The following is a 72,089-nucleotide window of genomic DNA, read 5'->3' on the forward strand; positions in this document are numbered from 1 at the left end:
CTACTTTTGCTTCACCCTGTGTAACCTCCTGCCAGAACAAATCACAATGTAATGGCTCAACCATGTTTAATATGCAATTTAATATGTACTGGAAATACAAAGAAGTAGAATGCAATGTGAAAATGGTGGAGCAGGCAGCTCCACGCCGCTCATTATTCCTCCACAGAAACTTTAAAGAAATACTAGGAAAGCAAAAACTGACAGAATCAACATTGTTAGAACTGAAAAGCAGTCAAAGGTTTACAGAAACCCAGCAGATGTTGATTCAAGGAAGAGCAACCTAAAGAGGGGAAGAACTTTTTAGGATGTTTTCATTTGCTCTTGCCCCACTCCCTCCCCAATGCTGCAGCCATTTTAAAGGAGCAGGAAAGAACGTATTTGCAAAGAATTGTGTTTGTCATTTCTGGGAGTTACTGAAGGACTGGTGCAAAGTGCTTGCTTTTGTTTTACCTAAATGGGAACATACTCAGGGTGAGTAAACTGCATTCCCCAAAAACACTGCAAGGTGAATGAACAGTCCACCGCAGCCCACAGCCCGAGTCAAAGATTACATCCTTCAGGCCGACCAAAGAGAAATAAAAGGCTGCGAGGAAAACCTGGGAGAGACTTTCTTGGAAAATTAGAGCATTGATAAGTGCCCATGTATACTGGGGAGTTTAGAAAGACACAGGCATGCCCCTGGCGTTTATTCAGAAAAAAAACAACCTAAGACCCTAAGCATTCAACCTGCTGGGTGATCTCTAGGCACAGTGAGTGCAAGCAAGAAGTGAAGGCCAGGGCTGAAGGAGAGCCTCAGCAAGGAGCCAGTGTGCAAGGAAGGGGAGAGGGCGGGGTTTTTTTGTTTGTTTTTTTTGTTTTTTGTTTTTTATCTTCTCTTAAATATTTGACAATTCAGTAAGAACAGATATAACATCTCTTGTTCAAAAGTGACTGCTTTAGTTTTGAATGCAGTTGAATATCTTTTTTACATTTTATTTTTCAATTTAAGTTGACATTATTTTGTATTAGTTTCAAATGTACAGTGTAGTGGTTAGATAATCGTATACTTTACAAAGCGCTCACCCAGATATTTCCAGTGCCCAGCTGGCACCTGACTGTATTCTCTCAGCTGTAAGTGAAGTCCCTGTGACTATTTTGTAACTGTCAATTTGTACTTCTTAATTGCTTCACCTTTTTCACCCAGCCCCCAAATCCCCATCCCCTCCGGCAACCATCAGTCTGTTCTCTGTATCTATGAGTCTGTATCTGTTTTGCTTGTTCCTTTATTTTGTTCTTTTGATTCCACATATAAGTGCATTGGAATATCTTCTGTGAATTTTCACTCATATATTTTTCTCTGGGAACTACTCTTTGTACCATCAAGAGAAATTATTTAGTATCTTTGGAGGATATAGGTAAACTACTAATGGATTTAATTTAATGAAAATGTAGCTGTCTTGAATAAATGTAGTTTTGAAAAGTACAGAGATAAAAACAACTGCATAAGTTAAATCCAATTTGGAAATAACCACATATAAGACAGAAAATTTAAAATGTTATAGAAAAACAGAAACCAATAAATTCTGCATGTTTAAAAAATGGCCTTTATTATACCAACTAGAGGTCTTGTGCACAAAATTTGTGCACTTGGCGGGGGGGGGGGGATCCCTCAGCCCTCAGGGGATGTCCGACTGATGGCTTAGGGGAGTGGGCCTAAGCCGGCAGTTGGACATCCTTAGCGCTGCTGCAGAGGCGGGAGAGGCTCCCACCATTGCCACTGCACTCGCCAGCCAGGAGCCCAGCAAAGAGCTTTTGGCTGAGCACCACTCCCCCTGTGGGAGCACACTGACCACCAGGGGGCAGCTCCAGCATTGAGAGTGCACCTTGAAAGAATTGTGGGCTGTGAGGCTGCAGTAGACACAGGGGTGAGTCTCGGCCCATCCTCTACACCCCCACCTGGCCCCTTCTGCCACGGCCCCCAGTCCCATCTGCCAGCAGCCCCGCTCCCCCCGCCACCGCTCCCACGCGCTGACTCCGCTGGCCCCGCTCGCACCCCCTGACAGAGAGGAGTGATTGGGGCCGGTGCCACAGTGGGTGTGAGTGGGGCCAGCACTGTCAGCAGGTGTGAGCGGCCGCTGCTGCCCCATATGCCCCTCAGGAGCAGGGGGAGGTGGAGAAGCCCTAATGGGTGATCAGGGCCGGCAGCCGCTGCTCACACACGCTGCCCATGCCCGGCGCCAGTCCCAATCACTCGGCGCCATCAGCGAGTGTGAGCAGGGCCGGCGCTGGCAGTGGGTACGAAAGGCAGCTCCAGCAACATCAGCAGGGCCGGCGCCGGCAGCAGCTGCGAGCGCCAGGTGGGACCACGGCACGCGGGAGCAAAGAAGGTTCACTAACCACCAGAGGCTCGCCCTGATGACAGCAACCAGTGCCCCGCCTTTGTCTGGCACCCCCACTTATCTGCTCCAACATCCCACTGCAGCCAATGCCCGCCATGTTCCACACATGCCCCCTGGTGGTCAGCGCACATCATAGCAATTGGTTGTTCAGTTGTTCGGTTGTTCTGGTTGTTCCATCATTAGGTCTATTTGCATATTAGCCTTTTATTATATAAGATATGTTTTGCATTTACGGAAATGTTTTGTTTATAGGAGAACTTCAATGGCATCTCTTCTAGGCAGAAGTTAAATGCCTCAACTTAGTCTGGAAAGGAGTGGGAAAAAGAAATGCATGTGAGGGGAAAGTGTTGAGCCTTATGAGGTCAAAGGACTGTTACAAACAGTGCAGCCTAAGGAACAAATGAGAATGGTTGCAAAGGTCTTATAACTGCATCCCAATTGCTAGCATATTAACATATTTCTAAAGAAGGTTCCATCCTTTTAAGTAGAATATGCTAACATTTTATAGATTATTCAGTAAAAATGAAATACAAGATAAAGCACTGGCTTAAGAAATTAGGTCAAACTAAGAAAAGGGATGATTAAAATTTTCTTTTAATCGTCTCTAGATGTGATTAAACTATGCTGAATCTAAATTGTTGCATATAATTTGACAGCCTTCTGAGGTAAATGCAAATGTATGAGATCCAATTGGAAGCAACAGGAAAAGGAGGCATGTTGTTTAGTGCATTAAATTTCCATAGCAGGTGTATGCATTGAGGACAGTGCAGAATCAGACATGATTGGCTTAATAGGAGAAAGCCGCTGCTGCTGCTGCTGGAATTCACTTCCTGGTAATGACAGAAGACTCACATTGCAGCTAAGAAGCTATAGATCCCTCTGTCCTGGATCTGAAATAATTAGGAGGTGAACTAGTCTCATTTCCTGGCTTATTCAAATTTACTATATTTAATTTCATTTTTAATTGCTGATAATGTGCTAATTCCAAATTGCTTTGAACATTGCATTTTCTGTCACCATAACAGAGAATTTCTAATTTAATACTCATATGAATTGCCATAAAAGGCCATTAATAAATAAACTACAGATAAATCTGAACAATTGTTAACTCTTTGTCTATAACAGTGATGGCGAACCTATGACACGCGTGTCAGCACTGACACGTGTAACCATTTCTGATGACACGTGGCCGCTGAGGCGGCCGCATGCCGAGGAGGAAACATTTGCTGCTCCTGAGGATGAAACATTTGCGAAATAATGCTTTTTCCTCAAAGTGACACACTACCCGAGTTATGCTCAGTTTTTTGGCGAAGTTTGACACACCAAGCTCAAAAGGTTGCCCATCACTGTTCTATAAAAACCCTTCTGTTGGGTCATTTAGAAATACAAAGGCACACAAACAGTCTTTACTTTTTCTATACTACTCTTTGTCCACTGCTCAGTTTCTTCCATTCAGCTAAAAGTGATCTTGCAGCTACTGGGACAGAGTTTTGAGAAAAATCTGTGTACTCAAAAACAAAAGGAGAGAGCAAACGCTAAATTTTGTAGAGTTACGGAAGCCATTCCTAAACTAGGAATTTTATGCTGTGCTGGCTTAGCTACAGGGGGCGCCTCTATCACAAATGTTATTTCCTTTCATTGTGGAGAAAATTGTCTTTTATTTTATTTCCCTCCTTATATTTTGCAAAGAAAGCAAATTTTGAATTAGAAAGTCACTTTTGAATAAGCTAATCGATCCCCTAATAACCCTCAGGGTCAAGGGGCCATAATTGCATGTTTGCACACATTAGCACGATGAAATTGCTATACTCCTAATGCCTAAATAGCTCAGTTGAAATTACAGTTGACTGGAAATAAAGCAATTAAATAAATAAGAAAAAACTAGAACAGAGATGAATTTAATGAAATTTCTGAATATGTGTGTACTTTTAAAACTTAATATAATTTTAGAAACATACAGATTGCCAATAGACATATGAAAAAATGCTCAATGTCACTAATCATCAGAAAGATGCAAATGTGCAAGGTAAAACTGCATTGAGAGCCCTAGCTGGTTTGGCTCAGTGGATAGAGCGTAGGCCTGTGGACTAAAGGGTCCCGGGTTCTATTCTGGTCAAGAGCACATGCTTGGGTTGGGGGCTCAATTCTTATGGGGGGGGGGCACATGCAGGAGGCAGCCAATCAATGATTCTCTCTCATCATTGATGTTTCTATCTCTCTCTCCCTCTCCCTTCCTCTCTGAAATCAATAAAAATATATTTAAAAGAAAGAAAAAAAACTACAATGAGATATCACCTCACACCTTCCAGAATGGCTACCATCAATACATCAACAAACAACAAGTGCTGGAGAGGATGTGGAGAACAGGGAACCTTCATACACTGCTGGTGGGAATGCAGACTCGTGCAGCCATTATGGAAAACAGTTTGGAGTTTCCTCCAAAAATTAAACATGGAACTGCTTTTTGACCCAGTTATACAACTTCTGGGAATATATCCTAAGAATCCCAAAACAGCAATCAGAAAGAATATATGCACCACTATGTTCATAGCAACGGAAGTAGCATAAAACATAAGGAGTAAGCAAAGAAAAATACAAAGGAAAGTTAGCTATTAAAGAACATATTGTGTATGGTTACCCAGTTTTTCAGTAGAGCTGAATGGTCCATATAGGACAAAAATTAGAATTAGACCTAGTAACCAAAGAAATTTTGTGAAAATGTAAGAAACTACTGGCTGAAATTAATGAAAAAAAAAATGAAGCCATATTTGTAATTTAGAGAGACATCTCTGGAGGGACTATAGAAGATGGACTGGAATAAAAGAAGGCTAGAGGTAGAGATAAGGCAGAAATGAGGCAGCGGTGACTACTTTAATTGTCCCATAGGACACTACAAACACCTGAACTAAAGTCCTGGCAGTTGATGTAAAGAAGAAGGTAAGGCATCCTCCCCATGGAGAAACAAAAGGACTTGATAATCAATTGCACATGATGATTAAGGAGGAGAGATATTAAGAATGTCTACTTGTCTCAGGCAAAAGAGTGCGTAGTGACACCATTCACTGATATACACAAAAAAGTTATAAATAGTTTTGCTTTTTAAGTCTTTTATAAGAATACTGGAATTTTTAGGAGTGGTACCACCATAAGCCCTTATCATTTTTGTACCTTGCATTTAACTGGTTCCACAGATATTAAGATAAAACCCTGCCCTGGACCCAAAACAAGAACCAATTTCAGAATTTTGCCTGGGGACAGCCCTGGGTACTAATAACTTGTGTAATATCCATAATTGGATTTTTATGGGTAAAACTCTTGGATTTTTTTTTTCCTTTCAGAGGAGTGCCAATATCTCATGTAATACCAACATACCAGCGTTAACTGGATGTATTAGGAGAACAGCCTAAGGCTGTTTTTACACATGCAGTATCAGGGTTGATTACAATATCATTGCCCACATAACTTAGCTGGATATAGCTCTTCTCCGTAGGGCTATATAGATGTCATGTAGCAAGTTACAGCTGACCTATTTGAGCAAATTAGTGAGTAAACATCCTATGACTATTTCTAACATAGTGAATATTAGTGTCAGTTCAAATTGTGTGTGTGTGTGTGTGTGTGTGTGTGTGTGTGTGTGTGTGTGTGTACCAATAAAGATTTTAAAAATATCCCATGCTAGTCCTGTTTCTGTTCGCTTATAGGTATGACTGCATAATTACTAATGATGATTGCCTTATACATGCATGAAAAAAAAACATTTGCTTTTAAGAAATAATGTTGATAAGTGCAATGTTTAGTCACAGTGAGACAGAAATACTCTTGAAAACATACAGCGTGATACAAGTGTAGGTCAATTCAGAGGGCAAAAAAAATCATGCTTAGCTATAATACAGAATGCAAACAAGCAGCACTGCAAAGTTATTTCATTTAAAATTTTACTTTGAAACTTTTCAATCAGCAACAATACATGAATATTTATATATTACTAGAGGTCTAGTGCACGGAATTTGTGCACTTGTGGGGAGGGGAGTCCCCAGCCTGGCCTGTGCCCTCTCACAATGCGGGAGCCCCACGATCAATCACCCCAAAGAGGTAGGCCCTGTCCATCCAACTGGGCCCCTCAATGGATTTCCCCAAAGAGGTAGGCTGAACCGGGGGCCCTGCCTCTGCATTGCGCAGAGCTGCAGGACCTCAGGCCTCGCGGTGCAGAATCGCAGGACCCCCAAACCTCGCCGTGTGGAGCCACGGTATCCACTTCTGCGCGGCGCACACAGCATCAAGCCTCGCCCACCCGCGCGCGCCCCCTGCACACGCAGCCTCCTGGTGATCGCTCATTGTTGCAGCGTGAGGACGTCATGGTGTGAGGATGTGATGACCACATTAGCTTTTCTTAATAGCACTAGAGGCCTGGTGCATGAAATTTGTGCACAGATAGGCACAAATTTCTACTCTATTCCCTTGGTCCCTCCACCTGGCCGGCGATCAGGGCTGATCAGGGCCATCTTGCCCAGTCCCAATCGGGGCTGATCAGGGCCGGTGGCTGGGCAGGGACCAAGGGAGGAATGTGGGAGGGCTCCAGGGAGTGTCCAGACCATCTCGTCTAGTCCTGATCGGCCGGACCCCAGCAGCAAGCTAAACTACTGGTTGAAGCATCTACCTCCTGGTGGTCAGTGCATGTCACAGCAACTGGTCGGTCCACCGGTTGGTCAGACACTTAGCATATTAGGCTTTTATATATATATAGATTGCTGTAAATACCAATTAACACAAGAATCTGTATATAATAACGATATCTTCAGATCTTACAGTAAGCAAACAAATAAACAAGCAAACAGAAAACAACAAAGGAAAATAAATTGAACGTCAAATTCAGTAGAAAAGGAAATATAATTAAAGACTGAACTTGTAGAATTAATAAATAAATGTTATACAGGTCCAGGGTTCCATTTACATTTTATAAAAAGTATTCTATTAGCTGATATTCCTAATTGAAGCCTCAATTTTTAGGTAAACTTTTGCTCATGAACCTAAATGTTACCAAACACTAAGAAATAGATATTAAATTCTAACTAGAAATAGCACCTACTAGAGTATATTTTTTAAGTTTCTAACACCAGTTGTGTTTAAAAGGTTTTATCTATTTCCTTTGATATTCAACCTTGATCAATTTTCATTTGAAGAGGTAAATATAAAATCCCCAGAGTCCCTAAAACAACATAATTAAACACTCAACCACAAATTCAAACAAAATGAATTCCCATTTACCAAAGAATGTGATGTGAACATCTTAACTTTTGTCTACATACATTGATCATTTTAATTACAAATTAAGGGAAAAGTGAAGAAAATGATAGTGTTCTGTATATAGCATATATTGTATGTGCATATGTATTTTTATGCCTTAAAATTATGTTGGCAACAAGCAGCAATCCTATCTAATAAAAAGTAATATGCAAATTGACCATCACTCCAACACACAAGATGGCTGCTCCCATGTGGACACAAAATGGCCACCACAGATGGCCAGCAGGGGAGGGAAGTAGGGAGGGGCCAGGCCTGCAAGGGAGAGCAGTTGGGGGTGATCAAGCCTGCGGGGGAGGGCAGTTAGGGGTAACCAGGCTGGCAGAGGAGGGAAGTTGGGGGTGACCGGTCCTGCAGGGAAGGGCAGTTGGGGGAGGGCAGGCCTGCAGTGGAGAGCAGTTTTTTTGGGGGGGCCAGGCCTGCAGGGGAGGGCAGTTAGGGGTGACCAGGCTGCCAGGGGAGAGCAGTTAGGGGCAAAGAGGCTGGCAGGGGAGCAGTTAGGCATCAATCAGGCTGGCATGGGAGTCATTAGGGGGTGATCAGGCTGGCAGACAGAAGTGGTTAGAGGCAATCAGGAAGGCAGGCAGGCAAGCAGTTGGGAGCCAGCAGTCCTGGATTGTGAGAGGGATGTCCAACTGCCCGTTTAGGTCCAATCTCATCAGACATCCCTTGAGGGGTCCTAGATTGGAGAGGGTGCAGGCTGGGCTGAGGGACACTGCTCCCCCCCACCCCCCCACCCCCCGTGCATGAATTTCATGCACTGGGCCTTTAGTATCGTAATAAAATATATATTAAAAATGCTGAGTATTAATATACATTAGCACTGCATTATTTTTATATATACTTAACAACTGTTTTCTGTATATAGAGGGGCTGTTTATTGTAGGAAAAGAACTATGACACTCTTATTATGAGAGTGGGATCTAAATTAGTTGACTGTGGGATTGCCTTGTGGAAATCATAAAAAGTCTTTATAAACTTGGATAAAATTTGTTCTTGGAAATGTGTCCTTTGTCCCAGTTCTGAGATGACAGGTGGTTATGTGTGGGTGGGGGAGGTGGTGTCACATAGATGTAATGCAAGGACAACTCTCAGAGGCTCTATCAGTCTTCTCTGCCTGCAACAGTGGACCTTGAATAAACATAAAATGGGCCTTAGAATAAGCCCCTGCCTATTTTAAGAACTAGAGATCTTGAGTAGCAAGATCTTTGAAAGTCCTGGTAAGTCAAGGAGTCAGAATAAAGGCCAATATGGCCATACTGGAAAACTCATAGGGTTGTATTACATTTTTTTATTTTTTTCCTCCATTTCTTCACTACACTATAAAGTTTTCATTTCATTAAGATTCACAAAAATGTATTAGTTCTACTTAGTTCTGTTTAGAGAAAATGAAACCAGTGAGACCTGCAGTAGCAGAGAAAAGTAGATGTGAAAGTATAACAGGTCACCCAAAGAGATGCCTGGGGCAGCAATCCACAAGAGGTGATAACAACCCATCTGAGTTTATAAAGATAGTTTGGGAATTTTCAGCAATAGAAAATGAGGAGTAAAGGAAGAAAGCATGGATCCTGCTCTGAGGTAGGAAGAAGGCTTTGTGTGAGGACCTGCATTGCCCAGGTATTGAAAGGAGAGGTTATAACCTGGAATCTGGGGAACTTGAGGTTTTGTAATATAACTTAAAGTTATATGTGTATTGCAACATCTATTTTTTTTTTAACATAGTCAAGGAAAGTCCCTTCTTTAAAACAAACAAACAAATAAAAAATTGTGCTTCCAAATTATATTCAAAATATAAATGTGAATTCAATTAGTTTTATTCAGATTGGGACCAATATTGTGCAGAGCCATTAACCATAATGAGGAATAGTGATCTGTAGAATTAAGAGGTGTGCATGAATGGGAGGAGGAGGGAAGGGGTAGGTGGACAAAAGCAGACTGATAAAAATGTCTCTGCATATTTCTCACATATTACCTAATTCTTAACCAGGCTTCTGCATTTATCTAAGGGTATGTAGACAGCAATCATCTATTTCTGATGTTTCTCTTCACACTGACAAATCAATGTCCCAACTTTTGGGTAATTGAGGAAATAAGCCACCTCAAATTATCCAATTATTTGTTTATTTACTTATTTATTTACTTATTTTTGGTAATCCTCACCCAAGGATATTTTTTCCATTGATTTTTAGGAAGAGTGGAAGATAGAGGGAGAGACAGAGAGAAACGCTGGTTGCTTCCTGTATGGCCTCTGACCAGGGCCAGGGCCGGGGAAGAACCTGCAACCCAGGTAATCAAACCTGGGACCCTTTGGTCCGCAGGCAGATGCTCAATGCACTGAGCCAAACCAGCTATGGCAAGATTTATTTTTAATTTATTATATTTTTATATAATCTTTACATTTCAATATGAAGAACTTCAACAATCTGTGATGGTTTAAAGTAAAACATTTCAGAGTCAATGATGTATTTCATATGGAAATTGATAATCATTTCTTTTCCTATAGATGAAAGGAAACTGTGTAGACTTCACTTCTCTCAAACCCTTAAGTATCCACTTCTCATTGACACAAACCTGATCTGAATATCCCTGAAAGGCTGATTTGGTATATTTTTTCTATAGAATGGATTGAAATGTTAAATTCAAGACAGCCACAGATCTGAAAACATATTTAGAAACTAAGCGGCTGACTCCCCAAAACTAAGATGTATTGGCCTGTCTCAGTAGGCCACAGCCCTCTAGCAGGTACTTGTCAGATACAATAGGGTATTGTTCAAAAATCTAAAATGAACATAACAGAGGGGCCTTTAACCATTCTGCCCATGCACATAAAGATGGTGTGGAAGTTGAGACATTTATTCTGTCTTGCTCTTTCTTTGCCTTAAAGCCCAATATATTTATATATTCTGAACTATATAGGTAAAGAATTAAACCTAATTTTGTTATAGTTTAAATTAGAGGCATGGTGCACGAAATTTGTGCATGGGGGAGGAAGGTGTCCCTCAGCCCAGTCTGCACCCTCTCCAATCTGGAACCCCAATCTGGGATCAGGCCTAAACGGGCTGTCGGACATCCCTCTCACAATCCAGGACTGCTGGCTCCCAACCGCTTGCCTGCCTGCCTGCTTCATTGCCCCTAACTGCTTCTGCCTGCCAGCCTGATCACACCCTAACCACTCCCCTGCCAGCCTGATTGACACCTAACTGCTCCCCTGCCAGCCCAATTGCCCCCAACTTGCCTCCCCTGCCAGCCTGGTCACCCCTAACTGCCCTCCCCTGCTAGCCTGGTCGCCCCTAACTATCCTCCCCTGCAGGCCTGGTCACTCCCAACTTCCCTCCCCTGCAGGCCTGGTTGCCCCTAACTGCCCTCCCCTGCCAGCCTGGTCACCCCTAACTGCCCTCCCCTGCTGGCCATCTTGTGGCAGCCATCTTGTGTCCACATGGGGGCGACCATCTTTGACCACATGGGGGTGGCCATCTTTTGTGTTGGAGTGATGGTCAAATAGTATATTACCTCTTTTTTATATAGGATGGGTGCTGTTGTAATAAAATTATTATTTATTTTTATTTTTATTTTAGAAGAACAGATTGACAAAATATCAACCACATTTTAGGGATTTCCAATTTTTCTATGTTATCACAGAATTTTAAAATGTGACATCATTTTCTTTTTAAAATTTCTTTCTTAGTGTCAACCTGTGACTCCTTTGCATATTGTTGGATATATAGACATAAAATATCAAATTAAATAGTGGCTACTTCTACTCTATTCCTCTATCCTGACACTTATGTTAATGATCAACTCATTCTTACTCTTTGATTACTATGGAAAATGCAGGGACTGCAGATATGCAGAAAGAGATTGATATTTAGGTAATATGATTTAGGAGAAATTGTGTCTACTACTGGCTGAAAAAACATTTTTTTTTCCAGTATTCTGCAGTGATACATGTAACTTTGTCTTTAATTTTATCATTAGAGTCACTCCAAGTAATTGGCAAAAACCAATATCTGTATTACCTGGGAAAGATAAGATATTAATCACATTGTTTTATTTATATAAAACATTAATCATACATTTCAAAAAAGGAGAATTTCTACTATGATGTTTTAACCATATTTTCTGAGGGAATACACATGTTAATAATCTATGAGTATTACTCTCAAAGTATTCTTGGGCTTCTTGGCGGTTGGGGTTTGTAGATATGACAATGCAAGCTGCTGAGGGCACAGAGTTCCAAGAGGTAATATAGAGGGCTTCACTAATAAATGGATAACTGAAACTGTCCAGAAGTGGAGTAGAAAATGATCAGGTCACAGAGAAGATTAAGGATAAGAAGGATTGTACAAACTTCCACTTTTCTTTTTTACCTTCCCATTCTCTGTTAGAAGAATCATTTCTAGGGGAAACATATATATATAAATATTGAATTAAGTTTTAAAATACACGTGGCATTAAGTCTCCTATTTTGACTCACAGAATTCTCTTATCTTTACTCAATGGAGTAAAATTACTCTAATTTAACCAAGGTTAAATTTTTCATTGACCTCCCAAGAATAGGAGTTTTAAATGTACTTGATGAGAAACTTTGAGTAAATGAATTGTTGACACAAGTACTTTGAAAATGCAAAGTACTTAATTTATTTATAAAGATAAGGGAAAAGTCTAGAGATAATGGAATAGCTATATTTAACTCCTATCTTACATCCTATCAACTTCATGAAGTTGCATTTCTCTATCACTTTACTCAATAGAACAAAGAGCTTTCTAATAGCACACTAAAGTTTTCTTTTGGATTATTGTAGCACTAGAGACCCAGTGCATGAATTCGTGTATGGGTGGGTCTGGCTAGCCTGCCCCGATGGGAGCCTATTGGCTGGACTGGCTGGGGGGAGGGGCCGCAGGCCATTGGCCAGCCGGACCCACCCCCAATCGAGGTGTTGGGGGCTGATCAGGGGCCAGGCTGGCCAGGGGAGAGGGGGGCCAAGCAGGGCCTGAATCAGGCTGGTTGGCTGCTGCAGTGAGCATCATAGCCACCAGTCGTACTGGTAGTTCTGGTCATTCTGCTCTTCTGGTCACTGGGCTTTTATATATATATAGATATGTGGCTGTGTAAATTAGAGGATGCACACTTTTGAGAAAACTGCACTTATTAATATTTAGTTGTAGATAACTGCATTAATTAATTAAAGATGTAGCTATATTAGGAATGGGAGGTAAGTTTTTATACAAAGTTGTATTCATTTACTATAGACTCTAACCTTATTGTTCTACTTCTAGCACATTAATTCATATATAAAAATGGTCATCCTGTTATTAATTTAGGAACAAATCTAGAAGCCTTTCTCTTTGCAAAAATTATCTTCAAAAGCAAACCATGGATGATTCTAATATATTTTACTTAAATTATTAAATTAAAAATATAGCACATTTTTAATCAATGTTTAGTGGTCATTTTTAAAAATGTATTTGTTTTATGTACACTAATTCAAAATTCAATTCCATTTTCTTTCATTCCTCCCTCAAATAAAAAAAAAATTATCAATCACTAATTTAATAAAATTTTAGAACTGAATTTAGAATTTCATTTTAGAGTGAAATTAAGCTTTTCCCTTTTCAGATTAAATAATACAATCAGCAGTGTGAGTTCAAACCCTGAGCCATAAGTAAAAGTATTAGAAAGAACTCCTCCTTCATTAACTAGAAAATAATTAGGGGTTGGGGAAAATGGTAACCAGGGGCTTTGAGGGCAAATGGTAAAAGGAGATTTTTCTTTTTATTTCATTTTTATAAGAATAATCTTTGAACCAAAGAAACTATTAAGGATCAATATGTCATTGCATTATGAAATATTAATACACTCTCACAAAACATTTATTTTTAGCTAAGAAATTTTGCTCTGCTCTTCTAGCTGCAGACCTTGTTGGGCTTCTTTTCTGAAACAAATCTGCATGAAGGGCGCGGATGACATCAGTATTCTATAAATTGTGTTGCAATACCATCTTCAACTCTTTAGTCTTTCTCTTGATTTAAAAAAAAAATCTGAAAAATGGACAACTGAAGTTCAATCAGAATCATTTTATGCCTTATTCTACCAAAGCTGAGAGAACTTTCTATGTTTATAGTACCAGCCTGCTTTTTCAGTCTTATCTAACTATCCTTTTCAGTGGTCAGCCAGATGTTTCAAGGTGCCCCATTCAACAAATCCTGTCAGGCTTCTGATTCTGTCTCATTCTATCCACACTATCTAAAGCGCTCTCTAAGCCAGTGCCTACAAAGATGGGCAGATAGAGCAACAAAGTCTTATAGAAACTTATAAACATGAACATTAATTCTTCTTTAGTCAGGCACAACAGTTACAGAGATAATGTTTCTTTTACTACTTTGTCAATTTCATTATTAAAATTAAAAATAACTACATATTTAAAGAATTAGTTTTTGACAAAAAATATAGACCTTTCTTATGAATGATTCATTTTTAAGACAAATGTAGTTTTCTATTGTCACTATAATATCATATTTATAACTCAAAAATTCCAGCACCACAATATTGAAGTAATTATGTTTTTTCAGTGCTTCACCCTATTATCATATATAACAATGATAAAATTAAGTGGGCAAATATCTATCTTTATTCTTTGTTCATTATTTCTTTACATTAATATTCTTTTTTGAAATATATTTTATTGCTTTTCCACAGAGAGGGAGAGGGATAGAGAGTTAGAAACATCGATGAGAGACAAACATCGATCAGCTGCCTCCTGCACACCTCCCTACTGGGGATGTGCCCACAACCAAGGTACATGCTCTTGACCGGAATGGAACCTGGGACCCTTCAATCCACAAGCTGATGCTCTATTCACTGAGCCAAACCAGTTAGGGCTACATTAATATTCTTTATTACTCTTAATTACTACCTGAGTAACTCTGAGCTTCAGTGATCATATTCTATCTTAATAACCTACAATACTTTTTATTCAACTTTTGCTTTTAAAATTCTCTCACATTTATTACTACTGTCTATTATTATTATTATTATTATTATTATTGGTGGTGGTGGTGTTATTTTTAGCACTGTAGCCTTGATTAACCCCTGGCTAGTCTCTAATGCTTCACATATTTTTTTTCTGATGTGTTTATAAAATCCAATATAGTTTAATTGCAGACAGGGGTAATTGCAAGGACTTTACTTATTCACATTATTTGCACTGGTTAGTTATTATTGAATTCTTATTATGCAGTAAATAATTATTGGCAAATAAAAAGATAAATGCATTTTTGCCTTTTCTCATTAATATTTACACTTTGGTGTAATTAAAAAGTAATACATAAAGAAGATAAGCGGTATAATAGAAATGAAATGGCAAAGCAGAGGAAGGAGCAACTAATTTTGCCTCTGTGAATCAGACAAGTATTTAAGTTGAGTTTTGAAAGGAGAAAAGTGTATCACCAAGAAGGGAGAGTTTTGGGAAGGAGTGGGTAAAGACAAAGGTAAAAGTAATATACATTAGTGTATGGATTTTTACAATGATTTTGTTACTGCTTAGAGGCCAATAATTCTGCTTTCCTTGTGAAATATGTTCGGAACTGTTGAAATTGCCATGTGCCTGCACTTTACATGAAGATGAGAAGCAGAATTATGTATGCTTTATAGTACTGACCACTAGAATGAATAGATTGCAGAAATAAATAATTTTCAGTACCAGAAGGATATAATGACAAGCCAGTTTATTCAACATGGATTCTAGCTGTGACTCAGATACTAATTTGCTCACACAAAGGAACTGGTCTTTGGTTATCAGAACACGCCTTTACATCTAGTTTTACATTTAAATTGACTGGCTTACCAAACTAGATTTAAAGAACATTTGAAAACTATATATAACACAATATATTCTACTCATTTTAATAAATATTAATATATTAATATTCTCATAGAAGAAAAAAGTAGTTTTACACAATGGATGTTTTGGCTTACAACTTGAGCACTTTTCTGCTATTAGTAACAGCCTTTCTAAACGTCAGTGCTCTCAGCCTTCCCAGTTTCTGCCCATGGGTCATATGTTGGTCATGGAGAGGTATTGGTATTGGGGTGTATCAACTTTGTTTTTTGAGGTATCTTTGTTCTCTGCTCTGTTAAGTTACTTTAACTGCTTACGTTCTCCTAGATTTCATGTTTTGTGGGCATAGTATGAGCAGTGTTTATTCATTGGCTGTGATTAAAACACAGGGCTAGGTGCAAATATTCCCTTTCATAACCATTCTCTTTTGCTACTTTTAATATTAGCATATTGGGAATGCATAATTTTCCCCTTTACCTATATAAGTTTCTAGTCACTGGTCCTTAAGTGATTTAATGATGTGCCAAGCATGTATATTTTAAGGGAGAAAGAGCTGGCATTGAATATGATGCAATGGGCAACACTGCCACAAAATAAAGAATTTAAATTAAAAAAAATAAAGCCCATCTGGCAACTGCCAGTACCAACAGAAAGGAATCACAACAAGGAGAACAGGACAAACTCTTCAAAAGAAAAAAAGAACACACGAAAAAATCGTGGCAATTGAATTTTGGGGCTTGTGCTTTCATTCGCATTATATTTCTCTTTGAAGTGGGGGTAGCTCTAGGCAAAGATTTAAATGTTGGCTTGAGCAATATTTTTCCCTGTGGAATGTCGCTGACTAAGATCCAAATTCAAGCCCATTGTAATTTCCTTGCACAATCCAACATACGGAGTGGCAGATTTGTGCAGGATGGTGTTATGCAGATGTAGGATGGTGATGATGCTACACCGGGAAGCTGAAGATAGTATCTAGGGATGTTCAAAGCTACCAATTTCACTCCCTGTTTGAAATATTGTAGAAATAAATTCAATTTGAGAAATGATTGTACATGGAGGAAAATAGAACAAAACATTGAAATATCCAATGGTCAAATGGATCCTGAAAACAAGTTAGGCTAACAAAGAACCAGACTAATAATGAAATCAGACTTGGTATGCATCAGAAAGAAGACAGGGCATTTGAAAATGTGATTCTTTTCAATATCTGATCTCATTGATAACTTATTCAGATTGTATGTCTAAGTGCAGGGAAAATGTTGATGAATTAGAAGACAGTCAGAGATAAATAATAATAAAAACAATTAGGAAATCACTGGGTTTTTGAAAACATGATGTTTTCAAGAATTTTAATGAGAAGATATTACTTAAAATTCCAGAAGTATGAGATAACTTGATATAAAGCAGTCTAAATCTATATAATTAAGAATAAAGAGAAGCCTGTGTAAACAATAGGCAAAAACAGGCTATTAGGATGACCTCTTAATAGGGAGACTGTCTGATGACTTTATGAAATTCTTAAGGGAAGGACTTAGATTTGTCATTTGAACAATATTTAGAATACTTGTCTATCTCCAAAGTTACTTCACCAAAATTGACATTTAGACTACTCACAAGGCAAAAGGCTAAAGATCTTTTCTTTCAAACTCTTTATTCATTCCTTCAAGGAATATTAATTTACTAGAGGCCCAGTGCATGAAATTCGTGCACGCGGCGGGGGGGGGGGGGGTTGTCCCTCAGCCCAGCCTGCACCCTCTCCAATCTGGAACCCCCACGAGGGATTTCAGGCGACCAGGCTGATCAGGGGAAGGCACCAGCCCCATTACCCGGCTGCTGCAGCCACTGCCAGCCACTGCAGCTGCCAAGATGTTTTCATCAACACGGACTCCAGTCCCTTCACTGTGAAAAATGACAACTTTCTTTAGGCATTTTCAAGATGTATCTTTCATAAGATATGACATTTCTTTTTTTTTTTTTTTTCTATCCTCACCTGAGGATATGTTTCCATTGATTTTTAGAGAGTGTGGAAGAGAGAGGGAGAGACAGAGAGAAACATCAATGTGAGAGGGACACTTTGATTGGTTGCCTCCTGCATGAGCCCTGACCTGGGCCCCGGCCAGGGAGGAGCCTGTAACCTAGGTACATGCCCTTGATCAGAATCAAACACGGACCCTGCGGTCAGCAGGCCTAGGCTCTATCCACTGAGCCAAACCAGCTAGGGCAGGATATGACATTTCTTAGCCCCTCCAGTAGCAGACCTTCGTTTTTTCCTCCAGGAGTGTGGTGGAAAAACCCTAGATCACCTTCTTGGATTCTTATAACCCAAGTTACCAAGAACACTGCAAGTGGCAGCCTACAGAGAACTTAGCCAACAAGCTGTCAGAAAAAGTATTTACTGTCAAACTGGTTTGGCCCAGTGGATAGACCGTGGGCCTGCAGACTGAAGGGTCCCAGGTTTGATTCCTGTTAAGGGCATGTACCTTGGTTGGAGGCACATCCCCAGTGGGGAGCGTGCAGGAGGCAGCTAATCGATGTTTCTCATTGATATTTCCGACTGTCTATCCCTCTCCCCTCTTCTCTGTTAAAAAAATCAATAAAATATATATATTTTTAAAAAGGTGTTTCCTCTGAAGCTCATGCAGCCCCTGCGTTGTGTCCACTGGGCTAGGGGAGTGTACCTGCCACCCGGTGGTGGCCGCCATCCTCCCCCCCCCCCACCCCGTCTAGGGCGCTGGGCTGGGGGTGTGGACCCAAACCGACACTTGGTGCCAGAGCTCCTGCAAGCCACTGGGGGCGGGGTGGGAACATTCCAGTCGCCCAATGCCCCCGAGGCCAGCAGCCAGCCCCACCATGGGCACCAGGCTGGGGGGCATGCAAGGACATGCAGGCAGCGGTGGCCACCAAAGGCATGCAAGACCAGAAGCCAGCCCCACCAAGGGCATGCAGGCAGCGGTGGCCACCGGGGTCTCCGCACACCCCAGAAACCAGCAGCCAGCCCCCCGTCATGGGCGCCGGGCTGGGGGCGTGGACCCAAACTGCCGCTTGGTGCTGGAGCATTCGGAAGTGGCTGCGGGCGGGGCGGGAACATCCCTGAGTCACTATGGTGACACGGGGATGTTCCCACCCTGCCCCCAGCCACTTGGCGCCTGCACCCATAGGCTTGGAGTGGCCAGGGGGCGTTCTGGGACCTCTGCCGCTCAGGGCCTAAGAGCAGGCCTACAGGCTAGGAACAGCCTGGGTCCAGAGGATGTTCCTGAAATCCAGGCCACACAGAGCCTACGTATGCAAATTAACTGCCATCTTTGTTGGGTTAATTTGCATACTCGCTCTGATTGGCTGTGGGCGTAGCAAAGGTACGGTCAATTAGCATTTTTCTCTTTTATTAGTGTAGATAACCATGAACCAAATATCAACATAATAATAATGACTATTTTAATAAGTTCAATGTCAAGGTTACAGAGAAGGCACTATAATTTTTGCACTATAATTAAGCATTAAAAATGCTATTTTTTCCCTTTGAGAATGTCTAATAATCTATAATAATAAAAGGGTAATATGCTAATTAGGCCAGATGTCCTTCCAGACAAAGCCAGGGCCAGAGGGACGCCAGCCCAGGTCCCGGGTGCCAGAGGGAAGCTGATGCCAGCAGCCAGGGGAAGGAAGGCCTACTCTTGCATGAATTTCATGCATCGGGCCTCTATTCTAAAATAATAAAAGTGTAATATGCTAATTAGACCAGACGTCCTTCCGGACATCCTTCCAGACAACCTTAGGGATGAAACCAAGGCTGCGAGGGAAACCCAGGTCCCAGGTGCCTGTCAGAGGACTGAGGGAAATGGGTTTGTAGTTGATTATTCACCAAGCCAATGGATTTAAATCCTAAGAGTTTTAGAGAATGACTTTTAGAGTTTTCTTGGGAGAGATTTAGGTAAGTGATTAACTTCTTGCCTTATAGAACTTTACGGGATGTCAGGGTGGTGTGACCAACTCTCAGTAACTTGAAATCAGGTAATATTTTCACTTAGTTTATTTCCAGTTCTCAGAATACAGTTTCATGTTTCTTTGCTCCTTAAAAGAGAAACCCCTGCAGCCATATTTGTTCTCAGTGTAATAACCTATTTAAGTTTCCAAACTTAAAATACTTGAGGTCCCCTATATTGAAATAGGCAGTAATTTCATTCATTGACAGTCACCTATATAACTTGTCCTCCAAATTAAATGTCTTTCTTTATTCATGTATATTATTTTAAGTGATTCAAGCATTGGGGTTTGAATAATTATAAAGCTGCATGATTTCAATCATTTCACATAGTAATCATAATAGTATTTTGACTTTATTATGCTTAAATATGAACATTATATTAATTCAGACTAACACAGAAAAATCTGATAGTTCAATATAAATGGCCCAGTAACAAGTCTTGGAACACTGAGTTTTTTTAGGTTTATTTATTGAAACCATAAACTTTGATCCATAAAGAAATGAGGAAGAGAAAGTAAAATGAAGGTGAAAGGTAGTATTGGGTAATGTATCAGATTGTTTTGTTGAACTTGAACAAAAAGGGTACTAATTACTCTTTCAAATATTCTGATCTTTGTCACAAACTGTAACATTAGAAACCACTAATCCCTAGCCTTAGCCTTCCTATGCGCTTGACTTTCCAATCACTATATTAGCATATTTTACATTTATTTGATGAAAAGTTTTGCATTACTTTTCTCAAGTGACCCCTGCATTTTTTTCAGTAAGGCAGAAATTATTATGAAAATTGAATTCCACATGTCTCTTATGAACTGGATTTTTTATTTGCATCAGAGAAAAAAAATTTGCATTTAGGGTATTTGGGGTTCTTATTACTCTGTTTCTGTATTTTGTCATAGGGATTGTATCAGCCTATTTTCTTATTGCATCTTCATTTGAAATTTATAACATCCAAGCTAAAATATTCTCTTAGTTTAGATTTTCTATAATTCCCTGACACTCCATCGCCTCCAGCATGTAGAGGGCACTGAGGATAAGGCACTAAGAGCTGCAGGGTAGTAGAGCTACTAGATACATTGTCAGGTTTTCACATTGGATTCCAGGTGAGTAGTCCCATTTATGGGCCTCTAGACACTTATAAATAATAACGGGAAGCTTACTAGTTTTGTTCTTAAATACTCAGCAAATTACTGAGTACTGCTCTCATTTATATACAACTAATTATCAATTGTAGTGACTGAAATCACTTTGAATACTAATGAGAAATACTTTGTTTCTCATGCACTGAATAAAGGGACTACAGAATTTTAAAAAATCAGTAAAATATATTAAATATAGTCATCCTATTTCAAATATTAAAAATCAATTCTGTGATAGTGAGTAGAAATTAAACAGCTTTCTCTTCAACAGTAATCTAGATATTAGTTTTATAGGAATTCATTTCTGTAATCCTTACACTGTCAAAAATGTCTAACAATGATTGTTACTTTTAAAATTCATAACAAGGAAATATTCTTTTTTCATAACATAATAAGTAAATAAAGTGCCCAAAAGATTGTCAATTACTTTTAGTAAGAATTATATTGGAAAAATAAATGCCAATTACTTCCTTTAGATGAATACCTTTATAGCTCCTTAAAGTACAAGTAATGCAATTGTGCCATTTAACTGTTAAAGTATCTATTTACTTATTTATTTTCTTAAATATTAATGTGATTTATTATAAGGAAATGCATGTCTCAAATATACCACAAAATCAAGAAACAGAAAATCTGTAAGTACAAATACTAACTATAATTTCAAAAGAAGGGTATATTTTGCCCAGCCGGCATGGCTCAGTGGTTGAGCATCAACCTTTGAACCAGGAATGTCACGGTTTGATTCCTGGTCAGGGTACATTCCCAGGTTGCAGGCTCAATCCCCAATATGGGGAGTGCAGGAGGCAGCTGATCAATGATTCCCTCTCATCATTGATGTTTCTTTCTCTTTCTCCCTCTCCCTTTCTCTCTGAAATCAATAAAAATATTTTTTTTAAAAAAGAAAGGTATATTTTTAGAGTTGTGGGACATCATCCATAGCTATATGTAAACTGCATTTTACTGACAATGACAAAACACCATTAATAATTTAAAATATTAATGAAACCAAAAATTAAAGCATTAGATAGAAAAATAATTTGCCATCAAAATTAATGTGATCCAAAAAAACATTAAGAATCTATTGTTGCCAAGGCCGGTTTGGCTCAGTGATAGAGCATCGGCCTGCGGACTGAAGGGTCCCAGGTTCAATTCCGGTCAAGGGCATGTACCTTGGTTGCGGGCACATCCCCAGTAGGGGGTATGCAGGAGGCAGCTGATCGATGTATCTCTCTCATCGATGTTTCTAACTTTCTATCCCTCTCCCTTCATCTCTGTGAAAAATCAATAAAATATATTTTTAAAAAAGAAGAAGAAAAAATAATCTATTGTTGAACTGAGTGAATATTAAATTAGTTTAAGGAAATACTATAATTATTTGTAGCAAATTCTCCAGGATTCTTTTCTATTCGAAACTAGTACAGTTTGACAGAAGTTCAACATTAAAAACAAAAATACTGAGAAATAACCCATTTTTAAAAATTAGGAGAGATGTCAGAAATATTTTACACACTGAATTTTATAAAGATTGTTGATAAAATGTATAACTCCTAGTATTCCTATGATTGATTTTAATATTATGACCAAGCCAGGATATATGTATCTAATGTCATCAGTTAAATAGCTTTTTTCTTTTGCATTCAGAGATCATAATAATCTGGCCACTCAGTGTATATATAATACATATATAAACAAGGGATACCCTCATTATGAAAAATAATTCAAAATTACTAATTCAAAATTATGAACAAGGTCTTGAAAAGAGCATGCATAATCAGGGGCTCTAAAGCTCAAGCTTTCAGTAGATTCACCACAATCTACAATAGTGTTTCATGTTCTACTCAGCAACTGCCAGGCTATTATTTATCATATACCGTATTCTTTTGTCTAGAGCTATTGTCTTTATAATGCATCATAATAACACAAATAATCAGAGATTAATCTTCCTGCATTTGCCTGCCTACATTGGACACATGGCCACTGTGAAGACATGGATGGGCTTGGGGTTATCAATAGCAATCTGATATTTAGAAGTTTCCAGACAGAACTTCTGTGACGCGTTGAGAGACTTGGGAAATTTGCACTTCTCTAAGATAACTGTGAACTGTGACCCAAATAATAGTTCATAAATGTAATTAAGTTAGGATACTAGGGTTTTTTTATTTTTAATATCCAAGAATTATGTCAGAATGTCTTCTTGGCAAATAGAATTGATGTTCTCTTTAATTTGCACATGATTTTCACCACGCTTCACATTTACTGCTCTTAAAAATTTTACTAAAAACATAACCCCTTACTGTTCTTTCTCATTGATTTTTCAGGCCAAAAATGGAAATGGTAATTTTTTTTAAAGGTAGCCATATCTTTACACAGTTCTTCACTAAATGACTCAAAGTTTGAAATATATTATCTGAAACAAATCCCTTCTGATACGTAGGGTAGGTTGATGGGATATATTTATTGAAGTTTGAGTGGAGATTAAACTCTGCAAGGTTAAATGACAAGGTTAAGTGTCTAATTTTGCAGCCCTTTCATACCTGGTGAGTGTTGAGGCTTCCCTAACGATAGGATTAAATACGGTTCTAGCTACAAACAGTTGCTTGTGTTTCCCGGTAGGTTAGCCCCTATATTCTGCGCTTATCACAAACAGAAAGGAAATAACTTTCCGGGCCTTTTGTGAGTATTTGAAAATGCACAGACTTTAGGGAAATCATATTTTCTTGAAGGAAATGAGGCATGACCAATCACACAAAACGTGAGAAAATCCCTGGATAGGTGACCTTTGCCACATGTAAAAGAAACTGTTCAGGGGCTGAGGTTTCATGGATTTCACGCATGGAAATCAGATTTTCTGGCCACCAGTGCTGTTCAGTAAATAAATAATCCATCATTGTGTCAAACAGTTGAAACATGGAGATACTACCCTTGCTATCTGAATAGACGTTTAGAGACAGTCACTTATGTAAACTGTTTGCATGTCAGCAGTTATATGAGGAGAGTTCTAGTTTTCACTAGGCAAAATAAAAACCACTTAGCTTTGGTGATGTTTACCTAACGGTGGGGATGTTCATTTGATTCTGCCTACACTTGTGAATTTACTGGTGTGTGGTGAAGACAACAGGATAAGAGTTCCCTTAGTAGGCAGTTCCAGTGACAATATTAGATAAGCCTATCTGTCATTTCATTTAAAAAAGTAACAACTTTCTTAAGATCCTTGACATCTAAATATTACTTTAATTTTCATTGGGTAAGTCATATCTACTAGAGGCTATGTTTACCTTTTATTTTTGTTGATTTAACTCGCTTAAGTTTTTCTTATATTTTAATTCTACATTAATTTTGGTTTAAGCATTTATTCAAGTGTATCAGCAAAATATCATTGTACACACACACACATACACAATTTAGCTCTCAGATATATTTCAGGCATTGAATAAGTTCATGTTGCTCTTCAGCTAACTCCTACACTAACCTTTGTTATTTAAAATACTTTCTTGCTAAAATCTCAAGTTTCTTTAGCTACAAAGAAGTTTCTCCTGTCTTATCTCCTAGGTATTTGCAAATAATACCTCATTTTCAATAGCCCTTTTATTCTTCCATAATACAGAGGACATACTTTAGATTTAGTGATCATTTCTTTCTGTTAAGTCTGTCTAGCATTTTAAGAAAATCCTTATGAAATTAGCCTTCAAATGGGTGTACAATCAGATTTATGGAAAAGATCCCTGAAAATGAGAAAATGGGAAAATTTTGTAAGCATTATATGGAAAATATGTTTTCATTTCAAATGATTTAGTCAAAATGTTTGTTTTACTAAAAAGAGATATATTGTAATTGTTCCATAATTTAATTTGATTCTGTAAGAAATTAAATTTTAGAAGTATTTTCACAGATATGTCTGATTATATTTTAGTCAAAAATTTAACTTAGTTTGCAATGAACTATATTTTAACAAATATTGTGTTGTTTTTAATTTGGCACCTGTCTAAATGCTTTAGTCCTTAGATTTTTGTTGTTGTTGTTGTTTAGGGGCTTATTTATTGAAAAAAAAAGGGGGGCAGAGAGTTTGAGATTATTTTATCTACCAAGTAAATTAGTAGAAAAATTGACTTTAATAATTTATAAACAAGAAACAAAAAGGCCTTTATATATGGTCTTGCTTCTATTCTAAAACAAATTAATCATTGGATACTTATTTTCAATGTCTTAAAATAAAACAAATAATTTCAGTATTTCCAAGAAAATATGTAGTCCAGGACAATCACTCATCAATAATATTTGTTCTACATGTATCAGCATTTAAAAAAATCAAAGTATTTGTGTATCACTTAAATTATGATATATTTTTAATCTATGATTCATTTTCCACAGAAAAGACTTATGTCCAGGAAGCACAAAGTACATTGAAAATATGACATGGGTTTGAGTTAATGTACATTTATTATTCCTAGGCTAATCTAGGATGAATATTGTACTTAAGCACATTTCTGAGTTTACAGTTACTTCTTTAAGTTAAAACAATTATATACAAATAGATATAGTACTAATACATATATTACTAAATTACGTCATAGTACATTCCTTTTTTCCTCAATTTTTATTGTACAACTATTCCATGTTAATTGTTGAAAATTAGAAAAAATGAAATATTAGCACCATTAATAATGTGATCAATATAATCTGTACACTTTTGGATGTTTTCAGTGGTTATAATTAAATAAAGACAAGAAGAAGCCAATGCCATTAGATGCATACTATTCTATATCTTGTGTAATTTTCCACACTTATTACTATATGGTGAATATCTTGCCATATGCACAGATATAAATGTATGAGGAAACTAGATGAAGCCTTCAAAGTGCAATCAGGAAAACAGAAGCCACTCTAGGAAACTGGAATAGAAAGAGATATAAGAAATTACAGGCTTAACTGCTGCTCAATGGGAAGGGAGAATGAAGACTAAGAAGGCCATATTCAGTCAATCTGGAAGTGAAACGACTATAAAGAATCTGCAGCCAGTGATTGCAGTCCTATCTCAATATCAAAAAGAGAGGTTCTGAAGAGGATGTCTGTAGCTACCTGAATGCTGTGAGAGCTTACTAGTGCTTCAGCACGGAATGCGTGATCCACAGGTAGGGTTTGCCAAGCCATGGTGCTTGTGTACAACTGCCTCTAGAAAACAAGGGTTTTCCTCTCTTGCCTCAAAATCTAACTTGAAACAGTTCTGGAAAGAGACATGGGAAATAAACTTCTAGCTTCTCCATTGAGATGGTGGAAGGAGCAGAGATGAAGTTGAGTTGACAAAGGACATTAAAAATAGTTACCACTGGCCCTGGCTGATGTAGCTCAGTTGGTTGAGCAATGTCCTATGCACTGAAAAGTCTCCAGTTTGATTTCAGGTCAGGGTACACACTCAGGTTGTGGGTTCTCTCTCACATTGTTGTTTTCCTTCTCTCTTTCTCTCTCTCTCCTCTCCTCTCTCTCTAAAATCAATAAAAAATAGGTATTGGTTACCTTTAAAATATAATTGTGCCACTGTTTTAATGGCTGCATAGAATATTATTACACATTTACATAATTTTATTGGTTAATCAATTTTTTTAAAATACTGATTCCAATTTTTCTAATTTAACTGTTATTATACCTATATGTGATAATGAAAGGAATCCTAGGCACAAAATAGGCAGGTTTAGGGACTAAAAAGGGTCCATGAGGGAGGAATGCACAGGTGAAGGCTTGGAGCTGCCAGAAGGCATACATTCACAGAGGCTAAAGAAAAGTCACAGAATGCTGGGAAAAAGAAAACATACTTTCACAGAAGATTGAGAAATGTGGACAGATACCAGAAAAAGGGAAACGTATTTTCATAGGAGATGGAGGAATGTTGCAAGATAAGGGGGAGAGGGAAAGGGGGGAACCACTTGGGTTTTGGACTTTGAAAATGATATTCTACAAAAGAGTGACCAATTAGGAGAGCACAGGGTCATAAAATGGGGAAGGGGTCCAATTAGAAGGGAGCATGAAGAGACAAAGAGCTGCAGCATATATAAACTTGAGACAAAGGGAGACAGATTTTTAGATTTTTTGGATTTAGATTTTGAGAGAGAGAGAGAGAGAGAGAGAGAGAGAACACAGGCTTTTCCCATTTGTGGACTCCTCCCCAGAGGGTCCTCTTTGGGGACAATCTGCCCAGATAGAGTTTGTATATGCTTCCAATAAACTTCTACATTTTTTTAAAGAAATCTGTCAGTCCATGAATTCATTCTTCATCTTCATCAGACAAGAACCCACGAGAACAACAATCTGCACCCCGAACCCGTTTCAATACAACTTAAAATCTAGAAAAATATTAATATAAGAGAACATAAATTACTTAAGGAAATAAAAATCTGACTTTTAAAAGAAATGCATGATTAACTTCATTTTCATTTTGGGTTTGGGGTCATGAATGTCAATCTTTAAATAATTATCAAAATTCAATGATTCATTATTTCATATATCCACTTATCCACAACTGGCTTAAGTTGAACTACAGTGTGGAAAATAGTGTACATAAAGTACTTAGAGAGATGAAAATACAACAGTATGAAATATTTCCTCTCTCTGATGGCCTGCAGCTGATAGCTCCTGCTACAGATAGGCTAAATCAGTGGTCAGCAAACTCATTAGTGAACAGAGCCAAATATCAACAGTACAACGATTGAAATTTCTTTTGAGAGCCAAATTTTTTAAACTTAAACTTCTTCTAACACCACTTCCTCAAAATAGACTCGCCCAGGCCGTGGTATTTTGTGGAAGAGCCACACTCAAGGGGCCAAAGAGCCACATGTGGCTCGCGAGCCGCAGTTTGCTGACCATGGGTAACTTGAGGAATTCAGCCTGATGCCTGAGCAGGCCTTGTGTCAGCAAAGAGATGGGGAAATATTCAGAAAGTAATGACCTCTTCAAGATTCACATGAGTCTCTATAACTGGACTCAGATCTTGGAGTTAATGCACCATCCACCCAGGAACAAAGGGGTTCAGAAATTTCACACACTTTGTAGAACCAATTCCTCTAGATGCCTATCTGTTTATGGCCAGCACTCACCCCTGTCTCACCATCCCTTCCTTCCCATAACCATAATAAATTCCCAGATTCCATACTCTCTTAAGATGGATTTGAGAATTAGTTCTCCCATCTTCTTGAGATAGGCTTTCTCGATCAATAAAACTTTTCATGTTCCAAACTCTGATCTTTTAAATATTAGCCTTTATTTTGAAGCATCAGGCATAGGAACCTTGAGCCTGTAACAAAAGTGTGTTTTAAAATAAAGCCACTGTGATCCAGATACTTATAATCAAGACATAGGGTTTGCCATTTAAAATAATCTATCCTAATAATAAAAGCATAATATGCTAAGTGTCTGACCCATCGGTCTACCATTTGGTCGACCACTTGACCATTCACTATGATACACACTGACCACCAGGGGTCAGACACACCAACAAGTAATTTAGCTTGCTGCTGGGGTCTGGCTGATCGGGACTGGGTGAGAGGGCTGGATACGCCCTGGAGTCCTCCCACAGTCCATCCCCATCTGGCCGGCCCCCATCAGCCCTGATTGGGACTGGACGAGACGGCCCCAATCAGCCTCAATCACTGGCCAGGCTGAGGGACTCCACCCATGCACAAGTTCATGCACTGGGCATCTAGTCTATATATATGAAGTATATATATATGAAGTCTAATATGCAAAGTGTCCCCTCAGGAGTTCAACTGACCAGAAGGTTGATCGCTTGCTATGATGTGTGCCGACCACCAGGGGGCAGCGTGGAACGAAGGAAGGCCCTGGATGGCAGCCGGCAGCCGTTAGGGACCCTACCTGTGCACGGATTTCATGCACTGGGTCTCTAGTCTATAATAATAAAGGTGTAATATGCTAATTAGGCCAGACATCCAGAAGGACATCCTTCCAGACGAAGCCGAGGCTGCAAGGGAATCCTGGGTCCCAGGTGCTTGTTGGCGGCCAGAGGGAAGCCTTGGTCCCGGGTGCCAGAGGGAAGCCAGTACTGGCAGTTGAGGGAAGAAAGGCCTATTCTTGCACAAATTCCATGCATCAAGCCTCTAGTATATATATAAAAGGCTAATATGCTAAGCCTGACTGGTTGCTATGACTTGCACTGAACACTAGGGGGAAGACGCTCAAAGCAGGAGCTGCTTTGATGTGCACTGGCCATTTACAGAGAAACAGCACTGCAGACCTGGCGCCCACAAAGCAACACTTAGCTTCCCCCAAGTGGGACACAGACCCCACCACCACCCTGGAGCAACACTCCACCAAATCGCAGCCAATGCTCCCGAGACCCCATGGCACAAAATGCAGACCACAGCCCAGCCCAGCCCAGCCCAGAAACAGTTGCTGTGGGCACTGTAGCAATGCTCAGCTTCCTTTCCCTAGCGACTAGACTCCTTGCATTTTCTTCAGACCAGGAACACGACTTGCTTTATAGCCAGGTAGAAACATTTCACACTTTAACCAAATGTCTGTGAAGCATTTTTCCCGTGCCTCATCTCATTTGATCCTCACAGAAGTCCTGGAGTAGGTATATAGGAGACTCAGAAGAATCCTATTTTCTTTTCATTAGCTGGAAAACGGAGATTTATAAAGTTTAGAAACTTGACCTGATTGAAAAGAAGAAATGGTGGACTTTGAAAATGACTTCAGGTTTTCTCACTGCCCAGAATATAGTCAAACACTGCTGCAGTTAAATATTTTACCCTTTGCTCTCCCTGCGTGGTCTATAATAATAATCTGCTTCGTGTTGATATTTACTGCTGTGTTGCTAATAATTACCAGAACGAGAAGTTGGGGTCCTTCACTGGGCTGGAAAAAGTTTAGCTACATCAGAAAGCAGGTCTAATTAAGCAAGTTTATTCTATATATATAAAAGGCTAAGTTGACTTGTGCATGCGTGATATATATAAGCTCTCGCTGGCGCCAATTGCACACGTGTGTTTTGTCTGTCATTGTTGATTGTGAACTTGGTTGACACTTCTATTATAGAGAAAGGGCAAATAGTGATATTAAAATATTTCTTCTAATTAATTTCCTTTCAATGTGCATGGATTCGTGCACTGGGCCACTAGTAATCATAATAAAAAAATCAAGTCAGGTTCTGTGGCTAAAATATATTGATTTTTTTAAAATTTCAAAAATATTTCAAGTACAATAATATTCCCAAATGCAGGGACAGTAGCTGCACACACTATCAGGCGAGGATACAGACTTGAGTAAGTATTGTTAAAAATAAGACAACAAGCTTCAAATGAAGTGGCTTATGCTAACTAAGCCCCATATCACCAAACACAGACTTCACTTAATTACAGTTTTCGCTGTCCCAGAAATGGAATTTTAAACCAATCAATCAGCAATCACCTAATTAGCGTTAGTTGGAAAATCTGCATGATAGAACCCTGACATTCCTAGGAAAACAATGCAATAATTAACGTGCTTTTTTGCCAGTCAGTATACCTTCCCGGTTTTTACTCTCACCTGCTTATAAAAGTATTTTATTTGGTACAGCACCTTAGAGCTCCTAGATTGGATACTGCCCCATTAGAATAGATTTTTGCTCAAATAACTAAAAAAAAAAAGTTTAATAGTCCTTAAGTTTATTTTTTAACAGTATTAATTATATTTTGATGAAAAACTCTCCTACTTTATGTAGAAAAAGAAAACAACAGAGTAAAACTTTGATATAGCATGTCAAAGGGAAAATGTCTTCATATTTAAAGAAAAGAAAATCGAATTTTTTTCCTAAAACATTTAATTACCTTTTTTTTTCTTTTTTGTTATTCAGTGTCCTATTCTATGTATTGGTAATAATCCTTAAGTTGCCTTACATTTTAAAATGAACTTTGAAAGAATTACATAGAAAGAAGCTTAGTCAATGATAGAGAAATATTCATCTCCTACATCTTAAGAAACTGGATATTAGTTTCAAAAGATGTTTAAATGAGAGAGAAAGAGCTATGAATGTGCACTCAGAATTTTATATTTCAAATGTCATGCTGATGCAGCCCTTAACAGTCACAAAGGTCAGTTTTACTCTAAAGTTCACTTCTATTTGTAGGAGTGTTCTGCCTAAAAAATGTATTTTCCCTCTTGCTTTAGGTATATAGATATTTTTTTTTTTTTTTTTAGAAAACAGCCCCATTTTTTCTCTTTCAGTATAAACAACACAGATATCTTTAAACACTGACTACATAATCCTCAGCTTGAGAAGCAATCCCCTTCATTAAAAATAAGTAAATAAATAAGGAAAAGGCTGTATCCTACACCCTGGAGAAATCCTGAGTGTGGTTTGATACCCAAGAAAAAAAGCCTTTGAAATGAACCTAATGTTGCATTATTGAAAATGTAGCTGCTCAGATTAACTTTTTTTCACTCTGCAATGGCTTACAAAGCTTCAAATGCCCAGAAACCTCCTAAACCAGACCATTTAGGGAATCTAAATAAGCTTGCATGATTTTAAGCTTTCTGACTTTGAATGTTACCTTTGAAGTTTTGCCAGAACCTGACTGCAGAAGAGTTGCTTTTAAACTGAATTCATGACACTGGAATTAGTGTTGGATGTTCAGTATGCCTAATAATGATTTTGACCGTGCTAACCATAGACAGCCATCACATATGGTACCTCTGAATTAATAACACTCCAAAGATAAGATGTGTAACATCCCAGCTCCAATATTTATTTATTTTTCATTTTTACTCACTGGTCTTTGGCTAGTGTCCAGTCTAAAGAGCCAATTGCTTTAATGGCATATGGCATTGGTCCATGGGTAACAGAGCATGAAAGAAGAAGAAAAGAAGGAAATATATAAATGATTGAATTATAAATGTCCCAATATATTATATTCCTTTCTCCTTCTTCTTTTCCTCCTCCTGCTTCCCCTTATTCTCCTCCTCCTCCTCCTTTTCCTCCTCCTTCTTCTTCTTCTTTTTGGTTAGCTGATAAAACTACTGTAAAATGTTGGGCAAATTCCACTGCAAAGTGTTTTTTTGTTTGTTTGCCAAGTTCTACCTAATATAAATTCTAATTTCAAAAATTTATCTGGACATATACATTAAGTAAATTTCTCCTCATAGCATGTGGTTAATTGCAGACTTTAAAATCTATATCCTATATAATAAAGAGGTAATATGCAAATTGACCATCACACCCACACAAGATGGCTGCCTACGACTAGGCCAGCAGAGGGGTTATTGAGGGAAGACCAAATGACTGAACAGCAGGCTACATGGGGTGACCAGGTCAGCAGGGGGGTTAGTGAGTGACGACCAAACGACTGAACAGCAGGCTGTGTGGGGTGACCTGGCCAGCGGGGGGCCCATGAGGGACGACCAGGCCAGCAGGGGGGGCAGTTGGGGATGACCAGGCTGGCAAGGGGGGGCAGTTAGGGGCAACCAGGCTGGCAGGGGGGGTGCAGTAAGAGGCAACCAGGCCAGTGAGGGTGAGGAGGGCAGGGCAGTTAGGGGCAGCCAAGCTGGCGGGGGTGGGGTGCAGTTGAGGATGATCAGGCCAGCAGAGGGGGGATTTAGGGGCAACCAGGCCAGTGGGGGGAGGGCAGTTAGGAGCAATCAGGCCAGCAGGGAGGAGGCAGTTGGGGGCAACCAGGCTGGCAGCAGGGTCAGTTAGGGACGACCAGGCCGGTGGGGGGGGCGGTAGTTAGGGTCAATCAGATCAGCACACAGAGGCAGTGAGGGGCGATCAGGCCAGTGGGGTGACAGGACAGTTAGGAGTGACCAGGCAGGCAGGCAGGTGAGCAATTAGGAGCCAGTGGTCCAGGATTGTGAGATGGATGTCCAACTGCTGGTTTAGGCCCGATTCCTAGGATCTTGTCTAAACATCCCCCAAGGGGTCATGGATTGGAGAGGGTGCAGGCTGGGATGAGGGGAACCCCTCCTCTCGTGCACGAATTTCATGCACCAGGCATCTAGTATCAACATATATACTTCATTTTAATTTGAAGACTTGAATTCTGTCACTTATGTTGGTCTCCCCTCTCATCAAAAATTTCGCCTGGTTGGCATGGCCAGTGGTTAAGCATTGATGTATGAACTAGGAGGTCACAGTTCGATTCCCACTCTAAGCACATGCCCTGATTGTGGGCTTGATACCCAGTGTGGGGCATGCAGGAGGCGGCCAATCAATGATTCTCTCTCATCACTGATGTTTCTATCTCTCTCTCCCTTTCTCTTTCTCTCTGAAATCAATAAAAATCTATTTTAAAAAATGTTTGATGTAAATTTTCTACCCAAGCTAAAAAAGTCCAACTCTCTTAACATTAGAAAGCAAAGTCACATATGGAGAGACTTATTACTGTCTTTAGTTCCCAGATTTTCCAAGAAAACATTAATACAGTTTCTAGTACATAGGTTAGACACCTGTAACAAAATTTTGGGGGTAAAAATGTTGCCCCATAAGGTTTCTGATTCTGTCAATTAAAATATTTTATCAGCAATTTTACAAGATTACAAATCACTATTAAAAGAAATTGAAAAAGACACAATTAAATGGAAAGACATTCCATGTTCTGGAAGAATAAACATAGTTAAAATGGCCATATTACCCAAAATGATATACAGATTTAATGCCATCCCCATCAAAATCCAATGTAATTTTTTAAAGAAATAGAACAACAACAAAAAAATCATCACATTTGTATAGAACCACAAAATACCAGAAATCACCAAAGCAATACTGAGAAAAAAGAATGAAGCCACGGGTATCACACTACTTGACTTCAAATTTTAATATAGAACTCTAATAATCAAAACAGAATGGGGAAGAGCCTGCAACCACAGTATGTGCTCTTGACCAGAATTGAACCCAGGACCCTTTGGTCCACAGGCAGAAATTCTATCCACTGAGCCAAACTGGCTAGGCCTGAATTGGCTATATTAATTTCAGAAAAGTAGATATCAGACCAAATAATTTCACCAAGATCAAAAATGATATTTTCATGTGGTAAAAGGGATGAATGCATCTGAGGGACATAACAATGCTAAATGCTCATGCTCCTCATAACATAATTTCAACGTGCATGAAGCAAAAATGGTTTAGAGTGCAAGAAAGAGACAAATGCACCATTTGTAGTCAGAGATTTCACTACCCATTCCTCATTATATGATAAAACAAGGAGACTGAAAATCAGTAAGGATAGATACTTGAACCAACTTGAAATGAGGGATATTTATAGAACATTCTAACCAGGAATATTAGAATATATACTCATTACAAGTACACCAAAATGAACATAATTTTTTGCCATAAAAAACTCTTTAAGATATTCAAATGTAATTAAATTATGCCAATAAAAGAAATGTCTCTGTAAAATCCTCAAATATTTGAAAATCAAATAATATACTTCTAAGCAACCCATGGAATAAAAAAATATCATTTGAGGGAGCTATGAAATCTACCCCATCTTTGGTTAAAGAAGGGAGAGAGGGCTGAAACCCTTTCCACATGGGGCAGCATGTATTGTCTTTATAGACGGATCTAGAAGGCTGGCATTAACCTAAAATATAATTGACATTTATTTTTAATAAAAAATATAACTACTTAATACAACCCTTCATATCCTCACACACAGTTAAATTATCCATTTATAACAGATACTAGAGGCCCGGTGAACGAATTTGTGCACAGGTGGGGTCCCTCAGCCTGGCTGGCAATCGGGGCTTATTGGGGCCATCTCCCACCCCAATCATGGCCGATCAGGGTGGCCAGCTGGGGTGAGGGACTGTGGGAGGTTGGCCGGCCACAGGAGTTTGGCTGTGACAGTACACTGACCACCAGGGGGCAGCTCTTTTGTTGAATGTGATCAGTGGGCATCATAGTGACCGGTCGACCAGTTGTTTGGTCATTTGGTCTCTTAGGCTTTTATATATATAGATTACTCTGACATTTTAAAAAACACTGAAAAATAGGATAGCCTATTGTCAAGCTGAAATGGAAGATAGTGAATTTTTATTTCTAGAGTTCAATATTTTAAAAACTTTTATCAGCTACATGTATGTAAACAAATCCAGAATTATAAAAGTTGTAAAGATAGGAAATGTCAATACTCCATAAAAAGGATGAAAAGCACTATCTTACCATTTAAATACTATCCCTCTGGATGCTCTTGTTTAATTCTATAAAGAGGCAAAAAACAAAAATATCTGGCAGCCAGCCAGCAACAGAGAAAGAGAGATAGAAGAACCCATATACTCCATAAAATCTATTCACCTGTCAATTTTTTTATAATTTATTTACTTTTAAAGAAAAAAGAGGAAGGAGGGTGGAAAGAGAGAGAGAGATAGAGAGTGAGAGAGAGAGAGAGAGAGAGACAGAGAGTGAGAGTGAGAGAGAGAGAGAGAGAGAGAGAGAGAGAGAGAGAGAGAATTTGTTGTGCCCTGACCAAGGATTGAACCCACAGCTCTGGGATATCAGGATGAAGCTTGAACAAACTGAGCTATCAGGCCAGGGCCTGCTCTTCCCATCTTAAATTTGCTTCCCATTACTCTCTCTTCATTAACATTGAAATGAGAAAAAGACTGAGATTATATATTTTTCTAACATCTCCACTACTAATTGCTTTCTATAAAATTTTCTAGATATAAGAAAGAAAACAGAGCTGATATTTGCAATATTTATTCTCCGAGTACAACATTTAACTTCAGGAATCACTAATATATATGGTTTTAAGGAAGTAAATATTTGAAAACAAGCAACCTCAGTTTCTAATCACCAACAATATAAATATTTGACATCTTAACTTACCCTCTAAAATAGTTGTGTAGTGATGTGGAGTATGAGAAAAAATTGAAATAAATAAATACAAAAAATAAACAAGTAAATACCAAGAATGATAGAGATTTTATATACACCCCTTCTTCAAAGACATAACACAGTCATATCCATTCACTGAATGCTTCCATTTTCTGCTGCTCTACTTTAATTAAGCTAATGACAATAGTAATGCATTTCAGCCTTTCCACATACATACACATAAATTAACCTCCATAGTTATCACTGGGTGTATGCTTTAAAAAAACACACACATTAAAACATTTTATTTCTTAGAATATTTTCAACTCTAGTATTATTATTAAGATTACTTTATACTTGGAAATTTGAAAACAGAGTTTGGGTTTAGGCAGTTCAATTGATAATATTTCAAATATCATCATTCTACATTTAAATCAGAAAAGAATAATTTTACCAGGGAAAAGATAGTGCCTTTAAAGTGCCTTATGTTTCTTGAAACCTTCTAATATGAAAGTGTACCTCAATATTTCTCCTATATGTCTTCTTAATTTTGGGGGTGTTTTATGTTACATTTTGCTCGGTTGGACACAAAATTCAAAACCACTTCTGATTTTGAAAATAACCTTAAGTGTTTAAGATGATTTAACTAAATTTTCTCTATGGTTCTTGAAGAAGTTTTACCTTATACATAAAACACAGCAAACAATCCTAAAGAAAACAACAATAAAACACCTCACTTTAGACCCTGTTTGTTTTTCAAGTCTTGACTTTGCCATGACTGGAACTTTCCTGTGCCATTACGTATTAAATGCTTCTATCTCATCCTCTTAGAAGCTTAGCATTCATCATCCCTCTCTTATTTAGTTTGTTCTCTTATGCAAATCTGTGCGCTGGTTATTAATATTATATAAAATTTGTGCTGGACACTGAATTTCCCAGCAAAGTAGTTATATTTTCTTAATTAGGTTATTTAACTCCCAAGAACCCTGCTCATGTTCTCAATGATGTGGTTATGAAATTTTACTTTGGGTTGACTTTTAGGTATCTCCATATATTTGTTACTGCATTCTTATAGGAAGTTTATACAAAACATAGGTAACTATATCATTGTCCCCAAATGCCAGGAGGCTCCATTGCTCCATTTAATTTTGGATTCACATGCTGAGTTAGAAATATTTATGCTTTGACAGATGTCTTTCCTGCCATCCAAATGGTCACAGCTGCTCCAATAACAAATGCAATCCACCCTCGATACTCAATAATTTCTTAAACATCCAAAGAGTAATATCTGAACAAAGAATAAAAGAGGTAAAATAACATCAAGCCTGATTAATTCTTATAATGAGTTCTATTAGCTACAACAGAAAGTTTACAATAGAATAGGAAAAAATTAAAAGTAGTCCTTAATATAATTTTTCTCTATATGAGTATTATTGTTTTTAACTTCTGAGATTTACATCTATGTTTTAGTAGGGCATTCTAAACCAAAATAATTTAATTTGGCTTTGAGAAGTGCCACTAGCATCTGTTAAGCAAACTACAAGTTTAGCAAATTTTCTATCTGGCCTGTGATTTATTATATAACCTTGACATTCTTTAATATCACTTCCATTTTTTCTTTTTGCAGTTCGACCTCTCAATTGCATTGTCGTATGTGTTTCCTGCTATCTCAAAGGGAGGTGATCTAGATTAATGAGTTTGAACTCCACAGATTAAAGCTCTATAAGTAGCAATCATTTTTCCAATTGTTATTATTTCACTATTTCAATTTTCTGAAATCACTCGGGACTCATACTAACCCAGAGGGATGACAAACAATAAGATTAAGCTAGAACAGCCATGATGTAAATTCTCACACAACCTTCAGAAATATGTGAGTACCAATTTTGTTAGGATTAAACCAAAGATGAGTTGACTGCTGCCAAGGCAGAAAGACAATTTATTCTTTGAAGGATCTTGCAAAGCTTTGTCCCTAAGGCTTGCCCTCTAACTAAAATCATGCCCGGGAGATAAATGGAAGCCAGAGATACATTCCATAGAAGCACATAATGTTTGCTAAAATTTAATAAAAGAAAATCAGGGCAATGGTGATGCACATGGGTCTCTGAGGGTGGTGTTATAATGACTGTAACAGTCATCCACAGAATATGGACTTGTTAAAATTGAACATGTGCACCTCAAGTGTAGGCAGAATGTTTTGGGAAATAAAATGAAAAAATTCAATAGTTAAATTCTATCTAAAAATATTACAATTATTAGAAATATATAAATATTCTTTATACGAATATATATATATATATATATATATATATATATATATATAATATCTAATAAAAGAGTAGTATGCAAATTAACCACCACTCTGCTACACCCACAAGCCATGCCCACCAGCCAATCAGGAGCGAGTATGCAAATTAACCCAACTAAGATGGCTGCAGCCATGGAGTGAGCAGGAGGCTTGGGTTCCCCCCTCAATGGAGGAAGCCAAGCATTCCGCACACCCTGATGGGCCCAGGCCTCCACTCAAGGCTACAAAGTTTCAATGATAGAAGATAAATAAATCCCAACAAAAATGGTGGCAGCCATGGAGCTGGAGAGAGCAGGAGGCTTGGGTTGTTCCCAGTGATGGAAGAAGCCAAGCTTCTGCAGCCCTGGCCTGCCTAGGCATGCTTAAGGCTACAAAGTTTCAATTATAGAAGATAAATAAATCCCAACAAAAATGGCTTCAGCCACAGAGCAAGCAGGAGGCTTGGTTCCACTCAAGGCTACAAAGTTTCAATTATAGGAGATAAATAAATCCCAGATACCAGGGCCTCCGCTTGGGTCGCCTGGGTGTGTAGCCGGCCTGCAAACCACCACAGGCCCCTCACCCAGGCCACCCTATGCCCCAAGAAAACCCCCACTCTGATCCAGGACACCCTTCAGGGCAAACCAGCTGGCCCCCACCCATGCACCAGGCCTCTATCCTATCTAATAAAAGAGTAATATGAAAATAGACCATCACTCCAACACACAAGATGGCTGCCCCTATATGGTCAAAGATCCTGGCCCCATGTGGACACAAGATGGCCAGCAGGGGAGGGCAGTTAGGGGTAACCAGGCCAGCAGAGGAGGGAAGTTGGGGGCGACCGGGCCTGCAGGGAAGGGCAGTTGGGGGGGACCCAGGTCTGCAAGGTGGGCTGAGGGACACACACACCCATGCACGAATTTCATGCACCGGGCCTCTAGTATATATATATTAGAGGAAAAACTAAAAACTGAGGTTTTTACGATGTGTATTCAAAATTTCCAGAGGCTGAAATCCTGTTCTAGAAAATAATAATAATTATAATAATAACTAGAGGCCCGGTGCACGAAATTCGTGCACGGAGGGGGTTTGTCCCTCAGCCCAGCCTGTACACTCTCCAATATGGGACCCCTCAAGGGATGTCCAACTGCCCGTTTAGGCCCGATCCCACTGGGAACGGGCCTAAATGGGCAGTCGGACATCCCTCTCACAATCCAGGACTGCTGGCTCCCAACTGCTTGCCTGCCTGCCTTCCTGATTGCCCCTAACTGCTTCTGCCTGCCAGCCTGATCACCCCCTAACCACTCTGCTGCCAGCCTGTTTGCCCCCAACTTCCCTCCTCTGCCGGCCTGGTCACCCCTAACTGCCCTCTCCTGCAGGGTTGATCACCTCCAACTGCCCTCCCTTGCAGGCCTGGTCCTTCTCAACTGCCCTCCCTTGCAGGCCTGGTCCTTCTCAATTGCCCTCCCTTGCAGGCCGGGTGCCTCCCAACTGCCCTCTCCTGCTGGCTATCTTGTGGTGGCCATCTTGTGTCCACATGGGGGCAGGATCTTTGACCACATGGGGGCAGCTATATTGTGTGTTGCAGTGATGATCAATCTGCATAGTACTCTTTTATTAGATAGGATAGAGGCCTGGTACAGGGGTGGGGGCCAGCTGGTTTGCCCTGAAGGGCGTCCTGGATCAGGTGTGGGTTCCCTTGGGGTGTGGGGCGGCCTGAGCGAGGGGCCTGTGGTGGTTTGCAGGCCGGCCACACCCCCTGGCAACCCAAGCAGAGGCCCTGGTATCTGGAATTTATTTTCCTTCTACAATTGAAACTTTGTAGCCTGGAGCAGAGCCAAGCCTGGGGCTCCTTCTGAGGCCGGCTGGCAGCCATTTGTGTTGGGGTTATAATTGAAACTTTGTTGCCTTAAGCAGGTGGGCCTGGCCAGGGTGTGCAGAAAGCTTTGCTTCCCCTGTTGCCGGTGGCAACCCTGGCCTGCACTCTCAAGCTCCATTCTGCCGCCATTTGTTTGAATTTGTTTACCTTCTATAATTGAAACTTTGTAGCTTGAGTGGAGGCTTAGGCCTGGCTAGGGCAGGCGGAAAGCTTGGCTTCCTCTGTTACCTAGGAAACCTTGCTCTCTGTGGCTGTAGCCATCTTGGTTTGGGTTAATTTGCATACTCGCTTTGATTGGATGGTGGGCGTGGCTTGTGGGCATGGCTTGTGGGTGTGTCGGAGGTATGGTCAATTTGCATATTTGACTATTATTAGAGAAGATAACAATAAGTAGTAGTAGTAGTAGTAGTAGTAGTCATAGTAATAACTGGTAATATTCTTCCAAGGAATTGCAATCATTTGTACAATGTAATTGCAAATGGAAAAAAACATGTATCTTTAAAGAAATACCATTAATAACTAGAAATATTTATCACATGCTTACTGCACTATAAGCACATACTGAGTGTTTTACATACATCATCTCATTTCAACCTCACAACAATGTTTTTATTTCACCCTCACCGCAGTGAAGTGCAGAAACATATATTTCTTGAATTTATTTTTATATTTACTGACATTCAATCTAAGGGAAATTTGACTACTTTATTATCATAACATTAAACAATACATTTTTTCCTCTTTACAGTAAAATAATTTCACTATATTCCTTATGAGTATATATTAGAAAGGTTAAAAAATTAACACAGTCACAGGGGTAATAAGAATGATGTAGCAAATATTTGAATGGAGACCATCTTACCAGGGTTATACGTTTTTATTTTTTAATGTATTTTTATTGATTCTTCAGAGAGAGAGGGGAAGGAAGAGGGAGGGAGAGAGAAGCATCAATCCTGCACAAGCCCTATTAGGGATGAAGCCTGCTACCCAGGCATGTGTCCTGATGCGAATTGAACCAGGGCCCTCTCAGTGCATTGGACAATGCTCAAACAACTGAGCAACACTGGCTAGGGCTATATATAAGCTCTTAATCAGAATATAACCTGACCATGTGAATAAATTCATTACATTATAAACTAGAGGCCTGGTGCATGAAATTCATGCACTCGGGGGGTGGAAGGGGTCCCTCAGCCCAGTCTGTGTGCTCTCGCAGTCCAGGAGCCCTCGAGGGATGTCCGACTGACAGCTTGGGCCCACTCCCTGGCAGTCTGACATCCTTAATGCTGTCGTGGTGCTGGGAGAGGCTCCCACCACTGCCGCTGTGCTCACCAGCCATGAGCCTGGCTCAGGGCTTCTGGCTGAGTGGTGTTCCCCTTTGGGAGTGCACTGACCACCAGGGGACAGCTCCTGCATTGAGCATCTGCCCCCTGGTTGTCAGTGCACGTCATAGTGATGGGTCATTCCACAGTTCGGTCGATTTGCTTATTAGCCTTTTATTATATAGGATACTCTGAATAATTATTTAGCCAATTGAAGAAAGGTGCTGCTAAAGGCTTTTAAAGCACAGCCTCTGGGTCACAATTGACCATTTATTGTGACCTTGGGGTATAAATATTGTTCAAATCAAATCATAAACATTTATTTTATAATATACTACATACTGCAGATTTCCAGGAATCTACAGCTGGAGGAAGACCAAGTATACATAAATAAATGAAATAAAATATATATTCAATATTTAACTAATGGTAAAATTTCAATAAAAACACTTTAAAGAGAATCTGTAAACTTAATTTCCCATTAAATGATACAACAAATTGAATATTATCCATAAACTGAAGAGAATTCATCAGGTAATTTTGATTAAAAAAATAGTTTACATAAGAAATATAAATACACAATATTTGAAAAGTGAGAATATTATTAGTGACAAGAAAAGTTGCATATGACAATATGTAACACAATAAAAAATATAATAGAGCACATTTATTGATGTATGGTCCATGGGTTATTTTGAACTGGTGGGGGGGAAAAAAACATAAATGGCTAACATAGCTTTACAAAGGTACTTTTGACTTGAAAAAAGTATGGTGAAAAATACAGGGGTCTGCAAAAATATAGGTTTACTGTGCCATTGTGATATTCTTTGGAGTTAATAAGGCTATTGTAATAATCATAACCCGCATGCATTTTTCCATATGAACTATAAAACTACTTTTGTCCTTCCCCTGTAAACTTTAGAGTGTGTTGTAATCCCAGGCTTAGCGCAGATAACAGGAAAAGGAAAAAGAAAATACAATGAATCTGATGCCCAGTGGTCTGTTGTAAAGATCTGACCTGTTAACTCAAATTCAAAAATATAAGTCCCTTGGCAGTATAGTGATGAACAATTCCTCTCAAAGCCTACCACACAAACAAAACAAAGTAAGTTTTGATGCTTGCATGGAGTTAACTGTCAGACAAATAGAGGCATTTTCTAAACTACCAAAAGTAATACATGTAAGCATATCATCATGGAGGAAAGACATATAAAGCATATTTTAAAAGGTTGGAATTATTTCGAGTAATGAATAATGCATTGAAAAATAAATCTTGAGAGTGTAGTGTATTCTGCTAAAGTTAATAATACCAATGCAATTCATTAAGCACATATCTATTGAACATCTTTTCTTGCACCCCAACAAGCTAGATTTCAGGAGTATATGCATCGATAAAAGATCTCTTTCCTGAAGTTGTTTATAAATTAGTGATATAAATAGTCATACATTGCCTAAAGAAACCAGAGGGTTATTAGAACAACTAGAGGCCCAGTGCACGAAATTCGTGCATGGAGGGGGGTTGTCCCTCAGCCCAGCCTGTACCCTCTCCAATCTGGGACCCGTCAAGGGATGTCCGACTGCCCGTTTAGGCCCGATCCCTGGGACATCCCTCTCACAATTCAGGACTGCTGGCTCCCAACTGCTTGCCTGCCTGCCTTCCTGATTGCCCCTAATGGCTTCTGCCTGCCAGCCTGATCACCCCCTAACCACTCTGCTGCCAGCCTGTTTGCCCCCAACTTCCCTCCTCTGCCGGCCTGGTCACCCCTAACTGCCCTCTCCTGCAGGGTTGATCACCTCCAACTGTCCTCCCTTGCAGGCCTGGTCCTTCTCAACTGCCCTCTCTTGCAGGCCGGGTGCCTCCCAACTGCCCTCTCCTGCTGACCATCTTGTGGTGGCCATCTTGTGTCCACATGGGGGCAGGATCTTTGACCACATGGGGGCAGCTATATTGTGTGTTGCAGTGATGATCAATCTGCATATTACTCTTTTATTAGATAAGATAGAGGCCTGGTACAGGGGTGGGGGCCAGCTGGTTTGCCCTGAAGGGTGTCTCTGATCAGGGTGGGGTTCCCTTGGGGCGTGGGGTGGCCTGAGCGAGGGGCCTGTGGTGGTTTGCAGGCCGGCCACGCCCCCTGGCAACGCAAGCAGAGGCCCTGGTATCTGGAATTTATTTTCCTTCTACAATTGAAACTTTGTAGCCTGGAGCAGAGCCAAGCCTGGGGCTCCCTACGAGGCCCGCAGCCATTTGTGTTGGGGTTATAATTCAAACTTTGTTGCCTTAAGCGGGTGGGCCCGGCCAGGGTGTGCAGAAAGCTTTGCTTCCCCTGTTGCCTGCGGCAATCCTGGCCTGCTCTCTCAAGCTCCATTCTGCTGCCATTTGTTTGAATTTGTTTACCTTCTATAATTGAAACTTTGTAGCTTGAGTGGAGGCTTAGGCCTGCAATGGCTGGCAGAAAGCTTGGCTTCCTCTGTTACCTAGGAAACCTTGCTCTCTGTGGCTGTAACCATCTTGGTTTGAGTTAATTTGCATACTGGCTCTGATTGGATGGTGAGCGTGGCTTGTGGGTGTGTCGGAGGTATGGTCAATTTGCATATTTGTCTATTATTAGATAGGATGAGAATACTCTGTGTAATAGCATTATGATGGATATGTGTCAATGAATATCAACAGTAAACCATCATGTAAATTATGGACTTTTGGTGATTATGATGTGTCAAGTCAAATTTGAACACTGTTCTAATAGTTTCAATAACAGAAATTGATTGGTGTGGAGGTGACTTTTGAACTTCATCTAAAATCAAAATACAGTTTTTGTAGCTATAGACAATATTATCCTAAAGCTTGTATGAAAAAACAAAGAAACTGCCGTAACCAGTTTGGCTCAGTGGATAGAGCATCATCCTGTGGACTCAAGGGTCCCAGGTTCGATTCCGGTCAAGGGCATGTACCTTGGTTGCGGGCACATCCCCAGTAGGGGGTTTGCAAGAGGCAGCTGAATGATGTTTCTCTCATCGATGTTTCTAACTCTCTATCCCTCTCTCTTCCTCTCTGTAAAACATCAATAAAATATATTTAAAAAAAAAAAACAAAGAAACTAAAATAGCTGAAGAAATTTTGAAAAAGAAAAACAAAGTGGGGCCTTGGGCGAGTAGTTCACTTGGTTTGAGTGTCATCTCAATGTGCTAAGGTTGTGGGTTTGATCCCCAGTCAGGACACATACAAGAATCAACCAATGAATGCATAAATAAGTGGAACAAGAAATCAATATTTCTCTCTCCTTTCTCCTCTCACTCAAATCAGTCAATTAAAAACAAACAACCAACCAAAGGACTTGTATGCATGTTTATAAGCCTAACCAATGGACAAAGACACCAGGGTGGTGAGGGCATGAGTGGGGAGGGGGGGCAATGGGGGATAAGGACACATATGTAATACCTCACTCAATAAAGAAAAACAAAGCAACAAACAAACAAATGAAGTGGGAGGAATCAGTGCACTTGAATAAAGACTCTGCGGTGTTGGTGCTGTATATTTATTTTTGAACTGAAGTTTGTTCAGTTCATCAGTACAAACATTGTTTCTTTAACCTTTTAGATGAATACATGCCATTTACTAAATTATAAGAGCCAGTTATTTTCTATGAAGTACCTTTTTATTAGTCACTGCCAATGTCTTCCTAAACATAAAAGCAACTCATATTTTAAGAAAAATCTGAACATAAGTATGTGTTTAAATCATCTATTTATGAGCATGGAATAAGAGGTCATAGGTGAAGTGAATTGACAGACCCTTCAACTGTAATAAAAATGGATTAACATAAAACATTAAGCAAAATACATTTGAGTTTACAATAGTTGAAAAAATAAAACAGGGAAAGACTCTTTATAAAAGCATGAACACAGCTTTAAAAAACCTTCACACTTTCTTCTGCAGAAAACATAAATTATATACTTTGCCACCAGCTGTAATGGCAGGCATAGGCAGCTGGTCCAATTTACTGTATAGCACTATTGTACATATTGTTTGATGCACAAATTACTTATAATTTCTAGGAGTGCATCTTTGCAGTTTGATAATTTAGAGCAGCACTCCAAAGACTTGAAAAGTTGTAGACTTTTAGAGAGCCTATTCTAAAAAGGCTTTACCATTGCTGAGTGGGGTTTTTTTCACATCACGGTTTACAATAGTCTGTTTCATCCGTTCAAAAAAAAATAAACGGAAATGCATAGACTTCAAAAAAGGATTTAGAGAAATTTTGATGACGTTATGTTCTGATTCTTGAAGTTAAATCTTTTAGCAGTGTCCATTGCAAAAACATATCTGCCCATCAAAAATCTGCCCATTATCATAATTAGGAAAAGGAATCAAAACTTCAGAAAGCATTGAATTTGGGTCAAGTATATTGGAAAAATTTCATGACTTTGAGTACAGAGTTATTAAAAGAAAACTTCTGAGTTTCTCAAACCGAAGAGGAAAAGCAAGCACCTAGATTAAAATCAAAAGGTCACTTTACCCACTGTGAAACTGTTATGAGAAAAAGCAGCATTTTTTCTGAGTATCTGAATTTGTCTTTTTATATGTGTCAATGTGTTTAATCAAGAGGAGGGAAGGGTAAAAATCCCTTTCCCTTGTCAATGCAAGGCACGTGCCCCAGGATGACTTTCCTGTGTGTAATTCCTGTGTGTCCTGACTTTTACAGGCCCTTAACCAGCTTGCATATTGCTGTTTCCACAAACCCTACCCGGACTTATTTCCTCCTAAAAGTGTGGGTTCCACTTTGCTGACACACTAGATTCTCTACTACAGTCGCATGTCACTTAATAACGGGGATACATTCTAGAAATGCATGGTTGGGAGATTTTGTTGTTATGTGAACATATGGAGTGCACTCACACAAACCTTGATGGTACAGCCTACTACACACGTAGGCTATTCAGCATAGTCTATTGCTCGTAGGCTGTAAACGCATATAGCATGGTACTGTACTGAATAATATAGGCAAGTGTAACACAATGGTAACTATTTGTGTACCTAAACAAAGAAAGGGTACAGTAAAAACATGGTAGATTTTTTTTAAAAAGTACACATGTATAGGGCACTTACCATGACTGAAGCTTGCAGGACTGGAAGTTGTTCTGGGGGAGTCAGTGAGTGAGTGGTCAGTGAATGTGCTGGCCTGCGAACTTACTGTACACTATTGTAGGCTTTATAAACACTGTATACTTAGGTTACACCAAATGTATAAAAATTATTTTTCATTCTTTAATAATGAGTTAACCTTAGCTTAATGTAAACTTTTTACTTTGTGAGTTTTAATTTTTTAAACTTTTGACTCGTTTATAATAACATTTAGCTTAAAACACACATTGTACAGCTGTACAAAAATAGTTTTCTTCTTATTATATATGCATTTTTTACTTTTATTCATTTTTTAAACTTGTGAAGCCTTTTTGTTAAAAACTAGACACAGAAACGCACACATTAGCCTAGGCGTACCCAGGGTGAGTATTATCAATATCACTGTCTTCCACCTCCACACCTTGTCCCGTGGGAAGGTTTTCAGGAGCAATTAGGCCCATGGAGCTTTCATTTCCTATGATAGCAACGCCTTCTCCTGGACCTGCCTGGGGTTCTTGAGAGGTGGCCCTCTCTTCAGAAACATGTCCATGGTGGTTTCCTGTTTGTTGGTTTTTAATCATATATTTGCAGATTAATTCACCATGAACATTCCTCTGTTGATGAAAACCTTTCAGTATTGGGATCTATATTTCCAAACATTTTAAGGGCTTGTTGAGGTCAGCTAAAACTTCTGCAAACCCTTCAATGTGAATTTTTTTGGGGGAGGCTTCTTCTTTTTCCTCCCCTGCAGGATCTTTCCCCCTACCTCCTCTTCAGCTCTGCATTCTTATTCCAGTCCCAGCAACTCCTCATCAATCAGTTCCTCGGGAACCACTTCTAAGAGCACCTCAATGGCATCCTCATCCTCACTGAGGTGAAAGTTGCTTGCCTTGACATTGGCAACCTTTTCATCCTTGGCAAATGCTTTGAAGTTATGGGTTATGATGTCACTAGGCAATAGGCATTTTTAGTTCCATTATAATCTTATGGAACCACCATCGTACTAAATAAAAATATAAATAAGTAAGATAAATGAGGTCCATTTTTTTGGCCGAAATGCTGTAATGTGGTGCGTGACTGTATGTCCTCAAATATTTGTGTCCTTGTTGTTCTCCTATGATGATAGTTACAGATGGTATGTCAAAAATCAAATTGTAAAAGTTCTGTAAACTGATAATGAATGGATTCTAAGTGATTATAAATTGCTTATTCTCTCAATGTTTGCCTCACTGAATTTTCCTTTGAAAATCTGGGTAGGCTTAAATAAGGATTAAGTCATTAAAACAAACACTGTAGACCTCCTCCACTAACCTTGGCCTTATGTTTGAATCACTTTATCTTTATTCTACCTTATATTTTGTGCATTTAAAAGACCCTTTCTTTAGGCACTGCCATTAGCTTTATTTTACTTCTTTGTAAGAGGTTCTTAATAGCACTGTATAGGAATAGGAATATAGACTAAGTCTACATAGTTACATCCAAGTATATACATGTTGTGACTGATTTAACCTTTTGCATTAGATTTCATTTATATTTGTATACCACTTCATGACCCATAGATTGCTATTTCTAGTACAGACATTTCTCTAAGCCTCAGATCCACCACAGACTGAGATGTATGCATGGCTTCTCAATTTGAATGCATGATGACATTTTAAACTCAACTGAATCTATAAACTCTGACTCTCATTTCCCAGATCACTCACTCTCCTAACTTTAATATAACAGGAAGCACAACTACCAAACACCTAGTTTCCTAAGTCAAAAAGTTAGACATTACCCTGTATTAGTTTTCTTGGGTTGACAAAATAAAGTACCACAGACTAGGTAGCTTAAAATAAGGTTTACTTTATCATAATTCTGGAAGATATAAGTCAAAGATCAGTTGTTGGCAGGGTTGGTTTTGTCTCAGGTCCCTTCCCATGGCTTATGAATGATTTTTTTTTTTCTGGTATCTTCCCTCTGTACCTGGGTCCACATTTCCTCTTCTTAAAAAGACACCAGTCATACTGGATTAGGACCTATTCTAATGGCCTCAATTTAACTTAAATAACTCATTAAAGACTTGCTCCCCAAACACACTCACATTCTGAGGTACTGGCTGTTAAGACTTCAACATTAATTTGACATAACTCATTCTTAATCTCTCCCTCATTCTTAATCCCCTATCTTCAATCAATCACCAGGCCATATTGTTTCTACTTAACAAACATGTCTCTAATATACCTACTTTTCTGCATCACACAGCATTAATCTAATATATGACAGCATTAGGCTTCACATAGATTTCTGCAGACTCTAGTCTCATCCTGCTCCAATCACTTGTCCATAAGACACCTAGAATGATCTTTCTGAAATCCAAATCTGATTTAATTACCATATCAACTGTAGCAAATAGTGTCACAAACTCAGCTGAGCCTCCAGGTATCAGAGGAGCCCATTGAAAAGAGGCCAAAAATTAAAACGTTAAGACTTCAATCATTTATTGCCATGGTATAGGCAATAGACTAAAACGCTGACTTCCCTGTTCTATTTTCCCCCTGGGGAAGCATGCACCAGTTGAGTGTTAGGTGTATCAGGGCACTTGAGAGACCTGATTAAAAAGCTCCAACAGTTTTATAGGCACTGAGGCTGCGGGGAGGACAAAGAGAATGGCTAGGAGGAATGGAAAAGTGCTGGATACTGAGTCAGAGTGGGGACAAGTGTCTTCATGGTTTCCCCTTTGTCTCCGTTCTTCTCTAAGGAGGTCTCAGCAAATGTGTCTGAAGAGGACCTCTGCTTGAGGTTTCCAGATAGAGAGGGAGGCATGAGATGCCTAGACCAGAAATGCAAATATTTCTAAAAGCATGACTGGCCAGGGGTGCCTGACCCTTTGACTACAACTCTCTTAAGAGCAATTGCAATGTCTTGGCTGTGCACCAAGTCTGGGGTGTGTGTGTGTGTGTGTGTGTGTGTGTGTGTGTGTGTGTGTGCGCGCGCGTGTGTTAAAGGGATAGAGGACAGCTTTACCTCAGGAGGGCTGAAAGGTAAAGCCTTGTAATTATCTACTGTCAAGCGTAAAAATATACTTTACTTCCCTCAATTATATTTGATATAATGATGGCATGTACATTTTGTGGCTTTTATGTCTTAAATGCACTAATAAAATATTATTTTAGAGCATCACCTTGCATGTACTAAATGATCAATACATGTTAGCAATTGTTACACTCAAGGTCACTATTACTATGACTTTCAAGTAGAACATAACTGAAAATATGCTTGTTAAAATTAACCTAATCACCTTATAATTTTAGCATATATATGTATGGTTTCAATGACAATTTAGGATATAATCAAGAGAATAAATGGTCATAACAGTACAAATTATCCATAATTCCTTACTAAGGTGAAGCAACATAAGTAAATATTCCTCTATGTAAATACTAAATAATAAACACTAAATTATGCTAACTAGACACATTTTCCTGTCTTAAGGGTGAAACATTTAAAGAATTTATCCTTTCTCTCAAAATATAAAGAGGGTCATCTAGCACCATTTTTGTTACTTGAATCAAAATATGTTAGTATACCAATATAAATCATAAAATTACCCTAACTATTATACTGTTTATTACTGGGTTAAAATGTTTTGGAAAATAAATGAGGAAATCATATGATGTAGTTTGTTCTTAGCAGTAAGATTAATTCAATACTAGGCTGAATATTTAGAGATACTATTTTTTATCTGAGTTTTGATCATCCTTTTCTTATTTTAAAGCTATAGCTTCTTAACTACACTGTGTCCTTTCCATTAAAGAGAAAAAAAATTAATATTCATTTAGCAAAAATTCTGAGAAATGTTATGTGAGAGAAATATAGAATCTAATAAATGCATATTGTAATAATATGTCCCTTTGAAAATTTTTTAAAAATATATTTTTATTGATCTCAAAGAGGGAAAGGGAGAAAGAGATAGAAACATCAATGATGAGAGAGAATCATTGATCGGCTGCCTCCTGCTCGCCCCTTACTGGGGATTGAGCTCGCAACCTGGCCATGTACCCTGATTGGGAATCAAGAACCATGACCTTCTAACCTCCTGGTTCATAGGTTGATGCTCAACCCCTGAGTCACTCCAGCCAGGGTGAACCTTATTACCATGTACAATTTCAGGGGAAAAAATTAGGATGAAATCATTATCACTAATGCAGTCCAATATTTATTTAGTCTGAGATATAAAAAAAAAAATCTGAGGTTGTTTCTAAATGCACATTGGCAGACTCCCTAGATTTGTGATTAATCTTAGGTGTTTTGAAACCTAGGAACCCTGGATGGCATCTGCTTGTCACTGGTAATGGCTAGGTTTTATTAACCGAATATTATGACTGAAAATGTATATAATGATTCTGCTCTTCTAACCCTTATATAGAAGTTGTTTTGTATGCTTTAAGAGTAGACACTGGAACTTTTGCTTTAAAGTCATAATTTGAATTAATGGGATTTTAACTCTATTCCTGAAAATTTCAAGAGCAAGTTGCATTTCACTATTGATGATTTCCAAAATCAGGCAGTATAATCACTCTCCTGTAAGCATATCAGAAACTCTTACTCTACCAGCATGCATGCCTTCTCTATTGTCTATTATCTATTATCACCATCAGTTAACAATCTCACCATCTTTTTCCCATTTCTTTTCATGTGAAAATTTGTGGGCAAAGACTCTCAGGTTACACTCACTATTGTTTTGCCTGTGAAGTGGCCTTTCTGCTCAACTGCAAGGCTAAGTGGTCAAACAACCTGGCTAAAAGCATAAGCAGGTAATGACAGAATAGAAGATAAAATATTGAATCCTGAGACTCAATTTGTAATGAATCCATATCCCACATGCCAAAATCGTTTGGCTACCCATGAATCCAAGGGAACACTTCAAAGAAATAGATACAAGGGAGGATGAGTCTTTGAACTAGAGTTTCTTTTTGAGTGGAAACACCATTGCCAAAAAACCACAGATGTTCACCACATGAACAGGTGAAAAAATACTCCTCTTTCAAATATACTTATCAAAGTCTTTTCTGCCTTTCTGTAATTTCATTTTAAATAGGCCTTACTTTTCAGCTGTTCTCTGCTTAAAAATCCTAATAAATAAAGACAGATTGTATGACTTCATTAACAAAGGGGTACCAGCATCTCAAGGTCTTTTCTGAGCCTCTTTTCTCAGCATATGTAATTTTCTAATTGTTGTTTTCTAAAGCAAGAACTGCAATTAGAAAAATGTTATCTGAGGACACAACTGAACATTATTTGGCACTTCAACTTGTTTTCTAGCATTGAATCATTGTAATGGAAATGCTACTTGAAAACTTTTTGTCATAACCACCTGCAATTGAGTTAATGGTTAATGCCACATGTATGGATTTCCTTTTCAAATCTTCATTGGACCATAAAGCATACTCATAAGTACCTATGCAAAGTTCACTGGAAATGTCCTTAATAGCAATTATGCGAGAAGGAAGAACAGCAAAATACACTTTTTAATGTATTTACTTATTTGCTTATTAGTAGCATGGTGGACTTAATAAGATGGTCTGTGGTAGGTTAAAGATGACAACAAATTCTTTCCTACTTCTCCTGAGAAGTGGAATCTATTCCCTTTCCTTGGACCAGTACCTTGAATTGTCGGGCCAATAGAATATTGCACAGATGTTTAAGGACTTCTAAGGCTAACACTCTTGGAACACCCATTGAATGAAATCAATTGCCAATTTGTGAGGAAGCACATGCACACTCGTGGAGAGGCTCCTGTGAAGAACTGAAGCACCCAGATGACACCCTCACTGAGCTCCTGGCTGACAGCCAACACCAACTGGCCAGCTATGTGAGTGAGCCACCTTGGAGGTAAATCCTTCAACCTCATTTGATCCATACCAGCTGATGCTACAACAAGTAGAAAAGCCATTTTGTCAAGTCCTGCAAAAACTGCAGACTTGTTAGCAAGATTGCTGTCATTTTAAGTTGCTAAATTTTGACATAGTTCATAATGCAGCAATAGATAACCAGAGCAATGATCATGGGTTAAATGAAATTATGCAGAGGAAGGGGGGAAGATATTTTAATTTTCCTTTTGCTAAATTAATGTATTGTCATTATTTTTATTATTCTCTGTATATTTTAGTTATTAATAGGTGTTCTTGTACTCTACCACTACGGATGGTGTGTTAAACTTGAAATTTCTCTGTAGTGCTTGCACTAATTTTTATGCCTTGAAGAGCACACTCTAATAGTTTCCTATCAGAAGTTTCTTTAGAGATCTTCCCCTATTCTGATAATTACTAGCACTGGGAACTAAGAACATATATTAATCTTGTTAAAACAACACCACTCTACACAGACTAGAAAATACATAGAGGATGAGGAAAGTGATGATAAAGAATATTGCTACCATAGTGAGAGAACACTAGTTCCCTAAAACTCTCCTTCCCCACATCAGTAACTGGCAATATCATCCACCCAGTTACTCAAAATCAAAAGGCAGTAGAGTCATATTTGAGTCCTCTAAATCACCCAGACTTTGACATTCAGTTCTCCATGGATCCTATCCAAATTAGAGATACCTGTTCACTTATCTTCATCCTTTGCAACCTCCATGGGTTATCCTTTCTTACCTGCATAACTACAATGATGGAATTTCCAAATTCTCCTTTTCTCAATATAATACACTAGAGGCCTGATGCCCAAAGATCGTGTAAGAATGGGCCTTCCTTCCCCTGGCTGCCAACACTGCCTTCGCTCCCGGAGCCGCCTTTCCGCCTTCCCATGCTGCCCAGTGGCCTGGAGCTGCTGGGGTGGTGCGCAACGCCTGCATCATCACCATGGCAACGATGCAAGCGGCCTGCCCCCAGCCACTCAGCACCTGTGTATGCAAATAACCTGCCATCTTTGTTGGGTTAATTTGCATACTCACTCCTAATTGGCTTGTGGGTGTCGCAAAGGTACAGTCAATTTGCATCTTTCTCTTTTATTAGTGTAGATTCACAAATGAGAAGCTACAGTGAGCATTTTATTTTATTCTTTTTTTCTTTATTTTATGTTAGTTTTTTCTTTTAATGTGGGGTATGGGTAAGGGGTAGGTGGAGGTGGAGCAGAGTATAAGAGGGATACATGGTGATACAGTGATCCTTTTGAAAGGAAAATTACACCTGTGTTTATTGTTGAAAATTAACAGTGAAAACCCTACAAGTCTTCACAAGATTTGATCTCCAAGCACTTTATAGACTTATCTAGGTTTTGACCACATTATCTTCTTTCTGTCACTCAGAAGCCACAATCATCTTTTCTCCCTTTTCTAGTGCAGAGGCTCTTCCTGGATCCTTAAGTAGCAGGTTCCTCCTGTTTCTTATATCTTAGTTCTTAATCCAAGTAACCCTGACCACAAACAGCCTAAAGTCATTTCCCTCTTCCAATCATACTCAACATTAGTTTCTCCATAAAAGTAACCGCGAGCTGAAATTACTTGGATGATATATTTAGTTGTTACTTATTGTATATCCTCCTACCTTACCTAGGACACAAGTGCTTTAAGAATGGGGGGCATGATCTTTGCTGTCTCAGAGCTGAGACATGTACTGATTCAGGAAGGTTCACATACATTTTTGTTAGATGAACAAATAAATAATTCTTATATTACTTTCTATAATATATTTATCAAAGGGCTTTGAACCACATAACAGGCATAATGCAAAAAATCCTTAATCAAATCCTGAGGAAACATATTGTAAGAAATATTTACTTTTATAGATGACACTGATACGTTAAATGGCTTTTTTTGTTTTGTTTGTTTGCTGTTGTTGTTGTTTTACTAAGTTAATATTAGGCAAAGATAAGAACAGAAAATGAGCCAGTCTCTTCACCTTAGACTGACTCTAATTTTCTATTGCTTTTGATGTTGTTTCAAATTGAAAAAGTTTAAAATAGTCTTTTTATAAAGTACCTCATAAAAAGTAAACAACATCACCAAGAAGAAAGGGAAAGGAATCTTATAAATGAGAAATGATGTCAGTCTATTTTTTTATAGCAGCCATATGAATTAGGAAAGTAAAATAATTTTGAAATGATTAGGAACTTTTAAATATAACCAAATCTGTTCTACAAAGAAAAATGAAATGTTTATCCAATTTTTTTCATTTAATTCAAGGTAAGAAATTGTGGAACATCAAATAAACATTTTGAGGGAGTTTAAAATATGAAAATTGAGTCCTGTTAGGATGAAAGACTAAATTCTTAAAGGCAGTGGTAAAAGTTTCAGTGCTGAAGGATGTTGAAAATCCCTACTACATTACTCATCAACAGACATTTTATATTAGTGTGTAACTTTGTTCTAAACATTTATTTTTTATTCCCAATATTGTTTGGAATGTGTTAACTGAATTTGACTCTAAACTTTTTTTAAATCCTCTGGTGAGAAGTATCTCTGCTAATAATATATATTTATCATTTTTATTCAGCTCTGAAGTAGATAATTCATTAAAATAGTGTCATTTCCATCTGGCACCTTTTTAATTTGTAGAAATAAAATTAGGAATTGGTAAAACATAAAGATTTAATAAGCCACTATACTATTTCATCCCTCTCCAAAGCATAAATAAGTACAGCAAGGAGCTTGAGAAAAAAATTTCAGCAGTTCATAATATTTGTAGTTATAATTAGAAAATTATTTCAGTAACTGTGCTTATTGAATTTCCTTTCTTTAGAACAGATCACAAGATAATTTCATTTTTTAAATAAAATTAAAATTTAATAATAAAACTATAAAGATAAAACAAAATCAGGGTTATAATTAACAATTAATAAGTACCATGACTCATGTACTATTAAATCCTTTTCATTAATTTTAATAATTAGATTCATTAATTTAATCCTCATAATAACCTGATAGGATATAAACTACTTTTATACCCAGACAGTAGTGCTAAGGCATTTTAAATAACTTTCCTTACCCAACTCAAATAGGCAGTTAGTGCTGAAATTAGTATTCAGACCAAGGCAGGCAGTCTGACTCCAGAGCATATGGTCCTGATTATTATGCTGTGCTGCCTCCCGATGGAAGTTTTAGGTTCTCAGCACATACAGGTTTTCCCACTATAGCACATTAGAAAATCATGAACTTTGGAGTCAGGTAACCATGTTCAAATACCACTTTTGCTCCATACTATTTTCCATCACTTTGAAGTTCCCTGATTTTTCTGATCTCTATGTTTCCATCTTCAGTAAAAACAAACAAAAAAACAAACATCTTTCCCACCTATCAAGAGTTGCTATAAGAATAAAATATTTTTACATAATGAGAACTGTCCACCATTGTGAATGATATGAGTTTGGTAATTAGTATGTTTTAATTTCCATATCTTACTTTTTAAGATGACAAAGAATGTGTAGAAGTCAGAGTGTCTATAGTCATCGTATGTAATTCCAAAGATTAGGAAGGCCAATAAATATTATTAAAATAGAGCTCATTTCCTAAATAATCTGAATGTTCCTTTGATTTGGGTAAGAAACTGTCTCTAAAAAAAGGAAGGTACCCAAGTTTGCCTCATTGCTTTAACTCTGAGATATAGAGAGTTGAAAAATGTTTAATCTATATTTGGAAATGAGTTCAAGGATATAATAAATTATGATGCATAGCAGTTCTGGGTTCGTGATATTATATTTTCTGGTTTTTCTATGTGGATTTGTAAATTCTTTATAACATGTTAATAGTATTAAGATGCACTGTAAATACTTTCTCCCATTTTGTGTTTCTTCATGGTATACTGGTTCAACTTCGATTAACTAGAAATTTTGATGCTACACTGGACATTATGGATAATATATATTTTTGGATAGTATTTGCTTCATCCAGAATTTTCAATTTTATTTAAACAATATTTAACAAATTGTCTTTTTATAATTACTTTGATGTCCCTTTATTCAAATTACTTAGTCACTTGTATTTTTGAAAGTGTAATTTTATAATTAGTCACTTTTTTCTTAAGATTGTTGTAGATTTACAACAAACATTTTTATTACTTTTTATTCCTTAAATACTTTTCTATAATACATTTATTTCTGTTTTATTTTTAATACTTTTTCCGTATTTCCTTCCATTTATTTTGGCCACCTCTTTCTATCATTTTTAATTAAATGTGTAAGTCTTTCATTTTAAATATTTACTTAGAAATTAAAGGTGTTTAGGGCATAGATCTTCATCTGAGAACTTTTTAAATTGTGCTAATAGGTACTGTCAGTGTTTTCAATATATTTCTTTATAGACAGTATAAAACTGAATTATTTGTTTTCAATCTGTTATCAGGAATCTTTTAAAAGAGAAATTTGTGTGTTTTTGTATTTGCTTGAATTTTTGGTAAATTCAAGGTGGTTGGTATTTTATTGTTATTTTTAAAAAACTAGAGGCCCGGTGCACAAAATTCGTGCACGGAGGGGGGTTCTCCCTCAGCCCAGCCTGTACCCTCTCCAATATGAGACCCCTTGAGGGATGTCCGACTGCCCTCTCACAATCCAGGACTGCTGGCTCCCAACTGCTTGCCTGCCTGCCTTCCTGATTGGCCCTAACCGCTTCTGCCTGCCAGCCTGATCACCCCCTAACCACTCCGCTGCCAGCCTGATTGATGCCTAACAGCTCCCCTGCCAGCCTGTTTGCCCCCAACTTCCCTCCTCTGCCGGCCTGGTCACTCCTAACTGCCCTCTCCTGGAGGGTTGATCACCTCCAACTGCCCTTTCTTGCAGGCCTGGTCCCTCACAACTGCCCTCCCTTGCAGGCCGGGTGCCTCCCAACTGCCCTCTCCTGCTGGCCATCTTGTGGTGGCCATCTTGTGTCCACATGGGGGCAGGATCTTTAACCACATGGGGGCAGCTATATTGTGTGTTGCAGTGATGATCAATCTGCATAGTACTCTTTTATTAGATAGGATAGAGGCCTGGTACAGGGGTGGGGGCCAGCTGGTTTGCCCTGAAGGGCGTCCCGGATCAGGTGGGGTTTCCCTTGGGGTGTGGGGCGGCCTGAGCGAGGGGCCTGTGGTGGTTTGCAGGCTGGCCACACCCCCTGGTAACCCAAGTGGAGGCCCTGGTATCTGGAATTTATTTTCCTTCTACAATTGAAACTTTGTGGCCTGGAGCGGAGCCAAGCCAAGCCTGGGGCTCCCTCCGAGGCCGCAGCCATTGTGTTGGGGTTATGATTGAAACTTTGTTGCCTTAAGCAGGTGAGCCCCGCCAGGGTGTGTGGAAAGCTTTGCTTCCCCTGTTGCCGGCGGCAACCCTGGCCTGCTCTCTCAAGCTCCATTCTGCCGCCATTTGTTTGAATTTGTTTACCTTCTATAATTGAAACTTTGTAGCTTGAGTGGAGGCTTAGGCCTGCAAAGGCTGGCAGAAAGCTTGGCTTCCTCTGTTACCTAGGAAACCTTGCTCTCTGTGGCTGTAGCCATCTTGGTTTGGGTTAATTTGCATACTGGCTCTGATTGGATGGTGGGCGTGGCTTGTGGGCGTGTCGGAGGTATGGTCAATTTGCATATTTGTCTATTATTAGATTAGATAGACTTTAGTTTTTAGAGCAGTTTTAGGTTCACAGAAAAACTGAGAGGAAGGTATAGATTTCCTATATGCCCCCTGCCTCACACATGCACAGCCCCTTTACCAACATCCTCCACCAGAATGATACATTTGTTACAATTGATGAACCTACATTGATACATCACTATCATTCAAAGACCACAATTTACATTAAAGTTCATTTAAACCAAATTGTAATTTCATTGCATTATGGCCAGAGAATATGGTACATAATATTTCTATTTTTATAGAATTCCTGATAGTATGAAGAATTGTCAGGATCTGTTTTCATGTTTCATGGACATGGGAAATGAAAGTACATTGTTTATGTTCAGGGCATAAAGTACTGTATATTTGACAGTGTGTTTGTGTAAAAAGACTGCAGATAAGATAAAGAGAATTTTATTTCTCCTTTATTACAGTATTCTAATCCACCTTCACGTATATTCCACCAGGAGAAAATATTTGGGAATAAACTTAACAAAGGAAGTGATGTCCCAGTACACTGAAAACTACAAAACATTGCTGAAAGAAACAAGTCAGACTGACTCTACCTTTTAATTGACTCTGTAATTGTTACTGAAATACTTTCCTGTGCCTTGGCTGCCTTATTTGTAAAACTGAATATTGTTCCTCTCAGTTTGTGTGGGTACTTTTCTAAATGCTTTTTAAAGTTTTATCCAAACAACTGCCATATTATTACTGGAATTAATGTAACTTCTGGAAAAACATTAGCAAGAAAATAAAAGACAATATTCACTAACAAAAGAAATTAAACTTGTATTTTTTAATGAGTAATACACCAAAGGTTATAAAAATACCCACGGCATATAACTCAAGTGGGTGTGATCCAGAAGCCGCTTATAGTCACTCTTTCCTTGTATTCTAATGGTCTCACCTCCTCCCACGACTAAGTCTTTTCAGTCCTGTCAAACTGCTGTGCAAATTCGTTCCTGGCTATTAATCAGGTAGCCTATCTTTAGAGAAGATAAAACATTTTCAGTGATGATTAATCTTACGCCTCTGTAAATATTATCAAGGACATTTTGCTTGTTGTTATTATTTTTTTAAATTCTCATTTTAAGTGCATTATTCAACCTTCTTTTTTTCCAGATGACAAAAGCAAAGCTGGATGATTATTTAACAACCAAGCACCACCAGCTGGTACTCCAGGCTGGTGGAAGTTACCATGTGTTACCACTTTATCTTAACATGAATCCTTAAATATGCGAATGTGAAAAGCAAATTAAGTTTATAAATGCCTTTGGATATGAACCATGTAAAATAACAACATTTTAATTCTATAACTAACCATCAAGGAGATGGGGTGGGAAATGAAGGATATCAAGAAAAATTGGTATACATTAATTAGTTTAGCTGACTTATGTGACTTTCATGGTAAGTGTCCTCTAAAAGTGTCCATGCCACACTTAGAATTTAAATGCAAACAATCCATGCTTATTTATTTTTTTAAATCCTCACCATAGAGCATGCTTAGAGATAGGAAAGGAAAGGAGGGAGGGATATAGGGGGGGATAGAGGTAGAGAGAGAGAGAGAGAGAGAGAGAGAGAGAGAGAGAGAGAGATGAAAGAAACACTGACCCATTGCCTTCTGTATGTATGCACACCAACCAGGGATCAAATCCATAACCCAGGTATGTGCCCTGACAGGGAATTGAACTGGCAACCTTTCAGTGCACAGGATGACACCTAACCAGCTGAGCCACTCCAGACAGGCAAAGATGCATGCTTATTAATGTCAAAAAATACTAGTCCAATTATAAAGATATTAAAGGCCCAGGGCACAGAATTCTTGCCCGAGGTTGGGGTGGGGTGGGGGTCCCCTCATCCCAGCCTGCACCCTCTCTAATCTGGGACCCCTCAGGGGATGTCCAACTGCCAGCCCCCCAGGATGTCCTAGGGATCAGGCCTAAACCAGCAGTTGAACATCCCTCTCACAATCTGGGACTTCTAGCTCCTAACCGAGCGCCTGCCTGCCTGCCTGCCTGATTGTCCCTAACGGCTTCTGCCTGCCAGCCTGATCACCCCTAACTACCTCTGCCTGCTGGCCTGATCACCCCTAACTGCCCCCCGTGCCAGCCTGGTCACCCCCAACTGCCCTCCCCCTGCCTGCTTTGTTGCCCCCAACTGCCCCCCCTGCCAGCCTGGTCGCCCCACACAGCCTGCTGTTCAGTCATTTCATCATCCCTCACTAACCCCTCTGCTGGCCTGGTCACCCCACACAGCCTGCTGTTCAGTCATTTGGTCGTCCTTCACTAACCCCCCTGCTGGCCTGGTCGCCCCACACAGCCTGCTGTTTGGTCATCCATCTAGTTGAATCAGTTGTGACGGCCCGTGGCTTTTTACATGTTAGGATAGAAACAATAAAAATGTATACCACTGAGAATGAGCAGTATGCATTAAAAAGCTTCCTTTTGTCCTTTTTATGGTTATAGCACTACTTTATTGCTTATCTTAGGACAATTATGCTTTATATGAACCAATGAGTAGTTTTGTTTTTTCGTTAATTCTAAAGTGTGGGTTCCATTACTAACTCATAAATTAGTTCACCTACTCACCTCTTCTCCTCAGGTACTCAGGGAAAAGTTTGGTTAATTTCAGATTTGACACTTTAAATTACTAAGTGCTTCACTTATAGAATAAAAATATCTTATATTATAAAGCAAAAATGCAATAAAATGTTTAGATAAGTTTTGGAAAATAATAAAATGTAACAAAACGTTTTAGATAAGGATTAGAAAATAATAAAAACAGGCTCTTTTGCATTATTTGGTGTATTTTATTGAATCAGATAAAGAAGAGAGTTATTTTGTGTTATAGAGAATTTATAGCCATCATTTTGCTGGGTAGATTAAATAAAATTAGGTCTGTGGAAATGTAAAGTGCTAGGCAGAGAGAAGTTAACTTTCTGGTCATTTCTCCCCTTCTACTCCCTCCCTTCAGTAACCTGGAACTGTCCTCTTAGCTCTGATTTGGGAGACAGTTTCAGGTTTATGTGACCTCTGCTGCTCTCAGAAGAAAGAAAAAGGGTCTAGCCACTCTGTGTGAGGCTAATCTCACTCTCATTTCCCCTCTCTTGCTTTGCTTCTTCATCGAAATTTGGGTAGCAATAGCACAAGGCATAAACAGGTGTTCCCTTCATCCTTCCTGCCCTTTCAAGGGAGGTCACACTTCCATTGAGAGTCCTCTGACAGGGTTGTGGGCAAACATGAATAGTTTGAACACCCAGCTGGCTCCTTGCACATCCCTTCATAGTATTTTATTTGATGGTCATAATTAGAAAGAAATAGGAAATAGCCTGGTGTGGTGTGATAGCCTATAACACAGAGAGAAGGTGAGAGGGCAAAAGATGATCTGGACTGGTGTCATAAAGGAACAGAAAACTGAAGGTTTCTATGGCCCGCCTGACCTCATGTAGCTGCTCAGAGTGGTATGGAACATTGGCTTTTCTGAATGTATAATTTAAATTTTCAGTACTCTTTATCAATTTTAATTGTTCTTTGGATATTTCAAATCTTCTAGAATTTAATTTGTTTCTGAAAGATGAAACCATATGTAGATACTTTTATTGTGCTAAATAAGATAACTTTAAAATAAAATTACATTTAATATTTTTTATTTATTTTGTTGCTCTTTAGAGAGAGGGAGGGAGAGGGAGAGTGGGAGAGAGAAAGAGAGAGAGAAGCAGACATCAGTGTGAGAGAGAAACATCCATTGGTTGCCTCCCTCACACACCCTGACTGGGGATCAAAGCTGAAGCCTAGGTATGTGCCCTGATCAGGAATCGAACCACCACCTTTTGATGTTATGGGCAATGTTCCAACCAACTGATCCACACCAGCCATGGGAAGATGAAATTATTTTTAAACATTCACTTATAAGTAGTTTGAAATTCAGAGCATCATTTTCCCCAAATTAGTTAAGTTTATTAACTCTGACTATATTTTCAAATCACCTCCAAAGGCCTTTCTAGAGCCCTGACAGTAAATCTTTCCACTCCTTATTGCAAGCCCCCCCTGAACATTTTCCTTTCACAAGTGCCCTGTATGGAATCTCAGTCCTATCCAGATTAGATCCAGCATTCACACCTAGGCTTCTTTTTTTCTTTCCGTGTGCTTACCCAAATCAACTGACCTTGGAAACTACGTCCTCATGATTGAGTCTTTGCTTTGCTCTTTTTGCTAAAGCCACAGCTGTGATGACATTGCTCCAAACCCTCTAAGACTTTTAACACTAGCTCTCTACATGTTGCCTTACTACCCACCTTTTCCAATAATAACACTAACATTTATATAACACTGCCCTAAGCCATATATAGGAAAATAAACATTGCTACAATGCTCTGAGGGTGGGCCAGTTTAAGAAAGCGAATCACGGAGGAATAAAATCACATTTCTAAGATCACAGAGCTGAACATTAAGAAGATCTATGATTTGCTCTGGCTGGGTAGCCCAGTTGGTTAGAGTATCATTCAGGCTTCCTCAAACTACGGCCCGCGGGCCACATGCAGGTGTTTTTGCCGTTTTTTTGTTTTTGGTTTTGTTTTGTTTTTACTTCAAAATAAGATATGTGCAGTGTGCATAGGAATTTGTTCATAGTTTTTTTCTTTTTAAACTATAGTCCGGCCCTCCAACGGTCTGAAGGACAGTGAACTGGCCCCGTTTAAAAAGTTTGAGGACCCCTGACACCAAGGTTTCAGGTTCAATCCCTGGTCAGGGCACATACAAAAAAATCAACAAATAAATGCATAAGTAAGTGGAAAAACAAATTGATGTTTCTCTCTCTCCTTTTCTCTCTCTAAAAATCAATCAATAAATTCCTTTTATAAAAAGGAAGAAGAGCTGGGGTTTGAAGTTATGCAAGTAAGGTCTCCAATCTGTGTAGGAGAGCACTCTGTTAATTGCCTATCACCCCACCCCGCCTGGTTCATCATATAACTTTTTTCTAAACTTATTTCCAAACCAATCTGTCCCTAGTCCCACTACAACATCTATCTATCCATTATTTGTTCTGGACCTCTATGACATGCCTATAGCCATGCTATCAGTAATGTCTATTCACTATATATATTGGAGGCAAGTCAATTTACTTATCTTCAATTTGGTCTAGGAACTGTGCTTTAAATACATATCTAAAAGAAATCCCTTGCTCTAGCTGATTTGCCCAGTGGTTAGAGCGTCAGCCTGCAGACTGAAGGATCCCGAGTTAAATTCTAGTAAAGGGCACATGCCCGGGTTGCGGGCTCAATTCCCAGTATGGGGTGTGCAGGAGGTAACCCATCAATGATATTCTCATATCACTGATGTTTCTATCTCTCTCTCCCTTTCCCTTCCTCTCTGAAATCAATAGAATATATATATATTTTTAAAAAGAAATCCCTTCCCCTCAGTGAACTTGGTAGAAGTTGGTGAAGCAAAGGTGCCAGAGTGTAAAAGTATTAGAAACAACGTGGGTTTTTTTTCCTTGAGTAGGACAACTATAAGTCCATAGGATAATTTTACTCCTCTTTTTTTTTTTTTTTTTACTTCATCAAAATTCAATTTTAAAGTCTATATTTTTAATAATATATTTTAAGTCCAAAAGGTAGATGTTGATTTTTTAAAGTAAGATAATTTAGATAATTTAAACAAGTATAAGTTAAATTGCTTTAACTACTCACCTGTCTAGCGATAGCCTCATAGAGTAGAAAATAGTAGACTAAGATATTCATTCTATTTAAATTAGGAGGTGATGCAGAGTCAGGTGAGTCTTATCAGTATAGTTAGATTAGTTGTTCAAGGTGGTAAAGGACATCCCAGACAATAATAGGTATAAAGGAACTAACAATTTGAGTTTATTTTAGAGATCACTCATTATTTCAATTATTAATTTTACAAGTCTATAACATGCCAGGACCTTTTCTAGGTACTTCATCATATTTAAAATAATCACAAACTATTTCAATGAAGATAGTATTATCACTATTTTACATATTGGCATACTGTATTCAGAGAAGAGTAATACTCCTTTTACAAATTATATAGTTACTGTTAGTTGGTCTGATATTCAAACCCACAAATATTTACCTGCTAAGGCAATATACATTACTCTAAGCCAGAGAATACTTTGTGGCCTCTGCTGAAGTGAGCCAAGATGGAGAGAAATGTTGATGAGACTAAAGATTAAACAGGGATTAGCTTATGGAGTAAAAATGCCATGATTAAGTTTGTGTCAAAAATAAACTAAAATGATAACAAAATTCTACCAAAGAGAGATTAGAGAAGATACAGACAGTTAATGGGATCTTGAAATAACCCAACACATGGGTGGCTTAATAACAACCAGAGTGAAGTTCAAGGTGAGAAGTACTTGAAAGTAATATCCAGAGGATTTAATGATCAATATGTCTTGTTAATTTTAATTTCTTAATTTGAGCAGAGTTGTTTGTGTATTGCAGTGGAAATGAGGTAAGGGGTAGAAAATGAGTTCAATGTAGAAACTATTTAACTAGAGATATAAAGGTTTGGCGTGAAAACAAGAATGAGAGAGCATGGGAGATAAAGATGGAGATATATAAAAAGATAGATAGATAGATTGATAGATAGATAGATAGATAGATAGATAGATGGATAGATAGATAGATAGATAGATAGATAGATATATAGATGATAGATAGATAGATGATAGATGATAGATAGATAGCTTGAGATACAAAGAGTTCACTCTACTCTTGACTTCTTGTTACTGAGCCCACTCACTAATAACTGTCCCATAAAGATGAATTAAGTTAGTGGCTAGACAGAAGTAAGCACCTTCTGTTCTGACCTACACTCCTGGCCAACCTGCTGCTCCTTTGAAAGTAGCAGACAAAATGGACAAGTTAGATTCCAAAATGAATGGAGCTATCCAATCCAATGACAACCTGTTTCTGCATTTTTTATAGGAAAGAAAAAATGACAGTCACCATTTACTTAACACTTTTCATGTACAAACAGAATAGTACCAGATTCTAACAATATATCGTTGGCTCCTACAAGACCACATGAGGTCAGTTATATTATTATTCTTACTTTGCAAATAAGAAATTGAGGCTTAAACAGTTTAAACCAATACCCTAAACAACCAGTAAGTGATAGGACTGTTCCTCAAATCCAGCTATTTGATTTCACAGCCCAAGTGCTCAACGTTATCCTAAACTGCTTCTACAAAGGCTTCCTGAATCCAGTTGGATAATACAAGATCACATCCCCATCATCTATATGGTGATAAAATTCAAACTTTGCAGAATTTAATTTCAGAATTTTATAAGAAGCTTACCTTAGCTTTATTCACCCTTACTCTCTGAGATTATCAATGCGACATCCATATGTATATCACATTCCACCAATCTCTGCTCCCATATGGAGCAGACCATGCTCTTTCTCATGCCCATGTCTTTATTTGAGCAATGCATAGAGGTCTTCACATCCAACACTACTTATTTTAAATGTCATCTCCTTGATGAAGATTGTTCAATTCTACTTCTTTCAAGCTGTAGCACTTTGTAGAAAACTTTTTTTTAATCATGTTTACCTCATTTTTATCTGTGCTTTCATTTCTGATTCTTTCCTATGCATATCTCAAGAATCTTCATTTTAATCATTTCCGAGTTCTCTTCAAGCACAGTGTCAGTCATTATGATTATGTTGCCACTGAATCATAATTGGGAAGCAAAAGCGAAAGATGTCCTATTTGCTGAGATATTGTGGAATTCCCTCTACTGTCCCTTCATTTATCTGTGAAATGGCAGTTAGGACGAGAGAGAGAGAGAGAGAGAGAGAGAGAGAGAGAGAGAGAGAGAGAGAGAGAGAGAGAGAATGAATTGGGGGTGTATGTATGAAACTTCCTGGTGGAAGCAGCTTCTAGGGCAGGTTGGGACCGGGCTCTGGACAGAGTACAGTAGAAGGAAAGAAGTTCATATTGCTGGCCTGATTTTTCATCAGTTAATTTTTAAGTCATTATACATGCACTAAATGACTCTATTAGTTCTTCTCTTGAAAGAACTTTGTACAAGAAGATTAAAATAGCTTGAAAATACTAGAGTATTTTGAGGGGAATTATTACTATCTGGTAGAGGAGAAAAAAATGAGAGTAAACATAGGAGAGACCAAAAGTGCAGTGAGATTATTTTTGTCTCCTTTTTGAAATAATGTGGTCACTGTCAACAACAAAGAATAACAATTTCAAAAATTTTACAGTGCTACCTCTGGTTCTGACATATTTTGACAAACATTGTGTTCTTAATTATTGGCCAGAGAGTAAAAAATTAGACACTGCATTGGGGATTAAATATTTAATAAAAGAAATACAGAAGGAAATTAGCATTTTTAAATGCATTTAAATAGCATGTAAGTTCCTTCTTGAAGGGGAAAACCATTACATGACATATATACCCTTAAAGTTTTAAAATATTAAAGACAACAAATACTATATAATATAAATTATACAAAAATGACTGTATATAAATTATTCCATCATAATGACATTAAAGAGGGAAATGGGATTAAGATAAATTAATAAACGATGGGCTTTCAATAGCAATGCTAAACAGTGAGACATAAGTTACAAAATATTAACTATATTTGCAATATTTGGTTTATCTAATCAGACCAAGGGAATGTGTACAAATCAGGGATTTTTTTTTTATAGCTTAACATAATGAAAGAGAAAAGGAGAGAGGCAATGTGAGGCAAAATTAATCCTACAGAGTGGTAGGTTAGGTTAGGCTAGGTCAGCCTATAGAGTATGACTAGAGTAGCACCGACAGGCCAGACTAACCAAAAATACATTTGTTTTCCAGTTTTAAAAGTTTATAATGTAAAATGACCAGCTTATGCACATTCTATTTGCAAGTTATCTAACTCTTGTCCATGAATAGGTAACAGGTTCATATTGATTCCTCAAATTTAGCTAGTTAACACCTTGCATCCAAACCAAAAGAAATAAAATTTAGAAAATGACATTTCCTTGGGAAAAAATCCACGGAGGAAACTGTAGAATAAAGGAGCTGAATAAAAGTAGTAGACTTAGGAAGTTGGATGTGGGGCCCTGAAGGTTGTTTGTAATCAATGATATCAATAGAGATTGATTTCCCGAAGACTGGAGGAGGCCATTAAACGTGATGTTGCCCCCTGAAGCAAACATAATTGGCCACAATCTTCATGAAAGCTGACCTGATCTTAAATTCTCTCTGTGAGCAGTTTCAGTGGTGCCTTCCAGGTGATTCTAAATGATCCTCTATATGTTTGTATCTTAATTGACAAAATAAACTCTCCATGAAGATGGCTTAAGTTTTTTAAGCTCAAATCTTATTGTAAGGAAACTATTAAATACATGATGAATGAAAAGACCAGCCATAGGAAAAATATTTGAACAATTATTATATTATTTTATTATTACTTTTAAAATATTCTGTCAACACGGAGCAAGTTCAAATGATTCCAAGAGCTTAACTGCAGACCTATTACATTCCCTATGGAAACTAGGATTTTTCAACATGAACTTGAAACAAATATCTTTTCCTTTAGTTTTGAGCAGTATTAAATGTTTCCCCTCAGGAATTTTAGCAACAGTAGAACATTATTTTTAAATTAACTTTTTCATTAAATGCCTGTTTCTCTTGAAAAGAGAGCAGCTGTTAGTGCTGGCAGACTTTCCCCCCTCTAATCTATGAGTGCAAATCAGAAACAATTTGTTTTGTGAATAATCTACAGTATGACAATTTGTCTACAAATATGTCACTGTCTGTTTACCTCAGTGTGTGTCAATTGGATTTGGCCCCTTATTTGCAGAGAGGAGAGAGTAAGGCGATCTCGACAGCATACCTGCCTCCCCCTCCACTTCCTGTTGCCACTAAGAGCCACAGGGAATGAGAAGCCACACACTGTGCAATGTGGACTTAGCAGGACCAGGCCAGCTACAAAATCAGAGACCTGGGCTCTCACTGAGAGAGTAGAGAACTGTTCACACAGAGGAAGATCTTTCTGTATAGTACTTTGATTTAAGTCTAGGAAGAACCTTAATAGATCGCCATTTACTAGACAGGAACCTTGTACACCAGTGTTTGGGGGATGGAATTTGATATGTTTCTCTGTCAGCTCCCTCTATAGTATAGAGTCTATACTGAGCAGCTGACGTTTGCATTAAAGGAAGATCAAATAAAAGGCTTATTCAGCATTTACTAGATTTCCAGGAAGAAAAAAAAAAGTCAGTTTTAACTAGTTATACATAAGTATATCTTTCTATATGGCAGCTTATATCATGCTGTGTGATGTATGAATCACCTTGTGTACTTAGTATTATAATGAGCAAAGCTCCTTCCCATCGTTGGACAAAGTTTGCTACTTTTACATAAGCACTTGAACATTCACAAGATTGACCTGAGCCAGTGAATCTAAAAACCGCACTGGGTTGTTTCTATGGTTTGTGGATTACTCAGATATAACCTAACCTTGTTATTTTGTGACACAAGATAAATGTTCCCTTTCATAGCACTCAGCAGCAGCATTAGTGTTATGATAACTGAATTACTAATCTCTATTCATATTCTAAATGTTTGTTCTTTATATATATATATATATTTTTTTTTTTTTTTCCAAACTGAGAAGTAGGAAGGAAATTGACAAACCCAATACACTAATGATTTAAAGTGCCAGGCATGCATCCATTTGCTAGATGAATATATATTATAGATCCTTATTTATGAATGGCTCCAGATGTATTTTGAAAATAAGTTTCAAGATCACGGGCAGGCCAAAGATATTTATCTCAATTCTCAATTATGCAAGAAGGTAAAATTCTGAGCAAAAATGCAAATGTTATTTATTTTACACTGAGATGTTTTAAATAAATATTATGTAAATAGGTTCAGGGGCTTGAGAAAGTCAATACTTTCTTCTTTAAAATGTACGTGCAAAATTACAAGTGTTACACTATACACACAATTCTTCTTTAGAGAAAAGTCCTACCTGGTCTGGTTTATGTTCAGATACCATTAGAATGAGAAAAGAATAATGTAGAGAGCCCCAAACATAGGGGAAAAAATCCCTCTTTCTCAGCTATTATGACTACCTTGCAACATCTTAACCCTTTGCACTCGCTTGCTTTTTTCTCGATTTCTTTATTCTAATGCTAACCGTGTTGAGTCACACTCGACATCCGAGTGCAAAAGGTTAAAACAGAATATGTTATGTAGAGATAGTAAGAGCTCCTTTATTTTCTATATGTAGAAAAATCCTTATTGAAGACATCTACACTAATAAAAGAGTAAGATGCAAATTGACCCTACCTTTGTGACACCCACCAGCCAATCAGGAGTGAGTATGCAAATTAACCCAACAAAGATGATGGGTTAATTGGCATACACAGGCACCAAGCAGCCAGGGGCGGGGTGGGATGCTTGCCTCGTCGCCATGGCAACACAGGCGTTCTGCACCACCCCAGCCGCTCTGGGCCTATGGGCAGCATGGGAAGGTGGAAAGGCAGCTCTGGGCCGGAGCAAAAAGGCGGCTCCAGCCAGAGCGAAGGCGGTGCCGGCAGACGGGAAGGAAGGCCCAGTCTTGCAGGAATCTTTGTGCATCGGGCCTCTAGTAAGACATACTAGAGAATACTTAAAAATTAAGTAAAACTATGAGATAATTTTTGGAAAAAAAATGATTTCCGCTTAATCCATCTATGAATAGGAAAAAAAAGTATATAAAATAACTTTATATAAAAGTATATATAAAAAAAAGTATATAAAATGCATAGTAAACTTTTGAAAAAAAATAAGCAAAATGTGAGGTAAAGGGAAACATAAAACTTCACATATGAGAATGAGGCCACGGACATATGGATAATGATGATGGGTTGAATAAACCCATTAATTTTTGCTTTCCACTAAAAAGAACAAAAGGATTTTCAAAGACTCATAAACCCACAAAGATAAAGAAAATAGGGAAAGATAAAACAGCAACAACATTTTTAAAATCTGGAATGATGATAGATGTGACTGACACAGAATATCTGAGAGCTGAATCCTAAACTGGCAGTGGGGAGAGTGGAGTGATACAATTTAACAACAGAACCACAGAACAATGTAGAGATTGGCAGCACTGGATGCTTCTTGAAGTGGGAAATCAGGCAGAGAGAAAACAGGAGAATTGTTGAAGAAGCAGTTAGAACCCCCTGGTCTTCCCCCATTGCAGGTCTGTGGATGCCTGCACTGCTGGACACTAATGTGACCCTGCTACTATGAGTGCTGCCTCCGACAGACTTTAGCTGTCACTCTCCTCAGGGATTTCCTCAGTTTATAGAAGGCCATTTTATCCAAGGTATCACTGCTACTCTGGGCGGCCCATGCTAATGGATAATCAATGTAAGTTGATAAAGTTCTAATTATTGAAGCCAAAGTAGGGACAACTCTGAGGGTTGCTCTAGTTCCCAAGCTTTCTGTGGGTCAGTCAAGTATGTCATTGGGACTACATCACAGCTTGACTTTTCCTTCTGCTCAAATACAATTTCTTCCCCTGCTGTCTACAGGTATCAAAACCAAGTAATTGCCTTAATGAACATCTTGCACACTAGTTCAATCTCAGATCCTCTCTACAGAAACCTGATCTGCAACAATGGTTCTTCCTAATCTCCAAAGAAGACTGATGACATATTCTTAGCAGTCTGTAAAGCAAAGAATATTTCCTAGAAAGGACAACACTAGGGAGAATTGAGGGCAGAATTTCTGTTTTTCATACAAGTCATATAAATGAATTTATACACCAGGCAGAGATGCAAGCCATTTTCCCTTAAAAATTGCCTTTAGGGTTCTTAGATAAAGCCTTCTCTAGAGAATCTGAATAACCTAAGAGGAAAGACAATGCACACCTATATTCAGAGAAAATGGTCCATCCCAATGACCTTGCAGTGAAACCCATGGTGAGCCTCATGACAGCAAAGAGTTTATAGTTAGCTGTTCTGTCACTTTAGAAGAAAATTAGGGATAAACAGATGTACATACAAATGCTCTAACATGAACAGTAAATATGAGGATATATTTTTTAAAACCTTGGAGGAGTCAGAGACTATTAAACGACAAGGGAAATAATAACCATTAATATTTTCAAAATAAAAAGAGAAGTTATTATATGCATAAAAAAGAAGAGGATGCATTCAGAAAGAAAGAATAAAGAGTTCCTAGAAATAAAAATGATGCTAGCCTGAAAGAAAACTCATTAGAAATTTAAAAAAGAGTTGAGGACACTTCTCTAACAAAACTTCAAAAAGGAAAATATATGGAAAGTAAGAGAGATTACAGGAAATATGGTCAATTACTCTAGATGGTCCAACATACAAATTCATGAAGTTCCCCCCAAAAAAACAGAACTGAGAAACAAACAGAAAGAGGGAATCATCAATAAAATATTCAAGAAAAAAAAATTTCCATGTTACAAGAGCCAATAGAGTGCCTAGAAAAATATGTGAAAATAGAACCAAGCCAAGCTATCCTATATAATAAAGAGGTAATATGCAAATTGACCCTCATGCCCTCACACAAGATGACCGCCCCCACGTGGTCAAAGATGGCCACCACAAGAAGGCCAGCAGGGGAGGTCAGTTGTGGGCGACCAAGCCTGCAGGGGTGGGCAGTTAGGGGCGACCAGGCCTGCAGGAGAGGGCAGTTAGGGGTGACCAGGCCAGCAGGGGAGGGCAGTTGGGGATGATCGGGCCAGCAGGGGAGGGCAGTTGGGGGCGACTGGGCCTGCAGGGGAGGGCAGTTAGGGGCGACTGGGACAGCAGGAAAAGGCAGTTAGGGGTGACTGGGACAGCAGATGAGGGCAGTTAGGGGCGACTGGGCCAGCAGGGGAGGAAAGTTGGGGGCAAGTGGGCCGGTGGGGGAGGGCAGATGGAGGCAACCGGGCCAGCAGGGGAGGACAGTTGTGGGGTTACTGGGCCAGCAGGGGAGGGCAGTTGTGGGCGATCAGGCCTGCAGTGGAGCAGTTAGGCATCAATTAGGCTGGCAGGGGAGTGGTTAGGGGTGATCAGGCTGGCAGGCAGGCGAGCAGTTGGGTGCCAGCAGTCCCGGATTGTGAGAGGGATGTCGGACCTCTGGTTTAGGCCCAATCCTGGGATCGGGCCTAAACCGGCAGTCGGACATCCCCCAAGGGGTCCCAGATTTGAGAGGGTGCAGGCTGGGCTGAGAGACAATGCCCCGCCCCCGTGCACAAATTTCATGCACCAGGTCTCTAGTCTATATATATATATAATAAAAGTCTAAGCGACCATTACAATGGAACAACTGGAATGACCAGTCACTATGATGCACACTGACCACCAGGGGGCACACGCTAAATGCAGGAGCTGTCCCCTGGTGGTCAGTGCGCTCCCACAGCGGAAGTGCTGCTCAGCCAGAAGCCAGGCTCACAACTGGCGAGCACAGCTGCAGTGCTACTGGGCAGCA

This window comes from Eptesicus fuscus, chromosome 10 (assembly GCF_027574615.1).
Source record: "Eptesicus fuscus isolate TK198812 chromosome 10, DD_ASM_mEF_20220401, whole genome shotgun sequence".
NCBI lineage: Eukaryota > Metazoa > Chordata > Mammalia > Chiroptera > Vespertilionidae > Eptesicus > Eptesicus fuscus.